This window comes from Oncorhynchus kisutch, linkage group LG22 (genome assembly GCF_002021735.2).
Source record: "Oncorhynchus kisutch isolate 150728-3 linkage group LG22, Okis_V2, whole genome shotgun sequence".
Taxonomy (NCBI): Eukaryota; Metazoa; Chordata; class Actinopteri; order Salmoniformes; family Salmonidae; genus Oncorhynchus; species Oncorhynchus kisutch.
In genome coordinates, this window is record NC_034195.2 from 1,169,699 (window position 1) to 1,235,680 (window position 65,982).

Consider the following 65,982-nt stretch of genomic DNA (forward strand, 5'->3'; position numbering starts at 1 on the left):
TTATTAATGAAGCCGGAGACTGAGGTGGTATACTCCTCAATGCCATTGGATAAATCCCGGAACATATTCCAGTCTGTGCTAGCAAAATAGTCCTGTAGCGTGGAGTCTGCGTCATCTGACCACCTCCGTATTGAGCGAGTCACTTGTACTTCCTGCTTTAGTTTTTGCTTGTAAGTAGGAATCAAGAGGATAGAATTATGGTTACATTTACCAAATGGAGGAAGAGGGAAAGCCTTGTAAGCGTCTTTTTGTGGAGTAAAGGTGGTCTAGAGTTGTTTTTCCTCTGGTTGCACGTGACATGCTTGTAGAAATGAGGTAAAACAGATTTAAGTTTGCCTGCACTAAAGTCCTCGGCCACTAGGAGCGCCGCTTCTGGATGAGCATTTTCTTGTTCGCTTATGGCCTTATACGGCTCGTTGAGTGCAGTCTTAGTGCCAGGGTTGGTTTGTAGTGGTAAATAGACAAAAAATATAGATTCTCTTGATAGATAGTGTGGTCTACAATGTATTATGAGGTACTTTACCTCAGGCGAGCAATAACTCGAGACTACCTTAATATTAGACATTGCGCACGAGCTGTTATTGACAAATGGACACAACCCCACCCCTCTTCTTACCAGACGTAGCTGTCCTGCCGATGCATGGAAAACCCAGTCAACTGTATGTTGTCTGTGTCGTTGTTTAGTCACGACTCTGTGAAACATAAGATATTACAGTTTTTAATGTCCCGTTGGTAGGATATTCAAATATATAAAAATATAATAATAATATATAATATATAAATATATTTGATAGAATAGTCTTGAACGGAGCTCAGTTTATTCTCCGGTGAATGCAAGTTGGCCAATAGAACGGATGGTAAAGGCGGGTTACCCACTCGCCGACTAATTCTCACAAGGCACCCTGATTTGCGCCCCAGTATTTCTTATTTTCTTCATGCGAATGACAGGGATTTGGGCCTTGTCTGGGAGCAGCATTATATCCTTTGCATCAGACTCATTAAAGAAAAAAATCTTTGTCCAGTTATTGCTGTTCTGATATACAGAAGCTCTTTTTGGTCATAAGAGACAATAGCATCACATTATGTACAAAATAAGTTACAAACAATGCAAAAAACCACACAAAATAGCACAATTGGTTTGGAACCCGTAAAACCGCAGCCATACCCTCCGGCGCCATTCTTAAAATGTCTTAATGAATGTGGAATTTATAGTTGATTATCGCCCCATGATAACTGCTGCCTGGCTCCTTTTTAAGCATTGGGTGTTGTGTGTGATTTTGTCCTCTTCAGAGAGCAGAATAAGAGTTTCCTTATACTGAACCTCAGACCTTGAAGCCCCTATTCTCCTCGTTTCCTAGGATTCCTTTTCCCTGAGTGTGCATTTGTTTGCATCACGACTGATATTGATGGGGGAATCCTAGATGAAATTAACCTTATGTAAATACTGGGTTGTATTCACTAGACACCAAACAGAAGAAAATGGACCGAAATGGGTAGGGACTACCTTAACCGATAAGAAACTCTCCTTTTTGTTGCATAAACATTTTGCTATGGAATGCACGAATGAAAACATTCCTGGGAACACTATCAAGCAAAAACTCATTCAGGTTTTTGTTTAAGCCTATACAGAATAATCAAGTCAAACAAAACACTTATCTCCCTCACTAGCTTTAAGCACCAACTGTCAGAGCAGCTCACAGATTACTGCACCTGTACATAGCCCACCTATAATTTAGCCCAAACAACTACCTCTTTCCCAACTGTATTTAATTTTAATTTATTTATTTATTTTGCTCCTTTGCACCCCATTATTTTTATTTCTACTTTGCACATTCTTCCATTGCAAAACTACCATTCCAGTGTTTTACTTGCTATATTGTATTTACTTTGCCACCATGGCCTTTTTTGCCTTTACCTCCCTTCTCACCTCATTTGCTCACATTGTATATAGACTTGTTTATACTGTATTATTGACTGTATGTTTGTTTTACTCCATGTGTAACTCTGTGTCGTTGTATCTGTCGAACTGCTTTGCATTATCTTGGCCAGGTCGCAATTGTAAATGAGAACTTGTTCTCAACTTGCCTACCTGGTTAAATAAAGGTAAAATAAAAAATAAAAAATATTATATCTGGTAGCTTAAAACTTAAAATGTTAAGGGTCCAAAACAGTTACAGCAACACAGAAATAACCAATTTACACAACTGTATTATTTCATATTTCATTACATCATGTATTCCAATTAAAACATTGATAGCATCAATTAATAGACAGCATTGTATAGCATAAAAAAACTTTTATTGATGCCCAACAACTGCATACAAAGTGTGCAAGTGTCACCGTACAGTACTCTGATAGCTATCATTCCACCCATACGGGCCACAAAGGAACAAAAATGTATTACCACCACTGCCGACGAAAATAAGTCATTCTAATACTACATCTCTGTCAGAGAAAATAGCAGTTGATGATCATTATAATATTTCAAAAGCATTAGATCAGAGGCATTTCACAAATAACGTAAATTACTGTAGCAAGACGCCCGTTTGAGTTTTTTAAACAGTAATGTAACCATTTTTTGAAATCATATGAGCCCAATATAAATATAAAACACAATTTCCTCTGATAGAGTGCTGCTTCCCAATGTGAGGTTACTTTGGGTTGATTTCGCAATTCAGACAGCGCTAAACTGGGCAACATTCAACCCTTGGGTTTTGCTTCAGGCTGTGGTGACTGAAGCAAGGTGATGAAACTCTAATCATAGACACAGTCACTACTGGCATATTCCCAGATAAATGATGGAAATATTAAGATTAAACTGCCCCTTCAAGGAAGAAATATTGGGACCAAATCAACTGAATCGAACACTAGAGCACAAGTCCTCAAAACAATGACATTTCTATACCACAGAATCCGATTTCTTCGGACCTTTAGCCCCCAAGGAAGAAAGATCCAGAAAAGTATAATCCGCAGCCTCTCTGAAGCCTCATGTGGATTCTCTTCTCCACTCGTAGAAAACAAGCTACTCTGGCGATTGGTGCTCGTTTAATAAAGTTAGATCAAAGCTGAGTCAATGTCTGCAAGATTACATAACGATAGTATTGTCCCAGTACATAACAGAACCAACTAATAGCATAGTATAACATTCATTACTGTAAAACATTTCTCATGAGATTTTAGATCTAAATGCTTATTCCCATGTCACTGATTGAGATAAAATGGTTGACATGCAGATGGTCAGGTAGTGCAATAGAATATCTCGCAGTACAACACTGAATCCCCATTCAGTCAGATTCATAATATACTAACATTCCAGAGAGATAGATACTGACCGTCAAGTTTCACTGCATACACAAAAGCTGAAATCACAAAGTCACAGTTTCCAAGAAGTACCACAGCAAGTTATTGCAATTGTGAGTAAAAGGGACAAGTTATGTCATTTACGATTAAGACAGTTAGTTTTCCTCATGGGAGGATGATCCATGATAATTCATCATCTTCCGCCTGGTCTTCTGAACCACAATGGAAAATGTCTGCGGAGGGCAGGAAGATCACAGACCAATGGATGTGTGAGGGAGGGATTTACAACAACTACAATCGGTATCCATGTGCAAAGTCCTATGTACACTACCGTTCAAAAGTTTGAGGTCACTTAGAAATGTCCTTGTTGTTGAAAAATAAGAATAATTGTCCATTAAAATAACAGCAAATTGATCAGAAATACAGTGTAGACATGATAATGATTTAAATGACTATTGCAGCTGGAAACAGCAGATTTTTTAGAATATAATAGAATATCTACATGGGTGTACAGAGGTCCATTATCAGCAACCATCACTCCTGTGTTCCAATGGCACGTTGTGTCAGCTAATCCAAGTTTATCGTTTTAAAAGGCTAATTGATCATTAGAAAACACCTTTGCAATTATGTTAGCACAGCTGGAAACTGTTGTTCTGATTAAATAAGCTAAAAAACTGGCCTTCTTTAGACTAGTTGATAACCTGGAGCATCAACATTGTGGGTTCGAACACAGGCTCAAAATGGCCAGAAACAAAGACTTTCTTCTGAAACTCGTCAGTCTATTCTTGTTCTGAGAAATGAAGGCTATTCTGTGTGAGAAAATGGCAAGCAACTGAAGATCTCGTACAACGCTGTGTACTACTCCCTTCGCAGAACAACTCAAACTGGCTCTAACCAGAATAGAAAGAGGAGTGGGGGGCTCTGGTGCACAACTGAGCAATAGGACAAGTACATTAGAGTGTATAGTTTGAGAAACAGGCGCCTCACAAGTCCTCAACTAGCAGCTTCATTAAATAGTACCCGCAAAACACCAGTCTCAACGTCATCAGTGAAAAAGCGACTCCGGGACACTGGCTTCCTAACTGGCACGGGCGCAATAAAACCGACCTGACACAGAGCTTCTTCAGATTGAAGACACGGTCTAGAATTTTTTTTGGTCCATATTTAACACCTGTATACAGTAAAACATTTAATCTCTTTCCTCTTCTGAGAAACATCACCAAGTCATACATTCAAAGGGTTATAAGTGGGCAAATAAAGTCAGCAAAATAAGAAACGTCCTCTCACTGTCAACTGCGTTTATTTTCAGCAAACTTAGCATGTGTAAATGTTTGTTTGAACAAAACAAGATCAAACAACTGAGACATATACTGAACAAGTTCCACAGACATGTGACTAACAGAAATGTAATAATGTTTCCCTGAACAAAGAGGGGGTCAAAATCAAAAGTAACAGTTAGTCTCTGGGGTGGCAGTGCATCTCCTCCTCATGGACTGCACCAGATTTGCCAGTTCTTGCTGTGAGATGTTACCCCACTCTTCCACCAAAGCACCTGCAAGTACCCGGAGAATTCTGGGGGGAATGGCCCTAGCCCTCACCCTCCGATCCAACAGGTCCCAGACGTGCTCAACGGGATAGAGATCCGGGCTCTTCGCTGGCCATGGCAGAACACTGATATTCCTGTCTTGCAGGAAATCATGCACAGAACAAGCAGTATGGCTAGTGGCATTGTCATGCTGGAGGGTCATGTCAGGATGAGCCTGCAGTAAGGGTACCACATGAGGGAGGAGGATGTCTTCCCTGTAACGCACAGTGTTGAGATTGCTTGCAATGACAACAAGCTCAGTCCGATGATGCTGTGACACACCACCCCAGACCATGACGGACCCTCCACCTCCAAATCGATCCTGCTCCAGAGTACAGGCTTCACTCATTCCTTTGACGATAAACGCGAATCCAACCAGACAAAACCGCGACTCGTCAGTGAATAGCACAAACCCAGCGATGGTGGGTTTGTGCCCATAGACGACGTTGTTGCCGGTGATGTCTTGTAAGAACCTGCCTTACAACCGGCCTACAAGCCCTCAGTCCAGCCTCTCGCAGCCTATTGCGGACAGTCTGAGCACCGATGGAGGGATTGTGTGTTCCTGGTGTAACTCGGGTAGTTGTTGTTGCCATCCTATACCTGTCCCGCAGGTGTGATGTTCAGATGTACCGTTCCTGTGCCGGTGTTGCTACACGTGGTCTGCCACTGCGAGGACAATCAGCTGTCCGTCCTGTCTCCCTGTAGCACTGTCTTAGGCGTCTCACAGTACGGACATTGCAATTTATTGCCCTGGCCACATCTGCAGTCCTCATGCCTCCTTGCAGCATGTCTAAGGCACGTTCACACAGATGAGCAGGGACCCTGGGCATCTTTCTTTTGGTGTATTCAGAGTCAGTCAGGCCTCTTTAGTGACCTAAGTTTTCAGAACTTTGACCTTAATTGCCTACCGTCTGTAAGCTGTTAGCATCTTAATGACTGTTCCACAGGTGCATGTTCATTAATTGTTTATGGTTCATTGAACAAGCTTGGAAAAGAGTGTTTAAACCCTTTACAATGAAGATCTGTGAAGTTATTTGGATTTTTACAAATTATCTTTGAATGACAGGGTCCTGAAAAAGAGATGTTTACATCAACTTGCATGTTCCGCAAGTAGGTGCAACATCAATATATCCAGTTGACAATGACAGAAAGAAATGCTGCCTTTCAAAAAAATGTCCATAACAAATGATCCATTGAATGCCACGATTAGATTTGAAAAATAAAGATGGCCGAACTGCAGGGAGAGGAGGGAGTGAAGAGGAGGGGGAGGGAGTCCAGTCAAGTCCAAGCCACTTTCCTTGAGATGGCCTGCTTGAAGCACTCTGGATCCACGTCTCCTCCAGGCCGCAGAGCTCTCTCCAGGCTCACCAGCATATTCTGGTGACACTCCCTGATGTTGACAGGATACTTGGCCCTCAGCAGCTCATAGGCAGCGATCAGATGCATATTCTGTTTCACCATGAGGTACTGGATGATACAGGTCGGTGCCAGGGAGTGCCCGTCACGACAGTGGACCAGCACACGTTTCCTTTTTTCCTTGGATGCCTCGATGCATTCGTTGATGTCCTCGAAGCAGCGCTGCTTTAGGGTGGGGCTGCCCTCGCCCAGCTTGTCCGGCACGTGGCAAATGTCCACCTTGAGGCGGGACCAGCTGTGGCGGGCGCCCTGGGAGCAGGTGCAGGGGATAAGGCAGAGGCTGGGGCCAGGGTCCCCCGGCAGGCTGCTCATGTCGATGATACTGTCGATGTTGTTGCGGCACAGCACCCGCCCATTGTACGCAGTGTTCAGGTTGCCCACGAAGATGTAGTCCGTCACTTTCGATATGACGGGCACAGAGTACTGGAATTGTTCCTGGCCATTCTTTTTGTGCATGTCTGGGGTGTCTGGAGGACCCACCCTGCCCACTGACCCCATGTCTACCCCGGCCAGACCTGTGGCCGCCCTAATGCTGTAGTTACGCAGCTTCTTAGAGCCGGAGCAGGAGGGGGGGTTGGAGTCGGACTCTGAGCTGCTGTTCCAGGGAGGGAAGAATAGGGAGAAGCGGCTGGTGATCTTGGTGAGGTTCTCCACGGGGCTGGACAGGCCAGAGCTGGAGGCCGTGGTAGAACCAGAGGCACAAAAAAACGAGTCCCTCTCCAGAGAGCCTGTGCTGCCGTCTGCTCCTGCACTGTGGGCCTGCTCCATTTGTAGGAAGACGCAAACGATATCAAACACACACACACACAACACACTGATATAGAGTCCTGCATGGGTTTTTTGGAGCTGCACCCACCCGCGCTGTCCATATCAATTCCGAGCCCCACCCAAGTCCCATCACTTCCGAGTCCCATCAGGACATATTTTTCTCAGCAACCCGACCCACCCACATAGAGTTGTTCCGAGAGCCGATTCATCACCCGCCAAATAATTCGCAACACAACAAGCTCCTGTGTTTCTAAATCAATTATTATCTTGATTTAAAATGTTGTTCGACCCACAATATAATTGTTCTTAACTGCGAGCCGACCCACTGGTCGAGAGAATGTTTTTTCCACCCACTAGTGGATTTTTTTGCAGGTCACTGGAGGAAAACCGTGGGAATCCGACCCAATGCAGGACTCTACATTTAAGTGCGATACGATACCATATGACATGACAATCGTCAGTTTTCAAGGATATTCATTTTGGGGGGTCAGCAATACATTAAAATACTAGATTAACAAAAACAATAGAATGCAGTTAGCATGCGTACAGTTACAGCCCTGCTACTCCATAGCCAATCGGGCGTCCGGCATCGCCATCAGCCATTGAGGATATGCTTCCTTTGAAATCAATGAAAGCTGCTATACTGCCCGTGTTGTGCTCGGTTTTGTCACATCCAATGGTGGCGTCCAAGCTCAAGAATTGCAGAGGTTACATTTTGGATGACTGATACACACATTCATTATATCTTGTGAATTTAAATAATGAGAAATAAAGTTGATTTCTGGTTGCATATGGACTCGCATATATTGTAGTAGGATATATGAAGTCAATAAGCTAGTAGCTAGCATAAACTCTTGCTCGCATATATTGTAGTAAGATATATGAAGTCAATAAGCTAGTAGCTAGCATAAACTCTTGCTAGCTAAATTGACTATGTTCACAATGTAAACAAAAGCAACTTCTGTAATTAGATGATCATTTAGTACAAGCGCTAGCAACAATTACATGCTAAAGTACATGTTAAAAACTGGACCAAAGCAATAATCAATGAAGACGGTACATTACAGTAGGGAAAAATAGAATAAAGACGCTCTTCGCCTCTGCTCCTCTCAGCTCTCAAAACAGTGCGCTCTGTGTAGCACGTCACATTGACACAACTCTGATGGCAAAGCAACACCACGCGCATAGTGGACCTAAAGTGTTACAATGTAAGTACTACAGCCACCCACATAGCTAACGGCAGTCACTGAGGAGAAAATCCAACCGGTATGTGTAGGCCTAACAGACAGACCTGGGCTTTGAGGTTGTTCTTCCACTCCTGGGTCTCCAGAGCTTTGAAGCGGCCATTGCTGTCTGAGGAGATGGAGAGGCAGAGGGGGCGGTGGGCCCTTGGGGGCAACTTGGGCGCAAGGGCCAAAGGTACAGGCCAAGGCTCACGGTACTCATTCCTACTCATCATCAAATTTGGACAGGAGCCTGAATTACACACACAGGGAAGACATCCAGGTTTTCTGTAACTTTGCACAGTTTCTTAAAAACTACGAGAAAGGCCTCAACAGCATAGTGGATCTCACATGCAAAAAGACTACTCTGATGATTTTATCTATAGCTTAACCACTGCGTGAACATTGCTGTTTGGTCTGTTACATCAGACCAAATGTTGCTTGCTAAGGGACTAAACATTAACACAGACATCCCTGATTTACAAAGGACAAAGGATGTGTCAAATGTTATTAGTTATGAACCCCATGAACCCTAGGGATGTGCTGTTGCCTAATAAATCAGACTGATACTGTACTAATAATTTTTATACAGTCTGAAACAACCCTTCCAAAAAATGAGAGCAGTTTTGAAACTGCAGCAAAAGTGCAGTAACTGAAGTCGACTGGTATTTTGGACACAGTAATTGCAGAATAACTACACATAAGGACTTACATCTGGTGTATTAGAAGCAATTATTGGTTCCATGGTGGTCTTTGAATGATTTATTACACACAGATTGACCATGAAGATTTCCACCTTTCCAGGCACTATAATGGGGGACCCTGTTTTCTGCTAACAAGGCCTGCAGTACCGCGGTCGGCTTTGAATTCCTGTGGCTACAATGAGAGGGGGCAGGCGTTCTCCCCTGATACGCATGCATGTACTTCCGTCTTGTGTACGGGCCTTAGGTCATAAGCAAACATCTTGATTAGAGACCCACGTTTTGAAGTCAGTTTAATAAAACTTTTGGTGGATATTTTGTCTCAAATTTCGACGAGCTGAAGGACCCAACCCACTAACAATCGGCAGAGTCATTTCTATGTAAATGTGCGTGGCTATGCTGTTCACAATGGAAAGCGTCACCACATTAGGGACTATATATGCTGTAGCTAATGAATAGTTCTAAAACAGATTGTTATCAAACTAAAGGCTAAAACCCAACATTTATGATGCAGTGCTCAAACATGATTCAACATTGAAATATTACTAGGATAAGAAAGGGTAAAAAGGTCAAATGTTTTCTTACCAGTTGCATATTCTGAGCAAGTGCTGGACTGTGTATGCAAACTATGTTAAAGTCTGAATGTGTTGTGAAGATGCTTAGCAACCATTCCTGTGAATGAAGGAACATTGATCTCTGCAGTTCCATCTGTGTTATTTACAATTGATTCGTACACAATGACTAGCTAAACGACATTATGTGTGTACATTACTACAAGTGCAACCCTCGATCATGATGACTCTCAGTTCTATTACATTGCACATAAGAGTCATTGGACAAAGACGTCTTCTGTACGGGGGAGTATTGTTAAGAGCCCCGACGCTAGGTCTGAACATTAACACGCATTGCTTGCGGTACGGTTTTGGAAGCATAAGGACCGTTTCTTTCATATCAGTGAGAAATCACTTTCAAAAAGCAAAAGGTTACATTGACACACACCTTTATAAGGTTAGTGTTCCCACACGGCCACATCTCCACGCTACAGCGCTTGTTTACGGAAGTCAAGACAGACGAAAGAGATAGGCCGTTACCTGTGCTAATCAGCTTTCTAGCATGTTCTGAACACCTAACTGGGAAGGAAGTGCTGTTCATCAAATGGGTCAAAACTACTACAGTAACTGTATCTTAGTTTACAAGTAGCCAATTGTGAGCGAACGTAATGGCTGAAAATCCTACAAATGGAGGAGGGTTTTTGAGACCTAGTGCAATCCATGAAGAATACCTACCTGTCTTTCCATTCCGTTTGGGAAATACTTTTCTATCAAACAACTTAGGTGACATTACGCATTTGTTCAATTTTTCCACGTTTTTCATTTTCTGCCTCCTGGTGAGAGAGACAGACAGATTAACTAAAGAGGATGCTGAGGATCAACATTGGTCTCAACATTTTCCAAAGCTTTCCAATATCAGTGTTGATAATGGCAGCTGAAACCCTGTGTCTATCAATCAACATTGTCTTGGTAGCTAGCTAAATATATTCATTGTCATTGAAGAGAATTTACCTCCCCGCATAAAGATAAAATGAAAGATGAGCAGCAGCAGCATCAGTTGCCTGGATACCCGATGATGAATTCTACATCTGGCAGAAATTTGCATTTGAATCAGGAAAGTTTCCTCTCACCTCTACAAGCCAAAGTGTTGAATAAAATTATATTTTAATGTTCTTTACTGGTTGTCCACGCAGTTGGTCCTTTTTGCCGGTAGAAATGTGAGACATTATATCCACAGGAATTAGTGCGTTCAGATTTCAATCACCTGAAGCTTGCATAAAACATGTAAACACGTTCACGAGCTCGGCAAGTATGCATGAGTTTTTATTTTTATCTTGTGAATGCTGAAAATCTGAACACGTAGCACTACCAGTGCTTTGAAAAGTTGATGTAATTCTACATTCCTGTGGATATAATGTCTCACATTCCTACCGCCAAAAGGACCAACCACATGGACAACCAGTCAAGTACATTAAAAGATCATTTTATTCAACATTCTGGTTTGAAGAGCTCGTGAGAGGAATTAGACGTATCCAAATGTAATAAATGATTATTTGATAAAATAATCAAACATAAAACATTCAACAGCCTAAAGTAATCCTGCTTAACCAATTGGTTTGGTATAAATCTGCTGTGCTGGGGAAATTAGGCAAACTCATTTTCATAGACGGGGCTATGGATGCAAGGGACTGGCAGCCCATGAGAATGACATGATATTTGTTTTAAACATATTTTGAAGCTATGTGTGTGTTTTTAAAGACCTCCGATAACAAAAACATGGTATAAAACAACCTTATATTTTGTGTTAGGATAGAGTAGGCTCATAGCATGTTTATATTATCCAAGAATCAGATGAGCATATCATTACATTAAATGGCCATTGAACAGCATATTATCACAGATCTGTTCCTTTAATCGGTTGCATGCCTAATTCGCATTCAAAAAAGTTTAAACACTCACCGTGTGTAGTGGTAGCCTATGAATTAGCTGGATTCGCTCTCGTCGATCTCTGAAATGACAACAGATCCTTCCTATCATGCACTGGTTGAAATCTGGAAGAAGCAATCACTCACTAAGAGCAATCACTCACTTAGGAGGCAATGATTTCAAGGCACGCTTTAATTGGACAGCTTAGTCGCACTCCAGGTATCCTGGAAACGCTAGTCCTACGATGTCACCCTGCTGTATACCGAGGAGCTGAGCACATAGCCCGTAGAGACATAATAGATATAATAGCCTATGGAGGACAGAGGGAACTCAAGTGATAGGGTGTGGGATAGGGAGAGAGTACAGGCCAGATGTTGTAATTACGTCCTTGAAACCAGTGGAGGCTGCTAAGGGGAGGACGGCTCATAATAATGTCTGGAACGGAGTGAATGGAATGGAAACCATGTGTTCGATGTATTTGATACCAATAGGTCAACTCAAAAGGTATTTATTGTATTGATGACAGAAGAGTCCGTCAGCATTGTGTCATACTGCACATTTACTGACAAATAGCATGACTGAGGTGCTGTTGTGAAATGTCCAGGGCATTTGCGGTGTCGATGTGAACGAAGTGTTGGTGTTGGACACTTATGATTGCATGAAGACAGACACACAACGTCCATAGGATGGGTGGGCATAACTTACATTTCAAAGAGCCCCCTTAATCTCCTCGGCTCTTAATTTTCAGGTGCATGATTGTGCGTCGATAAGAACATCGCCAGACGAACAGGGAAGGCCCCACCTGCCTGTTGTTATGAAAACATTGACGACAAACAGACTTCCAAGACTTTGAGTGTGCAGCGTGGCTTGGGCAGCTAACACCAACATTATGAATTAGATGGAGCCCCATTGACAGATAATCAAAGACTTTGAGTGTGCAGCGTGGCTTGGGCAGCTAACACCAACATTATGAATTAGATGGAGCCCCATTGACAGATAATCAAAGACTTTGAGTGTGCAGCGTGGCTTGGGCAGCTAACACCAACATTATGAATTAGATGGAGCCCCATTGACAGATAATCTGCTTGTTTTCTGTCCATTGGCCTCATGTCAAATGGCTCTTGGTGTCATGTGATGTATCTGATACTTTACCAGGGAGTATGCCATCCATGGTTTATTGATTAGGCCCGTAGTCACGATCAGAAAACAGAGGTTTCATGGTTCTTTGATGTAACTGTGCCCAGCCTTGGGAGGCTTACCACAGCGGGAGGCCATGTGTCAAAGGCCCATGAACATGGATGGGCCAGAGCGGATCAGGAAAAGGATCAGAGCTGACTGAATAGACAGCAAAACCTTCGGTTTTGGCTCTGATGCTGGATCACTTAGATACTCAGGTTCTGGGAACACATCTGCAGTTCTGCACTCACACACACTTGTCATCCATTCATCTCTTTCCAGAAAGTAGCAACAATTCACCAGAATCATTCAGAGGATTTAGAAGAAAAAAATCTATTTGATTTCCATGAAACATTTGAAATGGAAACGGGAGAAACTCCATTTGATTTCCAATTTTAAAAAAACATTTGGAAATTGAGGACATTTTCTTTAAATCCTTATTGAGTTCTATCTCCTCGACTGTCCAACCGACTCTGTGAAACCATGACTACAATCAGGCTCCAATAAAGTACCGTCATTCAAAGTCAAAAACCTTTCTGAGTTACACCCAAGCTTTCATATTCGTTGCAATATTGCAAAATGTGTTGCAATATTATTTGTAGTGAGGATTTGTCTGACAACATGCCCTCCAAATGATAAAATAAATGTATTTACTTCTGTCATACCATTTAATGTGTTTACACCAGACCACCGGTGAGAGCTGTAAGCAATATCCCAGTGATGACACTGAGACAAAGCCGGTAGAAACATTATAAACCATCTCTGGCTGAGACTCCAAGCCCTTGATCTGTTGTTTTCATCCCTGTTAATGAGGTATCATAAGGTCCTATAGGCTGACACTGCTGTGGCTCCCTGATTTCCCACTGCCCCAACCCTGTGTCACTTGGGAGAGAGGAGGCTGCTGAACTCAGGCTAATTGAGCCACGGTAAGGACATGATATTATCACCTGAAATTCAATCAGACACAGTCAATTAGATGGTTGTGGAAATGAGAAGCCATACATGGATTTATTGCATATTTCCATCAATTAAGAGTATAAATACAACATGTAAAGGGTTGGTCCCATGTTTCATGAGCTGAAATAAAAGATCCCAGAAATGTTCCATATGCAAAAAAATCTTATTTCTCTCAAATGTTGTGCACGTGTGTTTGATCCCTGTTGGTGATAATTTCTCCTTTGCCAAGATAATCCATCTACCTGATAAGTGTGGCATATCGAGAAGCTGATTAACCAGCTGCACCTTGTGCTGGGGAGAATAAAAGGCCATTCTAGAATGTGCAGTTTTGTCACACAACACAATGACACAAAATTTGAGGGAGCGTGCAATTGGCATGCTGACTGCAGGAATGTCCACCAGAGTTGTTGCCAGAGAATTTAATGTAAATTTCTCTACCATAAGTCGCCTCCAACATGGGTTTAAAAAAAATTTGGCGGTACATTCAACTGGCCTCACAACCGCAGACCACGTGTAACGTACCAGCCCAGGACCTCCATACATTCGGCTTCTTTACCTGCGGGATCATCGGAGACCAGCCACCAGGACAGCTGATGAATAATAAAGCCCTTTTGTTGGGAAAAACGAATCTGATTGGCTGGGCCTGACTTCCCAGTGTGTGTGCCTCGCTCCCAAGTGGGTGGGCCTACAGTATGCTCTCCCAGACCATGGAGTCTTTTTGTATGCTAGTCATACTGTCTGTGCAGCATTTAGGTTTGACTGTAAATGCTATATTCAACTTGAGTATAAAACCAATAAACAATGGGCTACATAGAAAATAGATTATTTTCCTATTCTTAACTGGACCTGTCACGTATGTATTTCATAACTTGTCTATACAAATTTAGAATATTTAATATAATTTGGAATATTATATCAGCGTTTAAAAGTGCCTCCAAGCTGCTATTAGCTAAGTGAAGTAGAGGACAGAAGTTGGTTATTTCTAGCCTCTTCCCAACAGTCGCTGGAGTGTCATGAGTCTGGCAAGCAAGTCTAAGTTTTCTCAAAAGTTCTTATTAATGAAGGGGATCCTGACTGAGTGTTTGAGTTCGAGAATGGAGTCCACCTGTTCACTGGAAAACAGGTTGTGCCACTGGGCCACAGGCTTACGGGGGTTGGACAGCATGTCTGCCCAGTGCCTCTGCTGGTTCCCTGTAGCATCACAACCCAGGAAGATCTTCCCAATAGCATCGTTCCTGGTAAACTTGTCATGGTCCCACACGGAAATCACCAGCTGAAGCCTCTGGAGGGAGCAATAGCAGACAACAGTCACTGCAAACTGTACTACAGAGGAGGTCCCATCACCTTTGTGTTTAATGGGGCAATCTGCAGTACAAACAATATTGGTTTTGGTTAACAGCTGAGGAATGGGGTTGAAAATATATAACCACTCTCAAATTTATAGACAGAGCTATGGATGCAAGGACTGACCATCCATTATACCAAAATGATAGTTTAACCATGCTTTGATGCTATACAGTGTTTGTTTACAATTAAATTGTTTACAAATTGTGGAGTAAAACAAGCTTATACACTGTGTACAAAACATTACCAACACCTGGTCTTTTCGTGACATATACTGACAAGGTGAATCCAGGTTTAAGTGTGTAAAGAAGTGCAACGCTGCTAGTTTTTTAAAACAGTTTCACGTGTGTATCACGAATGGTCCACTACCAAAGGACATCAAGCCAACTTGACACAAGTGTGGGAAGCATTGGATTAAACATGGGCCAGCATCCCTATGGAACGCTTTCAACACCTTATAGAGTCCATGCCCCGATGAATTAAGGCTGTTCTGAGGGAAAAGGGGGGTGAAACTCAATACTCATATTTTGTTTACTCAGTGTATTTTGGGTTCTGATGGGGTACAACAGTTGAACTCAGCTCGAGGCATTTTTAAGTTATATTCTTTAAAAATGTATTTGTTTACATCGCACTGTAAAGGGGTTGCTGCTAATTTGACAGTAATTTAAAATTCTATATTTCATATTACAGTACACCTACTCTACTATCAATAAATAATCAAACCAAGTACTGTGATAGACATACGGTACAATACTGTAAAGTTGACTGTACTTTACTGTAGAAAAAAGCACATGTTACCGTAATCTGAAGGAATGAATGGATGAATGAAATTCATTGAAGGGATGGAGCATTTCACAGTATTTAACTGTAATTGTAAGGGATTGGTACAAGCAGGTTGGCTGCTAGGTAAAGTGTTAAACATTACAGCATATTAATGCATTTTTGTGTTTTATATCACTTGTACTTCTAGAGGCCTTAAAGGTCCAGTCAAACACTGTTTCTGTGTTTTGTATATATTTCCTAAATAGGTTGGAATAATACTGTGAAATCGTGAAAATTATGATGATGCCCTTTTAGTGTAAAAGCTGTTTGAAAAGACCACCTGAAAATTTCTGCTTGTTTTGGTGGGAGGGAGTTTTGTCTTGCATAGTGACATCACCAGGTGGTAAATTAGTTAATAGACCAATAAGAAACAAAGTTCCAAACCCCTCCCCACTCAAACCCCAATAACAGCTGGTTTTCAGTTTTCCACTCCCCATTCAGGCCACTCCCAGACAGTTCTCACAAAATTCTTGCTTGAGAAATGGCTATTTGCGAAGAAGCTATTGTTGTGTCTTTTTTACCATTTTAATTGTTAGCAATCACAGTAAGGTACACAATTGTTACCCAGAAATGATTTGATATTGACAGAAAAACAGATGGATTGGACCTTTATAGGCTTCCAAAATGGCAGTTACTGCAAAACGGACCAAAAGGAAATGGCAAAATGCTCAAACACTTAAAGAACAACTGAAGGCGTACGTTTATTGTTTTTTGTATTCATTGTGTTTATTCGTCTATTAAACATGTATCGAATTAACCACGCTGCATTTTGGTCCGACTCTCTTTCACCCGAAGACAGCCGTTACAGAATCACCGACCACACCAGGACCAAGCAGCGTGGTGACAGGCAGCGACAGCAGAAGCAGCGAAAGGAGGAATGGACATGGGAAGACGTTTTGGATGGCAAGGGTTGTTACACTTGGGAGGAGATACTGGCTGGAAGAGATCGCCTCCCATGGGAACAGGTGGAGGCACTTAGGAGAGCAGAGGCAGCCGGAGAGAGGAGCCGACGATACGAGGGAACACGGTTGGCAAGGAAGCCCGAAAGTCAGCCCCAAAAATTTCTTGGGGGGGGGGGCTCAGGGAGAGTGTGGCAGAGTCAGGGTTCAGACCTGAGCCAACTCCCCCTGTTTATCGTGAGGAGCAGCGATCACAGAACTTCTGGACTTGGGAGGAAATATTGGATGGAAAAGGACCCTGGGCACAGCCTGGTGAATATCGACGCCCCAAAGAAGAACTGGAGGCGACGAAAGCGGTGAGGCGCTGGTATGAAGAGGCAGCATGGCGACGCGGATGGAAGCCCGAGAGTCAGCCCCAAAAATTTGTTGGGGGGGGGCTCACAGGGAGTATGGCTATGCCAGGTAGGAGACCTGCGCAAACTTCCTGTGCTTTACCGGGGGGCTAAAGAGACCGGGCAGGCACCGTGTTATGCTATGGAGCGCACAGTGTCTCCAGTGCGGGTGCATAGCCCGGTGCGGTACATACCAGCTCTTCGTATTGGCCGGGCTAGAGTGGGCATCGAGCTAGGTAAGGTTGGGCAGGCTCGGTGCTCAAGAGCTCCAGTGCGCCTGCATGGTCCGGTCTATCCAGTGCCACCTCCACACACCAGTCCTCCGGTGGCAGCTCCCCGCACCAGGCTTCCTGTGCATGTTCTCAGCCCAGTACCACCAGTGCCAGCACCACGCACCACGCACCAGGCATACAGTGCGTCTCGCCTCTCCAGCGCCTCCAGTCTGTTCAGCGCAGCCAGAGCCTTCCTCCTCTACAGCGCTGCTGGATTCTCCCGCCTGTTCAGCGCTGCCAGAGCCTTCCTCCTCTACAGTGCTGCTGGAGTCTCCTGCCTGTACAGCGCAGCCAGAGCTGCCAGCCTGCATGGAGCAGCCTGAGCTGTCAGTCTGTATGGAGCAGCCAGAGCTGTCAGTCTGCATAGAGCAGCCAGAGTAGTCAGTCTGCATGGAGCAGCCTGAGCTGTCAGCCTGCATGGAGCAGCCTGAGCTGTCAGTCTGCATGGAGCAGCCAGAGCTGTCAGTCTGCATGGAGCAGCCAGAGCTGTCAGTCTGCATGGAGCAGCCAGAGCTGCCAGTCTGCATGGAACAGCCAGAGCTGTCAGTCTGCAAGGAGCTGTCAGTCTGCATGGAGCAGCCAGAGATGCCAGTCTGCAAGGAGCTGTCAGTCTGCATGGAGCAGCCTGAGCTGTCAGCCTGCATGGAGCAGCCTGAGCTGTCAGTCTGCATGGAGCAGCCAGAGCTGTCAGTCTGCATGGAGCAGCCAGAGCTGTCAGTCTGCATGGAGCAGCCAGAGAAGCCAGTCTGCATGGAACAGCCAGAGCTGTCAGTCTGCAAGGAGCTGTCAGTCTGCATGGAGCAGCCAGAGATGCCAGTCTGCAAGGAGCTGTCAGTCTGCATGGAGCAGCCAGAGATGCCAGTCTGCATGGAGCAGCCAGAGCTGCCAGTCTCCAAGGAGCTGCCAGTCTGCAAGGAGCTGCCAGTCTGCAAAAAGCCGCCAGAGCTGTCAGTCTACATGGAGCAGCCAGAGCCGCCAGTCAGCCAGACTCTTCCAGATCCGCCAGTCAACCAGACTCTTCCAGATCCGCCAGTCAACCAGACTCTTCCAGATCCGCCAGCCAGCCAGGATCTGCCAGAGCCTACTACCTGCCTGAGCTTCCTCTCAGTACTGGGCTTCCTCTCAGTACTGGGCTTCCTCTCAGTACTGGGCTTCCCCTCAGTCCCGAGCTTCCCCTCAGTCCCGAGCTTCCACCTCAGTCCCGAGCTGCCCCTCAGTCCAGTGGGGACCTTGGTGAGGGTTATTAGGCCTAGGTCGGCGGCGAGGGTCGCCAATCAAAGGACGCGTTACAGGGGGACTAAGACTTGGTTGGAGTGGGGTCCACGTCCCGAGCCGGAGCCGCCACCGTGGACAGACGCCCACCCAGACCCTCCCCTATGGGTTTAGGTGTGCGGCCGGGAGTCCGCACCTTGGGGGGGGGTTCTGTCACGCCTTGGTCTTAGTATTTTGTGTTTTCTTTATTTATTTGGTCAGGCCAGGGTGTGACATGGGTTTATTTTGTGGTGTGTTTTTGTATTGTTTTTTTTAGTAGGTATTGGGATTGTGGCTGAGTAGGGTTGTCTAGGAAAGTCTATGGCTGCCTGAGGCGGTTCTCAATCAGAGTCAGGTGATTATCGTTGTCTCTGATTGGGAACCATATTTAGGTAGCCCGGGTTTCACTGTGTGTTTGTCGGTGATTGTTCCTGTCTCTGTGTTATTGCACCAGTTTAGGCTGTTTCGGTTTTCACGTACGTTTATTGTTTTTTGTATTCATCGTGTTTATTCGTCTATTAAACATGTATCGAATTAACCACGCTGCATTTTGGTCCGACTCTCTTTCACCCGAAGAAAGCCGTTACAGGCCTATGTGGCATCGATATTAGTCCGAAACATTTATTCTACTGTCACAATAGACCACAAAGTATAAATAGGATAATTTTGGTCATAAAGTCAGTATCGTCTAAAATACAGATTTGTGAGATAATTACAAAAAAAAGTGTATGTCACGGAATGAGGGGTACCTGTCAAACCACGATGTGTTATGACAGGAAAAACTAAATGTCACCTTACGTTATTCAGTGGTGTTTTCCTTGTGGTTATTCAGTGGTGTTTAATTTATTTCAATCGTGCCCACATGCCCACAGCTGTCAGCACCTAAGTAATCATCAATTCGGAGCGCAGCTGCACCAGTCCCGATCATGAATGCCCATGGTCAATTTGGTTTGACATTCAATATCCCTATGGGTAAGTTAGGGACCACAGGAGGCTGTTGATGGGAGGACTGGAATGTAGTGAAGGGAATGGTATCAAACACATGGAAACCATGGAAACCATGTGTTTGATGAATTCGATACCATTCCATTGACTCCATTCCAGCCATTACTATGAGCCCGTCCTCCCCATTTTAAGGTACCACCAACCTCCTGTGTTAGGGACGATCAGTCAACTATCCCCACAGATAGGCAATCCAAAGTCAAACCAATTTTTCCACAGGTCGCACACCAGCCGGCTAAAGAAGTTGGCTAGTTTGCTAGCTAGTCTAGGCTATTTCTAAACACAAGACCTGGTTAAACTGTTTCAAGTTATCTGGAAATGTGAGTGACTGTAACTGTGCACTGTTTTGCAGAGTGAAAGAACAGACGCTTCTCACACATCAGAGATACACATATCAAAGCACTCCTCCAAGACACACATCTCGTTCTCAGTCGAATTGAAACCGAGGCTCAAACAGGAAGTTCAGCCCCCTTTTAAGGTTTAAGACTTGCTGTAACTCCAATCTGACCCCTATACATTTTAAATTGATGGGGCACCATAACCACATATGAGTTGAATTAGTACAGCATTCTCACTCATGGGTGCAAGACGTTAGCCTCTTACAAGGCACAACTCAAAATAGAATAATGAGCCAGAAACAGCAATACCATGCACCCACTAGTGGTCAAAAGGTTTTTGACCCTCCAAAGGTCCAGTACAGTACTGTATTCTATGGGGTGGAATGGAATTCCATTCTAAATACAGCAATTATGTCCCAGCCTATAACATGTTCTCACAATGCACCATCATTTACAGTATGCTTCGGTAAAACGTTTCTGAGTATTTAACTGTTGATAATACCGTAAATTACAGTATAAATGAGAGCCAAAAATGCCTCATCTTAGCCATATTCTGAGATACGATCATACTTACTTGAATTTGTTCAAATGACACCACAAATGTAAAAGATTCGTTGAAGTAGGGATTTTGTGTGCACTTTTTAACAGATGTCTTCTTTCTCTTCCACTTCTTCTTGTCCAGAGCTAGCTGTACTTTTACATAGGGATCTACAGTGTACATGAATGACAGTAGAATGTAGTTTGAGCATCCAGTATTATTTGTAATATTCATAATTTAGCCTGGAATCCAGACCTGTTTTGTAACAGTCCACTCCTTGTTACTCCATGTTATATGTTTGGCATGTGACGATTAGTACAAGGAGTGGAATTTCAGCACAAAACCGGTCTGGATTCCAGGCTAATCATAACTCTTCACAAAAACAACCATTCAGTCTTCCTCTCAGAGAGCCAGGGCTTGGACCTACCTGATGAGCCCCCTAAATCCATACTCTTTAGGTTCTTGGCTTCCAGGATGACAACAGTCAGTTTGCTGGTGGTCGGGACGTAACGCAATGAGAAGCAGATCTCCCCCAGAATGATATCCTGTAATCACAGAAGGTAACCAGAAACGACATGAACAACCAGGTGGAAATACGGTATGTAAGCCAATATTATCTCAAGGAAAATTAGGTAGAGGTAGACTAAAGAGGTAGACTACAATTACACATCTTGCTTCCTGTTCTTGTATCAGCATTATGACCGGTCCAAAAATCAAGTCACATCCTAACCTCAGACTTGGAGGGTTCACTAAGGTTTTTCCACTCCTCGATCACATGATTCCAGTCGATGGTTCCGAGCTGCAGCCTCAGTTCCCCGATGATGTCATGTTTGGAGAACCTATCGAAGTCGAACACCTTCATGACTAGGGTGGACTCATTGAGCTCAGCTTTGTCAATCTGGACACAAGACAGTCAGATGAGATTGAAGAGTGGGGCAGAGACACAGACTCACTAACATTGTGTATGAAACAATAGCCTGGCTAAAAAGCTCTTAAACATATAAAACATACAATAGGAATATCAATCTAATACCTCAAATGTGAAGTGTTCATTGAAAATGGGGTTAAGGGTTTTCCTGTAGACCTTAGTCTCGAATGTCTTTGACTTGTTGGGGGTGATGTAGACTTTAACATAGGGGTCAGAGGTGCCTCCCAGGTCCATAGCTGGCAGTGCTGTAGCCTTTTTAATCCCCACTGTCAGCTGCAGGGGATGAGTGATGGCAGGAGAGTCAAAGACAGTAGGGGAAGATAAAGGGCCACACACACATGCAAGATCACTGTAATTCCAATATACTGTATATAAAAAAGTATGTGGACACCCCTTCAAATTAGTGGACTCGGCTATTTCAGCCACACTCGTTGCTGACAGGTGTATAAAATCTAACACACCGCCATGCAATCTCCATAGACAAACACTGGCAGTAAAATGGCCTTATTGTAGAGCTCAGTGACTTTCAATGTGGCACTGTCATAGGATGCTACCTTTCCAACAAGCCAGTTCATCAAATGTCTGCCCTGTTAAGGCTGCCCCGGTCAATTGTAAATACTGTTATTGTAAAGTGGAAACCTCTAGGAGCAACAACGGGACAGCCGTTGAAGTGGTAGGCCGCACAAGCTCATAGAACGAGAATGCTGAGTGCTGAAGCGCGTAAAAATCGTCTGTCCTCGGTTGCAACACTCGCTACCGACTTCCAAACTGCTTCTGGAAGCAATGTCAGCACATTAACTGTTAATCGGGAGCTTCATGAAATGGGTTTCCATGGCAAAGAAGCCGCGTACACAAGCCTAAGATCACGATGAGCAATGCCAAGCGTTGATTCTCTGCGAGAATGCGTTCTCTGCAAGCCAGGCCTAATCTCCCAACATCAATGACTGACCTCACTAATGCGCTTGTGGCTGAATGGAAGCAAGTTCCCGCAGCAATGTTCCAACATCTAGTGGAAAGCCTTCCAGAAGAGTGGAGGCTGTTATAGCAGCAAAGTAGGGACTAAGTCCAAATTATTGGGGCGGCAGGGTAGCCTAGTGGTTAGAGCGTTGGACTAGTAACTGGAAGGTTGCAAGTTCAAACCCCCGAGCTGACAAGGTACAAGTCTGTCCTTCTGCCCCTGAACAGGCAGTTAACCCACTGTTCCTAGGCCGTCATTGAAAATAAGAATTTGTTCTTAACTGACTTGCCTGGTTAAATAAAGGTAAAACATTTGCCCGTGATGTTGGCTTGTGGTGGCTAGGGTGTTTTGATAAAGTTACAAGTTCAAAAGACTAACTAACCTCTTGTGCCTTGTATTCCAGAGAGTAGAGTAGTCTTCCACGGTTTTTAGCTGAGCCGTAGTTTGCATCATCCGAGTCAGGTTGGACCTGCCCATCAAGAACACTGTCATAGCTCGAACCAGCCAATCACATTCATCTGCTACACAATCCCTCAAGCAGTGGCCCATCTTAACATACAGTGCCAGTCAAAAGTTTGGAGACACCTACGGTTTCAAGTTTTTTTAAAAATTGGTCCTGTTTCCTACATTGTAGAATAAAAGTGAAGACATATGAAACTATGAAATAACACATAGGGAACAATGTAGTAAGCAAAATCATGTAGTACTTGAACAAATCAAAATACATTTTATATTTGACCTTCAAAGTAGCCACCCTTTGCCTTGATGACAGCTTAGCACACTATTGGCATTCTCTCAACCAGCTTCATGAGGAAGTTACCTGGAATGCATTTCAATTAACAGGTGTGCCTTTTTAAAGCGAATTTGTGGAATTTCTTTCCTTCTTAATGCATTTGAGGCAATCAGTTGTGTTGTGACAAGGTAGGGGTGGTATACAGAAGATTGCCCTATTTGGTAAAAGACCAAGTCCATATTATGGCAAGAGCAGCTCAACTAAGCAAAGAGAAACTACAGTCTATCATTACTTTAAGACATGAAAGTCAGTCGCAAAGACCGTCAAGCACTATGATGAAACTGGCTCTCATGAGGACCGCCACAGGAAAGAAAGACTCAGAGTTACCTCTGCTGCAGAGGATAAGTTCATTAGAGTTAACTCCACCTCAGATTGCAGCCCTTCTTCACAGAGTTCAAGTAACATTCACATCTCAACATCAACTGTTCAAAGGAGACTGAGTGAATCAGGCCTTCATGATCGAATTGCTGCAAAGGAACCACTACTAAAGGACACCAATAAGAAGAAGAGACTTGCTTAGGCCAATAAGCACGAACAATGGACATTAAACAGGTGGAAATCTGTCCTTTGGTCTGATAAATCTAAATTTGAGATTTTTGGATAATATCTGCAAGTGTGGTTCCCACCGTGAAGCATGGAGGAGGAGGTGTGATGGTGTACGGGGTGTTTTGTTGGTGACACTGTCTGTGATTTATTTAGAATTCAAGGCACACTTAACCAGCATGGCTACCACAGCATTCTGCAGCGATACACCATCCTATCTGGTTTGCGCTTAGTGGGACTATCGTTTGTTTTCAACAGGACAATGACCTAAAACACACATCCAGGCTGTGAAAGGGCTATTTGACCAAGGAGGAGAGTGATGGTGTAGCATCAGATGACCTGGTCTCCACAGTCACCCAACCTCAACCCAATTGCTTTAGGATGAGTTGGACCGCAGAGTGAAGGAAAAGCAGCCAAGAAGTGCTCAGCATATGTGGGAACTCCTTCAAGACTGTTGAAAAAGCATTCCTCATGAAGCTGTTTGAGAAAATGCCAAGAGTCTGCAAAGCTGTCATCAAGGCAAAGGGTGGATACTTTGAAGAATCTCAAATATACAGTATTTTGATTTGTTTAATACTTTTTTGGATACTACATGATTCCATATGTGTTATTTCATAGTTTTGATGTCTTCACTATTAATCTACAATGTAGAATAAAGAGAAAGTCTTGAATGAGTAGAACTTTTGACTGGTACTATACATAAGGAGCTAAGGCTACACCTCTACTTCACTCCTCCACAACGGCGACCAATCCAAGCAAGAGGAAATGGATAGAATGGAGCAGACGCTCTGAGTTATCCCACGAAGACCAAGCTAGTACTACTACTACTACCTTTACTTACTAGCGATGTAGTCGTGGAACCAGTCACCCCTTGTAGATTGATCTGATGGTCCGGATTGTTCTTTCTCTTTTTCTTGCTCTTGCAGCAGTATTTCACAAAGACCCAAATAATACACACCAAAAACAGCAAGACGATGATGGCAAAGATGGTGTAAATGGCCCATCTTGGCACTGCGTGAGAAAAAGACAGCAGTTTGTCTCATTATGACACACTTATGAAGCATGAGACAAGAGCACAGCCAGCAAGATTAAGGAGAGATCAACTTGTAACAAGTTGAAATGGAGAGCTTTTTGAAAACATTTGCCTAGCATTTATTTGGCAGCAGCAGCCCCTAGCTGCCAAGTCCTGGGAGTCAGTGTTGTCAAGTAGTCTCACACATCTGAATCATGCAGCAAAGAGCACAGCCAGCAGGAGATATGAACGTACAGTGCCTTGCGAAAGTATTCGGCCCCCTTGAACTTTGCGACCTTTTGCCACATTTCAGGCTTCAAACATAAAGATATAAAACTGTATTTTTTTGTGAAGAATCAACAACAAGTGGGACACAATCATGAAGTGGAACGACATTTATTGGATATTATTTTTAACAAATCAAAAACTGAAAAATTGGGCGTGCAAAATTATTCAGCCCCTTTACTTTCAGTGCAGCAAACTCTCTCCAGAAGTTCAGTGAGGATCTCTGAATGATACAATGTTGACCTAAATGACTAATGATGATAAATACAATCCACCTGTGTGTAATCAAGTCTCCGTATAAATGCACCTGCACTGTGATAGTCTCAGAGGTCCGTTAAAAGCGCAGAGAGCATCATGAAGAACAAGGAACACACCAGGCAGGTCCGAGATACTGTTGTGAAGAAGTTTAAAGCCGGATTTGGATACAAAAAGATTTCCCAAGCTTTAAACATCCCAAGGAGCACTGTGCAAGCGATAATATTGAAATGGAAGGAGTATCAGACCACTGCAAATCTACCAAGACCTGGCCGTCCCTCTAAACTTTCAGCTCATACAAGGAGAAGACTGATCAGAGATGCAGCCAAGAGGCCCATGATCACTCTGGATGAACTGCAGAGATCTACAGCTGAGGTGGGAGACTCTGTCCATAGGACAACAATCAGTCGTGTATTGCACAAATCTGGCCTTTATGGAAGAGTGGCAAGAAGAAAGCCATTTCTTAAAGATATCCATAAAAAGTGTTGTTTAAAGTTTGCCACAAGCCACCTGGGAGACACACCAAACATGTGGAAGAAGGTGCTCTGGTCAGATGAAACCAAAATTGAACTTTTTGGCAACAATGCAAAACGTTATGTTTGGCGTAAAAGCAACACAGCTCATCACCCTGAACAGCCATCCCCACTGTCAAGCATGGTGGTGGCAGCATCATGGTTTGGGCCTGCTTTTCTTCAGCAGGGACAGGGAAAATGGTTAAAATTGATGGGAAGATGGATGGAGCCAAATACAGGACCATTCTGGAAGAAAACCTGATGGAGTCTGCAAAAGACCTGAGACTGGGACGGAGATTTGTCTTCCAACAAGACAATGATCCAAAACATAAAGCAAAATCTACAATGGAATGGTTCAAAAATAAACATATCCAGGTGTTAGAATGGCCAAGTCAAAGTCCAGACCTGAATCCAATTGAGAATCTGTGGAAAGAACTGAAAACTGCTGTTCACAAATGCTCTCCATCCAACCTCACTGAGCTCGAGCTGTTTTGCAAGGAGGAATGGGAAAAAATGTCAGTCTCTCGATGTGCAAAACTGATAGAGACATACCCCAAGCGACTTACAGCTGTAATCGCAGCAAAAGGTGGCCCTACAAAGTATTAACTTAAGGGGGCTGAATAATTTTGCACGCCCAATTTTTCAGTTTTTGATTTGTTAAAAAAGTTTGAAATATCCAATAAATGTCGTTCCACGTCATGATTGTGTCCCACTTGTTGTTGATTCTTCACAAAAAAATACAGTTTTATATCTTTATGTTTGAAGCCTGAAATGTGGCAAAAGGTCGCAAAGTTCAAGGGGGCCGAATACTTTCGCAAGGCACCGTATATAACAAGTGAAAATTGAGAGCTAAAAAATGTGCGCTTGAAGGGGAATTTGGAATGAGATATGTCACATAGAAACAGGTGCCCAGGCAGGCAGGCTGCTCTACTCGGCTATGTCTGTTGAAAGTGGGACAGATGGGGGGCAGCGTAGGGGTGCCCACTCATGACAGAGCGTGTGTGGAGGGGGAGTGTCAGAAGAAGAGAGGGGGTGGAAAGATAGATGGAGGGAGAGATGTGGTGGGGGTGGGGCAGTGGTGGAAGAGGTGTGGGCAGTTAGGTGGTTACTTACAGTGAATCTTGTGCAGCAGCGGCGTTAGTGGGGCTGGCAGTAGCTTTGTTATTAAGTCACGGTAGGGGTTATTTTGCCGTTTGCTAATGGGGTTTAAGGAAACATGGTATATGTATAGGGTGAATAGCTGAGACCTAGAATCAAGAGGAAACAGCAAAAACAGGCTATGATGAAAAGCAATTTGGGTAATTCATAGCTCAGGTTTGTCACTGTTTCTACTGACAGAAACTGCTACTTTACCACAGCTACTGTACTGTTGCTCCACAGCAGCCTCTTCTGGTTACATAAAGCACTAATCATTTTCATAGCTTTGATGTTGAAACTATTTTCAAACTCAAGTTAAGCCCCCACCCATTCTTTCTTAACATCCATTCTTTAAAAACATTGTGCCTCTGCTTGCAAAAACCTGGTAGCCGTGACAGAGAGCGGATACTTAGCCATAACCATTGTTGAACAACTGCAGAGTTGAGTGCTGACAGCTCCACACAGGCAGTAGCCCATCAAAAGAGGGTGTGCTGCACACCCTGATAACATTATGTGAGACAAAATGGCCATAGCACAGGGAATTACTTTTCTTTACATGTACACGGCAAATTGGCCAGTATTACCTAGTGTTGATTTCTCAGTGTAACATTTCTAGATTTGATTCAGGAGTTAAATTAACTATGTAAGTTTTAAATGAACACTCGTTGGTGTTAACCCCCGTGTTGGTGTTAACCCCCGTGTTGGTGTTAACAACCAATGTTGAACCAAAACCACACCCATCAGTATCATATATCCCAGAATGCTCTTTTGTGGGTTGATTTTTCGAATTGTTTGTTTCAATATCTATGTTTTTGCAGGGACATAGATTGATTGATAAACCAATGTGCTACTTAATTTATTGCACCATTACTCAAATGGTTGTTCCAGTTTAGATGCTTTAGGTAGTCTCATATCTTAGTCTTCCTGACCCTGGCAATCATTCTGAATGCAGGTTGCGGGTGAATAAAAATTCTAAATGTTGGATACCCCACACTGGCCAGCATAATGTGACTTGCAGACCCAATGTGGCCTGTAAACCATGAGTTTGAGGTTAAAACTAGGTTAAAATTAGGCCTTATGAAATACATATTATATTGTTTTAAGGAATTACATTTTAATGATAACATATTTACTTAGGATCTCACTTGGTGAAGTCCACACAACTGGAACTGAATGAATGCAGCAAACATGTCTCCTTCAGTAAGCAATACAGTCACGGGTGGTAACTCTACAATTCATTGAAAAGCACTTTGGGAAATATGCAAATAAGGCTTTTAACTAAGCAGTGTGTTAATTTAACACTGAAAAGTGTGGACCCGTATAGACACTGGAACAGTGTTAAATGTAATACTCTCAGTGTTTATTTAACCCTGGAGAATTTGCCGTGCAGTAAATACAGTTCACATTATTTGAGCGTTAGAACAAAAGTGGAAAGACAAAGTACCACAAGAGCTTGTCTCACAAGAGCTTGAGTCTTTGTTCCCATGAACACAACCAACAACCATACAATATCCCCAAAAAACACATTATCAATAGATACCTATATTCTGACAGAATCAAGTTTTACAATATAGGAAAGGGAATATATGGAAGCACAGAGTTAACACTCACTTTCAGGACCAGTGCAGTTTGTATCCTTATTACCGCAGCCTACTTGAAGACTGTATTACTCTATCCTTCATCCATGCAGTTCTCCAGCAAAAGGGAGTTACAGGATAACAACAAATGAGGGGAAGGAAGTCACTTTGCCCTGAAAGTCTGAAAGTGGCTGGACCAGCCCATAAACGTTCTGTATGAAGTGTTGATCAGTGAGAAGAAGACGTGATCACATGGGGAAGATAAATATTATACCATTATGCATTTTGCATAGTTCATTGCTAAGTAGATAAAGGCCAACTTAGTTAGGCTGTAGCCTTTAATATTGTTCCAACTACAGTATCACAGTTTCATTTAGAATATACATTTTGAGTAACCTATGTTTCAGGTGTGCATATTACTGGTATTAAACAACACAATAAGCTGTGTATTCTGGTTTAAACACATCTTTCTGTAGTGTACTCAGTCTTCAGCCATACAGTGTTTGCACATTACAAACACACATTTAGGTAATCTATTGACAGAGTTGATGCATGTGTCAGTATACCTAATGAGTAACACACAAAGACGTTTCCAGAATGAACCACCCATGGTTTTGACTATATTACTCGTTTCCAGAACTTGTTATTCCAATGATGTGTGCTGATCCCAATCATCCCTTCCCTCTATTTTGTTCCAACTTGTAGATAGGTACTGTAGGAAACCAGTGGAGGCTGATGGGATGAGGAGGACGGGCTCATTGTAATGACTGGAATGGAATCGACGGAACGGTATCAAACACGTCAAACAAAACCTGTGTTCGATTCCGTTCGATTTATTCTATTCCAGCCATTACAATGAGCCGGTCCTCCTGTAGCTCCTCCCACCAGCCTCCATTGTAGGACACTTTGAATGTATACCCTAACACATGTAACAGAGGCAGTGACTACAACAACTCATGTACACACAGTGACACCACACAGTCTGCAGTGTGTGTGTGTGTGTGTGTGTGTGTGTGTGTGTGTGTGTGTGTGTGTGTGTGTGTGTGTGTGTGTGTGTGTGTGTGTGTGTGTGAGTGCGTGCGTGCGTGCGTGCGTGCGTGCGTGCGTGCGTGCGTGTGTGTGTGCGTGTGTGTGTGTGCGTGCGTGCGTGTGTGTGTGTGTGTGTGTGCGTGTGTGTGTGTGCGTGTGTGTGTGTGTGTGTGTGTGTGTGTGCGTGTGTGTGTGTGTGCGTGCGTGTGTGTGTGTGTGTGTGTGTGTGTGTGTGTGTGTGTGTGTGTGTGTGTGTGTGTGTGTGTGTGTGTGTGTGTGTGTGTGTGTGTGTGTGAGTGCGTGCGTGCGTGCGTGCGTGCGTGTGTGCGTGCGTGCGTGCGTGCGTGTGTGTGTGTGTGTGTGTGTGTGTGTCACACAACATTGGAATGCTTTGCTCCATCTCAGGATTAGAAGAGGAGAAACATTCGATTGACTAAGATATAGTGCAATAGTCTGGACATGTTTTATACACATGGGGTAATAGCATAGTATCAAATAACATCTTGGAGGGAAAGCAAGAGTAAACAGAAGCATTTTCATTTACATATGAATTAGCATAAACAACGGGTTCTGCTACACCACTGTGCAAAGTGACCGTCCGTCCCTCCATCACCTCTCCTATCATCTCACTATTTATATTTATCCCATAATGTTCCTGTATTCAAATTACACACATCTGACTACTTTGTATTCATGCTGCAAGTTTTTGAGTCCTCTTGGTTTTATAAATATGCCATTAATAATTATGGTTGCCATGACAAATAAACAACATAATCTCAATTTGTGGAGTTCTGCTAGTCCTACTACTCCTGTACAGCGGGTGGCAGTATTGGATAAATATCTGAGATGGTTTTTTTTTACGGAAAAACATTTTAGAAAGGGAGGGCAATTTTACGGTACTCGCTTCGGCACTCGCAGGCACTTTTAGGCTACTGGTTTCAAATGGTTCTTTATTCTGCATAATCTGTTCAACATATGTGGAAGTTTGTCATTATAGCCTATTCAAATAGACCATTTTGCAAGACCAAATGCATTCTAAAGTATTCCTGAAAGTCAATTGGCTTTGTACTTTCGTTTTCATGGTGAAGAAACTTTAGAGTTTGGAGATTGTTTGCGTTATTATTTTTCAAACTATTATCTTTCAAACTGCTTTATCAAGCAAGATGGATTCAATGGTGCGCAACCCGGATGTCAAGCAGGTGAGACATGTCAGATATCCTGCGGCAAAACTGTATTTTCATAATCGTCAACAGAAAAACGACTTGTATACGTCTATGTTTGTGCACTGCTGTTGAATGTTTATGTCTGTCTCTAGAGAGACGCAGCTCAGGCTGTGGTTGTTGCAGTGTCATCAGACGCAATCTTTGACCCAGAAGTTGAGCAAGTCCATGGAGCAACAGAACCTTTGAGAAAGGGAGATGCTTTTTCTTTCATGAAGGTGAATATTCATTGTTTTAAGCACCCATAATGTATGCACAGGTAGCAGTATTACGAAGTGTCATTTAAAAGTGTTATGCACATAGAACTGGAATTACAGTCTTTACAGAAATATAGTTGGCCTTACTATATTTTGATGGTTTTGTATGCTGTCATCTTCATCAGGCCATCCAGGTAGTGAATGAAAGACTGCTGACCTTGAACTCTGATGAGACATTGCTGTTCGATGTGATTCTGCTGTCCAATGACAGCGAAGAAAAACACTCACGGATCATTGCCAGTGCAAAACATTATGGTACGGAATACACTCCGAATTAGGCCTACAATAGGGGTATGTACTGTATGTAAGATTAATCACTATTTTGTATTTCTTGAACTCCCCAAAAGGTCTTGATATTGGCAGATTTTGCTTCTGCAACAAGGAGGATTCCATTGAGAGCCTGCAATCAAACGAAGTGAAACTGTTCCTGTCAATGGATACTAATGATGTGTGCAAGGCCTTACAAAAAGGTATGGTGTTTCGAAGTCTTACATTAACTCAGAAACTAACCTTAATTTGGTGAGCATTTGTTATCGTAAAGGTTTTAATTAAATACTGCCCTCACTCACTCACTCTCACACACAATCTTTCCCTCAAACCAACTGTTAAATTCCCCTGTTTCTTTGGACATTGCGTCAGGTGTTCCAGCAGCCCTACTGTACCATCAGACAGACCCAAATCATCAGACAGAGGATCAGCTCAAAGTGGTGTTCTCGGGAGACGTGATTGGATCCTCAGAGGAGATGCTGCATGGCTTAAGAGAACAGGGCTTCACCGAGACCCAGCTGCAGGGCTTCAAAACTGCAAAGGTACAGTAGTTGTCCTATAACAACATACCTGTCCTATCCTTCTAGAAGACATGACTATGTAGAACCAAAACGGGTTCAATGGCTTACTTCATATGGCCTTCAAAAAGGATCTATTTAGAACTGCACTTTTATTTTTAGCAGTGTATATAATACTGTATGGGTTTCTATTGATAATGCACTTACTATATGTGAGTTGGATTAATTACTCGCTTTCACTAAATTAAAGTATTGCTGTTTGTACTCAAGGGTTCCGTGAAAGAGTTTGCCATATTGATGGGAGAGATGAGGAGGAGGTTTGGGTTGGAAGGCAGCCCCCTCTGCACCGGCCTGATGACAGTATGGAGCTCCAGGGATGTGTGTGCCAGCGCCCTGAAGACTCTACGAGGCTGGGGACTGCTTGTGGATGAGGCCTTTTGCCTGGCCGGAGCCCCTCGTAGCCCCATCCTTAACTTGGTACGGCCGCACATCCTCTGCCTCGATGGCCTGTATCACATGGAGGGGTTCACTGCAATGTCATGATGGATGGCAGACCGATGGGAAGAAGATATATGTTTGGGTATTTTTCTTTTACATTTTTGGATGGAAGCTTTCTTGTCTCCGGTTTTATTTTACCTCACCAGCATTTTTATCATTCATACAACAGCTGCCACCTTCAGTATCAATGAACCAACTGCTTGAACAGATTGTTGTGTAAATAAATATTTAAATATTCCTTTAATCTTGATTATTTAATTTTTACAAACTACAAAAATTGAATAAACTCCAAGAGCAGCACATAATGCATTCTGATTGACACAATTTTCCTCAGGTGGTGCTGTGCATATAGCCTTCGTAAATAAGAATGACCATAACGCCAATATTTGAACCTGTGAATTAGCCTCAGGTAAGTCATGTGATGCGTGACAGGAATGACAGGTAAATAGCAACAAGTAACCAATGATGTGCATGAACACCTCTCAGGAGAGACTGTGTCGTGTATGGATCCTTTACAGTCGAACACCACAGAAGTGGTAGAGAAGCCATCTGAACTTGCATAAACAACAAACTGCTACCATCTCTTATGACCAAAACGAGCTTCTGGTCCACATCACCAACAAACTAACATGGTCCAAGCACACGACAAAACATATTGCCCCTCAGGAGACTGATCCTCATAAGGTTTTACAGCTGCACGATCGAGAGCATCCTGACGGATTGCATCACTGCCTGGTATGGCAACAGCTCGGCCTCCGACCACAATGCATTACAGAGGGTAGTGCGTACGGCCCAGTACATCACCATGGCCTAGCTTCCAGCTATCCAGGACCTCTATACCAGGCAGTGTCAGAGGATGGCCCTAAAAATTGTCAAAGACTCCAGCCACCCTAGTCATAGATTGTTCTCTCTGCTACCGTAGGGGAAGCGGTACCGGAGCACCAAGTCTAGGTCCAAGAGGCTTCTAAACAACTTCTAGCCCCAAGCCATAAGACTCCTATACAGCTAATCAAATGGCTACCCAGACTATTTGCGCCCCCCCACCCTCGATGGTGCTGCTACTCTCTGTTGTTATCTATGCATAGCCACTTTAATAACTCTACTTGCATGTACATAATTACCTCGACACCGGTGCCATCCGCACATTGACACATTGACTCTGTACCGGTACCCCTTGTATATAGCCCTGCTACTGTTATTTACTGCTACTCTTTAATTATTTGTTATTCTTATCTCTTATTTTTTTATAGGAATTTTCTTAAGGGCTTGTAAGTAAACATTTCACTGTAGGTCTAGACCTGCGCATTTGACAAATTACATTTAATATTTTTTTTTTGGGGGGGGGATCATGCTGTTGACAAAGGAGAAATGGTCACTAACAGGTATTTAAACAAATGTGTGCACAAAATTTGAGAGAAGTATGATTTTTGAACATATGGACAGTTAAGGTCACAGTAACTGCCTTATGCACAGTAACTCAAGTCATACTTTACCCATTATGCATTGGTTTTGATATCTCTTGTTCATCCTGAATATGATTGTTTTTCCAGGCTCAGTTTTATGGAGAGTCTGGAAAACCCACCTCAAATGTTCAGGGTGACCTTTGATACTGGATCAAACCGTCCATCGTTGATGTCATGTGTTGTCTCTCATCATATACTGTACACGTGTAGCATTTTCTCAGACTATAGAAATCTTACATAGCCATGATATTTGGAGTAAATTGATATAAGGTTCAGAGAAAGAGAGAGTTAAAAGAGTTGAAACTCAAGGCCGATTTCTTGTCTGAGTGACATAATTCATGCCAATACTTCACTATTAGAAGAAAATATATTCCAAAAGGGTTCTTTGCAGAGGGATAGGGTTCTACCAAGAACAGTTTTTATCTGAAGAACCCTTTTTTGGGAGATGAGGGATCTTTTTAAGGCAAAGGGTTCTGCCTAGAACTTGTATCATCCTAAGAACCATTTTTTGAAGAAAGGATTATTTGATGATTCTTTGGAATGCAAGAAAGATCATTTGGAAGGTAAGAAGGGTTCTACATAGAACCCTTCTGAATCTGAATAAGCTTTTTTATTTTTTCCCTTTATTTGAACTAGTGACCGAGCATTAGTGTTTCCCTCAGGGTTTGAAATAGTGACCGAGCATTAGTGTTTCCCTCAGGGTTTGAACTAGTGACCGAGCATTAGTGTTTCCCTCAGGGTTTGAACTAGTGACCGAGCATTAGTGTTTCCCTCAGGGTTTGAACTAGTGACCGAGCATTAGTGTTTCCCTCAGGGTTTGAAATAGTGACCGAGCATTAGTGTTTCCCTCAGGGTTTGAAATAGTGACCGAGCATTAGTGTTTCCCTCAGGGTTTGACATAGTGACCGAGCATTAGTGTTTCCCTCAGGGTTTGAAATAGTGACCGAGCATTAGTGTTTCCCTCAGGGTTTGAACTAGTGACCGAGCATTAGTGTTTCCCTCAGGGTTTGAAATAGTGACCGAGCATTAGTGTTTCCCTCAGGGTTTGAACTTTAACAGGACTGAGTAATCTGATGGTGTACAAAATAGAGGTTTGAGAATGATTTAAACTCTACCTGGGAATATGTGTGCATGTATCTGGTATTCCCTTGATCATTTTACATAAACAGTAGACATAGTGGATATTTTTGACAGGATTTCTGTCTTTCAAATGATTATTTTCTGTGATTTTATTCAGCTGAGAGTAGGAGAATAAAATGGAATAAGTGAACCAGCTGTGTATTGTATGGTACACAGTGAATTGGCCAGTTTTACCAAGTGTTGATTTTTCACTGTAACATGTATAGTGTTGATTCAGGAGTTAAATTAACTTGACACTCACAGGTGTAAAAGAACCACAGTATTCGTTTTCATGACCAGAGTGCTTTTGTCATATTTACTCTGTGTAAAGTAAAACACAGAACCACACCCATCATTATTATATTTCCCAGCATACTCTAGTGCTGGTTGATTTTCAGAATTGTTTGTTTCAATATCTTTCTTATTGCATGTACATTCATTTGTTGATTAATATTAATCTACACACAAAGATAAATAACATGCATTTTTCTAAAATAATCCAATCTCATAGTCGTTGGATTTATCACACCCGTTACTGAGATGTTTAGATGATTTAGGTAGTGTCCTTACTCAATCTTCCTTTCACTGGTAGTCATTCTGAAAGGCAGGTTGAGGGTGATTAATTCCAATTGTTGGATGTCCTCACTCTGGCTGGATTCCAATAGGATTTACACATCACTTTGCAAGCCAGCATAATGTGACATGCAGGTCTGATGTAGCCTTTCCTAACATCACTGTGTTAGGGTCTAACTAGGACCTCAAATATGTGTATTATGATATTTGTAATGTATTGTCATAAAAAGTCGAATTATAAAGGCTAATAAGGCTGGTGGAACCGTTCATAGAGGGTTCTACGAAGAACCCTTCAAAGATAAAAATGTTCTCAGGGGAACCATTTATAGGGGGTTCTAGGCAGAACCATTCATAGAGGGTTCTATATGGAATAATTTTCAGGGGGTTCTATGAAGAAACCAAAATAGAGGATTCTCGGTAGAACCCTCTGCAAAGGGTTCTACATACCACCAAAATGGGTTCCCCTATGACACCCCTGCCTTAATGGGGACAAACCAAAGAATCCTATATAGTTCTACTTAGCACCTTTTTTTCTAAGATGTGAATAAACATGAGAATTGTAGCTTCATGTCTTAGCTAGTTTGTTCAGAAAACACCATATCAAACTGATGAGACCTTTAATGCTGTATTGCAGGGATTCATCGGAAATACAATGAAGTCCAGCACATATGTCAAGGAAGGAAGAGACTATTCAATGTATTATGGACTGGAAGTGTAACGAGGTATCTCAGCCAGGATACATACACAGTAAGTTTGAAATGGAGGAGAAATTAATTTTTGCCACTGACAGATGATATAATTTTAAAACATCTTCCTTCCTGATCCCTTTTGCTCTACTATCTATCACAATATGATCTCTCTTCTGTTCCATTGACGTCAGAATACCTCTTTCCCAATGGAGACCTCAGTATCTGTGGCCCACAAAGTGCAATTTGTCTCTCTAGTTTCCTTTATATAAAGACTAAAGGCTTCTGTTTTTACCCCCATCCCACACCCACTTGAGAGATCAACTTTATGTGCGTGATCAAACTTCTTAAAAACAACTGCTCTACTATATTCTGTTTCCCTAACTAAATAGTTGAGCGTCATTGGCAGAATTAGTGTTAGGGACGTACACTGTGTAAAGGTGGCTGTGAGGTCGTGGTGGGCACTGGCACCTCCCTGATCCTCAGCCGCTATGTTGAGATCAACGCTCTGCAGAAGGCTGTTGGATCTGTGCCCTGGAACCATCGAAAAAGTAGGACAGAACAGATGACATGTTACATTTCTAGAATCACCCAATAATCCTTTATTTTTTACATTCTGATGTCCACATCCTTGTATCTCCCAAATTCAAGAAGGTAAAAATGATTTTGCGTTCAGGTAGGTCCTTAGAGAGGTCCTTGAATACCCATTTCACAACCCTCTAGAGATTCTAATGCCATTCAAGCATGTAAACTGTGAGAGGGAGTTAGCTGGTTACTGTTGTTAAACGCTAGCTGTCATTTCCCTGTTGTTTCACAGTACATGGTTGACTGTGAGAAACTGCCTCCCCACTGTCTCTTTCAAGATCAGTTGAAGGTCTAACCTCTGACTGGAGAACAACAGTAGATTACAAGTCCCTTCATGAACAGGCAGTTTGTAGAATAAACTCAATGTACTACTCACTTTGACCAGTTGAGGGCAGCCTTCCATCACTATACAACCTTGTTAGTAGATCAAAAGAGGAAGGGGAAGAGAGAGTCCCAACTCAGAAGAAAATCTGTCTCCCTCCAGCAGGTGGCGTATTTTCATTGTTTTGCCCACCAATCAATGAGTTTTTGTATGGAGGTCAATGAGAGAGTGTCGAATTTGTTCAACGAAAAAATGTATGGTTTATTTGCTAAATGAGGTTTATTTGATTGAATGGAAGTTTTGTAATGCTTAATTTGTTACAAGTGTACTGATATAAGTAGGGCATGTGACATCCCAGCAGCTTTGAGAACAAACACTTTCTATTGAAGTTGTCTCGAGAAGGCTATGCATATTCATGGTATGAGGCTAGTAGCGTAGCAGCTCTCTCCATTTGACTATAGGCGGTTGACGTTAGCAACCTCATCGAATATTCAAAAAATAATGAGATGTATCCACCAATCCAAAGAAAGGATAGGCAGCCCGCAGTGCCGCTTTGTGGACAATGACTTTCATTTTTTGTCTTATCTGTAGATGTCACTGATGCTCTTTCTTACCTTCTTAACTGTGAGTGTGTGTGCGTGCCTGTACAAATCTCATTATACTGTCAATTATCTGCTGAGATGAATTGCACTGTGCTTTCATAGGTTTAGAAGTATTCTTATATAATAACAAACTATGTCAAATTATATTTTGCCTGAAAATGAGGCAAGGAGACAATGAACTTCTCTCACGCTGGTATAATTTATTATAAATGATTTTATCACAGTATTCAAAGTTTAGTTTTTTAAATTGTGTGTCAGTTGAATCTATGACTAGTTTGGTGCATTTTTTTGTGTTCATTGCCCTGTTGAATCTCCCTATTTAAACATTAACTATTTTTTACGTTTTTGTATGTGAAGATATGAATGAATCAAATAAAGACATAACACCCAGTTATTGGGCCTTTCATGTGTACATTGTGTTCTTTCAGAGTAGTTGCAGCTGATTGGGTGTAGCTGCAATGTTGCACCAACAGGAATGTTTATCAGGATGTGTTATGGTTGGCTGTTGCCATGAGGAAATGAATGTGATTTTCTTTGACCCTTCCACTTTAGTCCCATCTACAGTATATGGACTGTCATTAGCCCAAATGCTCTCTACATGCTTTTCTTCCTGGGTACATGCATACTGTACATGTGCATTATTCAATGTTATGAGGATAATAGGCTACTTTATGTTCCGATTTGAACAAGGAATTTGACATTAGGTAACAGTGATATTACCAGTGTTATGTTCAAGACTACCTAAAGCGAGACGGATTTAAGACCAGGACCGGAGCAAATTGAGACCAAGTCAAGACCGAGACCAGAAAAATGCGAGGTCAATTCAAGACCATGATTGCAATTTTGTCAAATCACCACCATAATAAGAGTTCAAAATGTCCCGTATTTCTGTGTTCATATTTCAAAACAACATATGGATTCTTTAGACCAGGTCTGCCCAACCCTCTTCCTGGCGATCTACTGTCCTGTAGGTTTTCAGTCCAACCCTAATTTAGCATATCTCATTCAGCTAGTGAAGGTCTTGTTGAGCAGCTAATTAGTAGAATCAGGTGTGTTAAACTAGGGTTGGACTGAACCCACAGAACAGAAGATCTCCAGGAAGAGGGTTGGGCAGCCTTGCTTTAGACATTCAGAATAGTGAAAAAAGCATACTGAGGGAAAATAGAGCCACTCTACAAATGATTAATAACCAAAAAACAGTGGGGAACAATGAGCCTTCTACACCTTTAGAAAAGGCCTAAGGATTTATAACAATAATTATATTATTATTTTCAACCAATCACATTTTGACTTAATGGGTGGGACCATTTTTACAAAAACTGCCTTCTTAAAGGCAACAGGTCACAATAGCAATAGAGAGCAATAGTTTTCCCACGGTCTAGCTAGCTAGCTTTTGTTGTTGGCTAGTTTGCAGCGGCTTCAGCAGGTGTTATCAAAGAGGATGTTGTTGCTAATTTGTTAGCGTCTCCCTTTTCAAGAATAACTTTCAACAAGAAGGTGATCATCATCTGGTGAGTGGAACTGTGTTTTTTATTGCAGCTTGCTTGCTGTTGTTAGCCATCTCTTTGAAATATCTTATGTTTGTGAAACATTGCTGCATTTAAAGTGGAACTGAAAGCATTTTAGCAACATGAAATCTTATTAAAAATCTGTTTATATACAGCCCCAGGAAGAATTACACTTTAAAATGAGGTATTAGGTATACTAAGGCATTTGTGAAACCTCTATAGTAATATAGAGTGGGAAAGAGTTTGTGCGTTTGGGCAATTAATAGACACGGCAATAAATAAAACGGAATAAAAACATCTGTCTTGTCCAGGACCGGAGTCTACACAGACATGTGCACTATAGCCAATCAGAGCTACAGTAGGCCTTTATACAAACAAGCCATATGCCACAAGGGCCTGCCATTATTCACTTTGAACTGGACTGCGTGTTTACAGGCAGTTGCAACAGCGCACCTTTAGATGATTAGAATGCGTTCACCAAAAGCCACAAAATGCACCTGAAATAATTTCTGCAAATATGTAAACACCATAGGTGTCCTCTCACATTTGGGAACTTTACAGTCCTATTGAAAAGGTAGGCTCTCTCTCCTTCAGTTATGCACATCAACAACAAGATCAAAAACTAATGCTAGCCAGAGCGAAATGAGCTTAAATCTAACGAAGGAACATTAGATAAACCCTCCAACTTTTTCAGCTAGTTGGCCGTCAAAATTGCACTGATCAACAATGGGGAATTATAGCCTCATTGTCCTTCTGCAGCTTGCCTGCCAATGCATGCTTGTCCCAACCAAGCACCTGAGCTAACTGGCTAAAGTTGGCTAGCTTGCTAGCTAGGTACTTTCAGACACAAATGAGAGAACACCTCACTTGGACCATTTTACTCACCATAGCAAAGCTGGTTAGGCTGTTTACATGTTGTCTAGAGTGTTCTTCACTAACTATTCATTTTTTTTTGCCTGTTTACTGACACCAGTCATATTCATAAGGTGTTGTGCGTTTAATAAATTCATCAGTTGTTCTGTCCTCTGGCACACTCAGACAATGAGTGCTTTGAAATCGGAGTAGATAGCCAGAGTGAATTTGCGACCGCAAGAGATATGCTAACTGCATAACAGTCATTCAAGTTCTTGCTAGCTAACCAAATAACACCTGCATCTCTAGCTGTGTAGCCACCGAAAAACAATATGAGGGGGAAAAGTCAGTCACTCATCCACTCCTCATATGGCATGACATGACATTCATCTATCTAGCTAACATTAGGCTCCATTTTTTTAGCATGCTCTATAATTAGATATTCTAGCCTATTAGCCAAGTTTTGACTTTGTGATCATTGCCCTAGCTAGTTTGATTGTATTGACAATCCCAGCCTTAGTTACATTTGTCTGTTTGTGCCCAGAATATTGAGTCATTGAAACTAAAACAGTGCATCCCGAATGGAGGCAGCAAACAATGTACCAGACCAACTGTGATTTACAACCTGATAGCAATATTTTTTGGGACGACCAAGAAATGTTTTGGTGAATTATATTAATCATGCATTGAACTGCATCCATCTAATCTGCCAACAATACCTTAGTGTACGTCATGGAACTTTGAGTTGAAACCTAGTTTGCATACCCATTGTTGTCTTAGTTAGCATTTACTGGTAGATATCTTCCGTTGAAACCTCTTGCCTACCCTACCGGCTACCCATGTCATTTTTTCTGTGAGCTGCTCCATGCCAAAACCAGTTGACAGCTGCACACTCTTGCTACCTGCAGATGATATTCCGTTGTGTGAATATATATTTCACGTGCTTTGAAATCGTGCAAACTTCTTTGTGCATGATTTCTCTATTGTACTGCATAATACCTCCACTACACAACATTGATACCCATCAGTAGGGATTAAGAAGTGAGTATACGCAATGCCCACTGAAAAAAAAAAAGTGGGTATGGGGCTTATACCTGCATAGGCATACCCTCCACTACACCACTAGCCCTTTGGTCTTACAGAAAGTGCACTCTCCTACATGAGTGTGCTGGTATTACGGTTGCTGTCCTTTCAGTATCACAAACCTGTCACACACTCCAGTCCTATAGGTTTGCCATTGCGCAAACATGCCTATAATAGATATAAAGCCTTTTAAGATCTCAATGTTTAAAGAAAATCCTTTATATATTTGTCCTGGCAAAGTGGTTTTATTGCCCTGACTGAATGGAAGCTGAAAATGTAGTCCTCACTGTCCAAGACCGAGTACACAAATGTACAAAAAATATGTTTTACTGTCACATAAACCAGATGTGTGATGTTTTACAGGCCCCTGGGGCAAATTAGGGTTAAGTGCCTTGCTAAGATTTTTCACCTTGTCAGCTCGGGTATTCGAACCAGCAACCTTAATCGCTAGGCTATCTGCAATTACAATTCGATGACAATTAGACACAAATACTGCAGTGATAAATAACAGCAACAAATGTAATTAAGTCTGTGCTATTGATTGGCTCGAGAAGTAGACTTTTTGACCCCATGGTATGTCATGGGCAGTGGTGGAATAAGCACTGAAATTGTCATACTTGAGTGAAAGTAAAAATAACTGACTAGAAAATGACTCAAGTAAAAGTCACCCAGTAAAATACTACTTGATTAAAAGTCTAAAAGTATTTGGTTTTAAATATACTTATTTATATAAGGATATAGGGATATTCTCTGTTTAGTGAGTCAGCCAGATCAGAGGCAGTGGGGAGGACCAGGGATATTCTCTGTTTAGTGAGTCAGCCAGATCAGAGGCAGTGGGGAGGACCAGGGATATTCTCTGTTTAGTGAGTCAGCCAGATCAGAGGCAGTGGGGAGGACCAGGGATATTCTCTGTTTAGTGAGTCAGCCAGATCAGAGGCAGTGGGGAGGACCAGGGATATTCTCTGTTTAGTGAGTCAGCCAGATCAGAGGCAGTGGGGAGGACCAGGGATATTCTCTGTTTAGTGAGTCAGCCAGATCAGAGGCAGTGGGGAGGACCAGGGATATTCTCTGTTTAGTGAGTCAGCCAGATCAGAGGCAGTGGGGAGGACCAGGGATATTCTCTGTTTAGTGAGTCAGCCAGATCAGAGGCAGTGGGGAGGACCAGGGATATTCTCTGTTTAGTGAGTCAGCCAGATCAGAGGCAGTGGGGAGGACCAGGGATATTCTCTGTTTAGTGAGTCAGCCAGATCAGAGGCAGTGGGGATGACCAGGGATATTCTCTGTTTAGTGAGTCAGCCAGATCAGAGGCAGTGGGGAGGACCAGGGATGTTCTCTGTTTAGTGAGTCAGCCAGATCAGAGGCAGTGGGGAGGACCAGGGATGTTCTCTGTTTAGTGAGTCAGCCAGATCAGAGGCAGTGGGGAGGACCAGGGATGTTCTCTGTTTAGTGAGTCAGCCAGATCAGAGGCAGTGGGGAGGACCAGGGATGTTCTCTGTTTAGTGAGTCAGCCAGATCCGAGGCAGTGGGGAGGACCAGGGATGTTCTCTGTTTAGTGAGTCAGCCAGATCCGAGGCAGTGGGGAGGACCAGGGATGTTCTCTGTTTAGTGAGTCAGCCAGATCCGAGGCAGTGGGGAGGACCAGGGATGTTCTCTGTTTAGTGAGTCAGCCAGATCCGAGGCAGTGGGGAGGACCAGGGATGTTCTCTGTTTAGTGAGTCAGCCAGATCCGAGGCAGTGGGGATGACCAGGGATGTTCTCTGTTTAGTGAGTCAGCCAGATCCGAGGCAGTGGGGATGACCAGGGATGTTCTCTGTTTAGTGAGTCAGCCAGATCCGAGGCAGTGGGGATGACCAGGGATGTTCTCTGTTTAGTGAGTCAGCCAGATCAGAGGCAGTGGGGATGACCAGGGATATTCTCTTGATAAGTGTGCTAATTGGACTGTTTCTTTGTGCTGTTAAGCGTTCAAAATGTAATGAATACTTTTGGGTGTCAGGGAAACAGTAAAGTACAGGTACTCAAAAAAGTTAAAATATTTTTACTTAAGTACTTACTTTTTTACTTACTTTTCAGTTTAACATAAACATGACATGGTTGGTTTTCAGCTCTCCGCTGTGCTCCCAATGGTGTGCATCATACTGCCATACAGTGGACGTAAGTGGTACTACATGACCTATTTTTGTAACAGTCCCTGCTAAATGTTCATTGGCTCAGAGAGACTCATGTGAGGGTGTAGATATGCTTGTGAAAAGAAGACAGCTGAAAGAAGTCCTAGTGGAACCATGGGCCTCCAATCTTGGCGGAAGTGAATGCCACGTTTGAAACGAGAAGCGTGTCGAGTGGAGTTGGAGAAGATGAACAGACAACAGTAGTGTCGAAGAATGGAATGAAATAGAATTGTCTATAATTGAAGGGGATGTCAAGTGTATTTCGAACAAGGATTTGTTTCTTGATGGGGTGCGATTTATTATAATTGTTTTATTTATTGTAATTATTTTTTAGATGAGGATGTTTACCTGGGAGATCCGTTTGGGGTCTCAAAGATGGTGAATCGTATGTTGGGAAAGTCCAGCAGTGGGCTTATCCTGATAAATGGTGTGTCTGAGGAACAAAGGAAGATGGCAGTGGGCCTCACAAGGGTGTCGGTGGAAGTTAAGGAAGAAAACCTCCTGACGAAAATCCCAGGTGTGGTTTGTAAAGGGAAATTGTAAAGTATTTGGCCATGTTTCAAGGGTGTGCTGACAGGTGGGGTATACACAAGATTGGAATGAAGAACGGCCATGTTGCAATTGTGGTGGAGATCATGACTCAGAGTTGGTCGAGTGCCCTGTAAGAGTGAAGGAGGTTGAGGTGGCAAAAGTTATGGTGGTCCATCGGATCTCCAATCGGGAAGCAATCAAAGAAATTGAGGGAGCAAGTGAAGTTGAAGAAATAGTAGTGGATGGGGCACAGCCCATAGTGATAGGCCTATTTGTCAACCAAGATAACCAGACATACTGTACATGAAGAAAGTGGATTATGTGGCGTTCATTGCAACTGTGATAAACTCCATGGCTCACGTAGCATGGAAATCAAAGAAATTGGACATCATTGTGGCTGCAGGTCGCGTCAGGGGAGAGTAGGGTTGACAGAGGTTTGGTTTGCAGTGTTGTACGGAGAGAACTTGAATTCAAGGTGTTGGTGACGGGTGGAGTCACGGCAGTGAGTCCGATCGAATTGAGTAGTGATTTGAAGAGTACATTTTTCGTAATGGAAGTTTGGTGGCATCGTGTGCCGATGCCAAACGGCGTGAGAAGGCGCTCCAACTCAAGCAGGTATGTAAAGGTGTGGTTGATAGAGTGCCGGATAAAACCGCATGGCAGTGGGTTACTACAGGGAAAATAAATAAAGGAACACTTGAAGGGAGGCTCTCTCATTGAGGATAAGAGCCTCCAGATGATACGATATAGGAAGAAAGTGGATAACCTTTCAGTACTACTAAACTTTGAGGATCTGGTACTGCCAGAAAAAGTTAGGATTGGGTATATGATTTACTATGTGCGAGCTTATGTTCCGAAAACCATTGCGTTGCTATAACCGTCAAATGTTTGGGCATGTGGCGGCAGTGTGTAAAGGCAAAAGGAGATTGTGTGTGTGTGTGTGTGTGTGTGTGTGTGTGTGTGTGTGTGTGAGGGGGGGGGGGGGGGGGGGGGAGAACAGTCATACGGGGAATGTGGAGAAGTGGTCTGCATACCTTTATAAAGCAGAGGATCCCATATAGGCTTGTGGGAAAGGGAGTTGTGCAGGAGTTTGTAGTGGTAGAAGTGTGGTTGGGAGGGGGGAATCTGGTAATAGTGGTCTGCATACCTTTATAAAGCAGAGGATCCCATATAGGCTTGTGGGAAAGGGAGTCTGTAGTGGTAGAAGTGTGGTTGGGAGGGGGGAATCTGGTAATAGTGGTCTGCATACCTTTATAAAGCAGAGGATCCCATATAGGCTTGTGGGAAAGGGAGTTGTGCAGGAGTCTGTAGTGGTAGAAGTGTGGTTGGGAGGGGGGAATCTGGTAATAGTGGTCTGCATACCTTTATAAAGCAGAGGATCCCATATAGGCTTGTGGGAAAGGGAGTTGTGCAGGAGTCTGTAGTGGTAGAAGTGTGGTTGGGAGGGGGGAATCTGGTAATAGTGGTCTGCATACCTTTTATAAAGCAGAGGATCCCATATAGGCTTGTGGGAAAGGGAGTTGTGCAGGAGTCTGTAGTGGTAGAAGTGTGGTTGGGAGGGGGGAATCTGGTAATAGTGGTCTGCATACCTTTTATAAAGCAGAGGATCCCATATAGGCTTGTGGGAAAGGGAGTTGTGCAGGAGTCTGTAGTGGTAGAAGTGTGGTTGGGAGGGGGGAATCTGGTAATAGTGGTCTGCATACCTTTATAAAGCAGAGGATCCCATATAGGCTTGTGGGAAAGGGAGTTGTGCAGGAGTCTGTAGTGGTAGAAGTGTGGTTGGGAGGGGGGAATCTGGTAATAGTGGTCTGCATACCTTTATAAAGCAGAGGATCCCATATAGGCTTGTGGGAAAGGGAGTTGTGCAGGAGTCTGTAGTGGTAGAAGTGTGGTTGGGAGGGGGGAATCTGGTAATAGTGGTCTGCATACCTTTATAAAGCAGAGGATCCCATATAGGCTTGTGGGAAAGGGAGTCTGTAGTGGTAGAAGTGTGGTTGGGAGGGGGGAATCTGGTAATAGTGAACTTCTACATCCTGTTTTAAGACTATAGTTGGTAGCCCTTGGGAATGTAGAAGGTCAAGATAGGAGACGGGTAAATTGGTGCAGGGATTTTAATGCCCACAATATGCTCTGGGGAGGGTCACAGACTGATGTAAATGGACAAATGTTGGGGGAACTCCTGGATGAGAAAGGGCTTGTGAGTCTTAATGACGGCCCCGGGGAAACAGGGTTGACCAAGTAACCGGAAATGAATCTTTTTTTTTAACCTTTATTTAACTAGGCAAGTCAGTTAAGAACAAATTCTTATTTTCAATGACGGCCTAGGAACAGTGGGTTAACTGTTCAGGGGCAGAACGACAGTATATATACACGATCCAATCTGCTCTGGATCTTACTCTGATCTCAAGTTCAACGGCAGGAACATGTAGTTGGCAAGTATGGGAGGAACCTACAGTGGATAGCGAACACATGACTGGATTGTGAATGGTAGGAATAAGGGTGGAAGATGCCACGGGAGATGGATATCTGGGAAAGCGGAATGGGGTTAGTTTCAGGAGTTGAGTGAACAGGGGATGTTGCAGGTGGATCTCAGTGACGAGTAAATGACAAGTAATTGACCAATCCTGGCACTAGGATTTGAAAACCGAAGAGAGCTGGCTTTAACATTTCGAAATTGCAAATGAGCGCGAGTTTGACAATTGCGCTGGCATAATGCCAGCAGAAAATAGAGCCTAAAAAACAGATCCTAAGTGTTTCTGAAATTAGTATAAAGTGATATAAAGTAACACATTATAGAGAGAAAATACATGTGGGCTATAGCCTTTCTTTAATTGGTAATGAAAGGATTGGATGAAAATACATGTGGGCTATAGCCTTTCTTTAATTGGTAATGAAAGGATTGGATGAAAATACATGTGGGCTATAGCCTTTCTTTAATTGGTAATGAAAGGATTGGAGGAAAATGCATGTGGGCTATAGCCTTTCTTTAATTGGTAATGAAAGGATTGGATGAAAAATGCTGTATTTTTCCATGAATATGGGGGTTCTATGGGTAAAATTACAGTTTTGTGTGTGTGTGTATATATATATATCACACAACAAAGAAACATAACATATTAATATATCCCCATGTCATCCACGAGTAACAAAAGTAATTGGACAACCAACCTGAAACATATTTCAAAAGCTGTAGACCCTGAAGCTGTGTCAATGTCCAATAATAATCTGTTTCGTAATACTTACCCTGTTGAGCTTGAGTTGATCTGTGATGCAAAAATACAAGGAGAAAACTCAACACGGTCCTCAAAGATACACTATATACACAAAAGTATGTGGACACCCGGTCAAATCAGTGGATTCTGCTATTTCAGCCACACGTGTTGCTGACAGGTGTATAAAATTGAGCACACCGCCATGAAATCTCCATAGACAAACATTGTCAGTAGAATGGCCTTACTGAAGAGCTCAGTGACTTTCAATGTGGCACCGTCATAGGATGCCACCTTTACAACAAATCAGTTTTCTGTCCTGCTACAGCTGCCCCGGTCAACTGTAAGGGCTGTTATTGTGAAGTGAAAATGTCTAGTGGGCCCGCTGAAGCACGTAAAAATGGTCTGTCTTTGGTTGCAAAACTCACTACAGAGTTCCAAACTGAATCTGGAAGCAACGTCAGCACAAGAGCTGCTCGTTGGGAGCTTCATTAAATGGGTTTCCATGGCCGAGCAGTTTCACACAAGCCTAAGATCACCATGCGCAATGTCAAGCGTCGGCTGGAGTGGTTAAAGATGCCATCATTGGACTCTGGAGCAGTGGCAACGTGTTCTCCTGAGTGATGAATCACGCTTCGCCATCTGGCGGTCTGATGGACGAATCTGGGTTTGGCGGATGCCAGGAGAACGCTACCTGCCCGATTGCATAGTGGCCACTGTAAAGTTTGGTGGATGAGGAATAATCGTCTGGGGCTGTTTTTCATGGTTCGGGCTAGGCCCCTTAGTTCCAGTGAAGGGAAATCTTAATGCTACAGCGTACAATGACAATCTAGACGATTCTGTGCATCCAACTTTGTGTCAACAGTTTGGGAAAGGCCCTTTCCCAGCATGACAATGCATCCATGCACAAAGCAAGGTCCATACAGAAATAGCTTGTCGAGATCGGTGTGGAGGAACTTGACTGGCCTGCACAGAGCCCTGATCTCCACCCCATCAAACACCTTTGGGATGAATTGGAACGCAGACTGGAGCCAGACCTAGTCGGCCAACATCAGTGCCCGACCTCACTAATGCTCTTGTGGCAGTAATGTCCCCACAGGAATGTTCCAACATCTAGTGGAAAGCCTTCTCAGAAGAGTGAGAGTCTGTTACAGCAGCAAAGGGGGGACCAACTCTATATTAATGCCCATGGTTTTGGAGTGAGATGTTTGATGAGCAGGTGTACACATACTGTACTTTTGGTCAAATATCCACACTTCTCTTTGAGGACCATGTTGAGCTTTCTGCTTGTGTTTTTGCTTCACAGATCAACTCAAAGCTCAACAGAGTAAGTATTACTAAACTGAGTAATACTACATCCAAGATTAAAACGTGCCCTGCTCCGTTGCCCTGTTCAATTGTACTATCAATCCTAATGAAAATGGGTAGGACTAGTGTGGCCTTCGTACTTGTCTGCAGTGTCAGTCTGGCCTGAGGAGAGAGAACTGACTTCAGTCCCAACCTTTGTAACTATAGGGCTTATCTGTTCTTTTACGATCAGAGGAGAGGAGCATGTCTATGGTGGACTTTTCCACTCATAAAACACACACATTTGTTCTGGAGACGTCAGACAATAATGCGAGCCGCATGACTCCCGTTTCATTTGCAAAGGAGTTAATGAAAGCAGATCTGTTTTTGAGATTGAGATGAGATCTATTTGTCTGATCATTATATGAGAAATGTGCACGTTTTGAGGGCAGTATGGGAGCATACTGTATCCAGTCCTATAGGCTATAGCATACAGAGAATTGAACCAAAATGTGTTCAAGTAGAGTGAATAACTTGTATGAAGAAATGATGTAAGGCATAACCTTCCTAAAATACGAGGAATAAGACCATATATGGTTCTATTATGGAACGACTAGGACACAAGTTCTGAAGGATAATGGAAAACAGGAATGTGTGGAGGCACGTTTAGTCAGTGGCTATAGACGTCATGCCTGTGTGCTGTAAATCTACAACAACCATCCCCATGAGCCAGACAACAAATAACAGAAGTTACACGTTTAGTCAGTGGCTATAGACGTCATGCCTGTGTGCTGTAAATCTACAACAACCATCCCCATGAGCCAGACAACAAATAACAGAAGTTACACGTTTAGTCAGTGGCTATAGACGTCATGCCTGTGTGCTGTAAATCTACAACAACCATCCCCATGAGCCAGACAACAAATAACAGAAGTTACAAGTTGATGCTTTAACTTTGTGAAAAGGGACAGCATGACGAATGATTGCACAATATGATTTTACTGTGGCACCGCACACAAACCAAGCACACAGAGAACAGGAAACCGTTGGCCAGTGGGAGTCTGCCTCGTATACGGAGGGAACAGAAGCAGGAGACAGACAGGCCTATATTACTGACTATGTAAACTACACCGTAACACATTTCCTGTTGTTTTTATGGTAACTTACTGTACATGCAGTGAGTTGTCTGTAAGTTACAGTAAATGTTACCATACTGAATCTTACTGTAGCCAATACTGTTACTGTGTTGTGTTTTACCGTTGCTTTTACACTATCTGGCTGCTTGTCACTTACCATAAAACAGTACAGTGCCTTACTGTAATCTTTTTACAATAATTGTAATTAATGAAATTAATTGAGGGGAAATGGGGTTTTGTATTTTACCATAATTGCATGGGATTGGTGCAAGCAGGTTGGCTGCTAAGTAATGTGTTGAAATTACAAAATTATTATTATTATTATTTAATTTTCTTTCAGATCAGTAGCTCTTCTAGAGGCCTTAACAAAGGTGTCAACTGGCTGCTACTCCAATCTGTCTCCAATACACATTTTTGGAGTATTACAGTGGATTGCGAAAGTATTCACCCCCCCTTGGCATTTGTCCTCTTTTGTTGCCTTACAACCTGGAATTAAAATATACTTTTGAGGGGTTTGTATCATTTGATTTACACAACATGCCTACCACTTTGAAGATTTATTTCAATTTTTTTTATTGTAAAACAAACAAGAAATAAGACTAAACAAAATTAACTAGAGCATGCAAAACTATTCACCACCCCAAAGTCAATACTTTGTAGAGCCAAAATGAAAATTTTCTGGGCACTCTTAGGTAAAGCCCAGCTCTGTGGAGTGTTCGGCTTAAAGTGGTCCTATGGACAGATACTCCAATCTCCACGGTGGAGCTTCGCAGCTCCTTCAGGGTTATCTGTGGTCTCTTTGTTGCCTGGTCTGTGAGTTTTGGTGGGCAGCCCTCTCTTGGCAGGTTTGTTGTGGTGCCACATTCTTTCATTTTTTTTGTAATGGATGCAATGGTGCTCTGTGTGATGTTCAGAGTTTCGGATATTTTTTATAACCCAACCCTGACCTGTACTTCTCCACAACTTTGTCCCTGACCTGTTTGGAGAGCTCCTTGGTCTTAATGTTGCTGCTTGCTTGATGGTGCCGACTCTGGGGCCTTTCAGAACAGGTGTATATATGCTGAGATCATGTGACAGATCATATGACACTTAGATTGCACACCTTTGGACTTTCTTTAACTAATTATGTGACTTGTGAAGGTAATTGGTTGCACCAGATCTTACTTATGGGCTTCATAGCAAAGGGGGTGAATACATATTCAAGCACCACTTTTCCATTGTATTTTTTATTTTTCATTTCATCTTCACCAATTTGGACTATATTGTGTATGTCCATTACATGAAAACCAAATAAAAATCAATTTTAAATGACAGGTTGTAATGCAACAAAACAGGAAAAATGTCAAGGGGGATGAATACTTTTGCAAGACATTGTACTACCACATATCTGTTAAATTGGTACAGCACTCACATTAACGGATACCACAAATTTAGCCTCTTTCAAGGCATGCCTCAAGAAACAACAATACCATTTACCCACTAGTGGTCAGAAGGTTTTGGGGGCTCCAAAAATACGGTACGGAACTGTATTCTGTGGAGTGGAATTACAGTACCATTTTAAACGCAGCAATTCTCTCCTCAACAATATCCCACAATGCACCATAATTTGCAGTATACTGCTGTATAATGCTTCACAGTATGTTACTGGTGATGAATGTAAACATGGATCATATAAATCTGTGTTCCATTACAGTGTAATATTCGGTATGATAATGTAAACATGGATCATATAAATCAGTGTTCCATTACAGTGTAATATTCGGTATGATAATGTAAACATGGATCATATAAATCTGTGTTCCATTACAGTGTAATATTCGGTATGATAATGTAAACATGGATCATATAAATCAGTGTTCCATTACAGTGTAATATTCGGTATGATAATGTAAACATGGATCATATAAATCAGTGTTCCATTACAGTGTAATATTCGGTATGATAATGTAAACATGGATCATATAAATCAGTGTTCCATTACAGTGTAATATTCGGTATGATAATGTAAACATGGATCATATAAATCAGTGTTCCATTACAGTGTAATATTCGGTATGATAATGTAAACATGGATCATATAAATCGGTGTTCCATTACAGTGTAATATTCGATTTAAAAAAATGAAACGTATGTTGTATGCACTTTTTGTTTGGTTGGTTCACTTCAGACCTTGATGTCTCTCAATCCAGTCAGAGTTGTTACCAATCCAACAATACTGTGCGGTTACGGTAATGTACTGTTAAACCAACAGTTCTTTGGAATTAACAATATTATTATTATACGTTTTTATTTCTAAGAGAGACCTGGTCCAATATTTACCCTTTATGCCTAAAACCACCCAGAATGCATAGCCATTTACTAACCCTACATCTTGCTGCAAATAATGCATACAGTACTTTAGTGTTAGTTTTTACAGCATTATACAACTTTTTAAATATTTTTTTTATACAGTGTATAGCAGACACTACAAATGATTTGGGATAAATTACATCCATAAATGGATTTAAATGCAAGTAAAACTAGTGCATGCTCTTTAACTGATTGCTGCCTGCACCCTCCCGCACAACTAGCATCACTTCTCTGGACAGTTCTGATTTAGAATATGTGGACAACTACAAATACCTAGGTGTCTGGTTAGACCGTAAACTCTCCTTCCAGACTTGCATTAAGCATCTTCCATCCAAAATTAAAAGTAGAATTGGCTTCCTATTTCGCAACAAAGCCTCCTTCACTCATGCTGCCAAACATACCCTTGTAAAACTGAATATCCTACCGATCGTTGACTTCGGCGATGTCATTTACAAAATAGCCTCCAACACTCTACTCAGCAAATTGGATGTAGTCTATCACAGTGCCATCCATTTTGTCACCAAAGCCCCATATACTACCCATCACTGCGACCTGTATGCTCTCGTTGGCTTGCCCTCAATACATATTCGTCGCCAAACTCACTGGCTCCAGGTAATCTATAAGTCTATGCTAGGTAAAGCCCTGCCTTATCTCAGCTCACTGGTCACCATAGCAACACCCACCCATAGCACTCGCTCCAGCAGGTGTATTTTACTGGTCAACCCCAAAGCCAACACTTCCTTTGGCTGCCTTTCCTTCCAGTTCTCTGGTTCCAATGACTGGAAATAATTGCAAAAATCACTGAAGCTGGAGTCCTATATCTTAATCAATCAAATGTATTTATAAAGCAAAGTGCTGTACAGAAACCAAGCCTAAAACCCCAAATAGCAGGCAATGCAGGTGTATCTCCCTCTCTAATTTTAAGCATCAGCTGTCAGAGCACCTTACCGATCACTGTACCTGTACACAGCCAATCTGTAAATAGCACACCCAACTATCTCATCCCCATATTGTTACTTAACCTTTTGCTCTTTTGCACCCCAGTATCTCTACTTGCACATCATCATCTGCACATCTATCACTCCAGTGTTAATGCTAAATTGTTGTTTTTTTGCCTCCATGGCCTATTTATTGCCTTTACCTCCCTACTCTTCTATATATGCACACACTGTACATAGATTTTTATATTGTGTTATTGACTGTACATTTGTTTGTAACTTACAACTCTGTGCTGTTGTTTTTGTCGCACTGCTTTGCTTCATCTTGGCCAGGTCGCAGTTGTAAATGAGAACTTGTCTCAACTGGCCTTAAATAAAGGTGAAATAAAAATTAAATGGTGCAAATTAGTTGACAAGGGTCTCTTGGCTTGAGGAAAACTAGTTTGTGCTTTCAGTGTTGTCACCGAACACATGGACATAAACAACATACAACTAGTCAAGTACTCTTTATTCACAACAATGACAATAAAGGAAGGAACATCATGTGACATGTCAGAATTGTTATCAGGTACATTTACAAAGAAAAGGGTCTTTATATATACTCTTAGGAAAAAAAAGGTGCCATCTAAAACCGAAAAGGTCCCCATAGGAGAACCCTTTGAAGAACCCTTTTTGGTTCCAGGTAGAACCATTTCCACAGAGGTTTTCTCCATGGAACCCAAAAGAGTTCTGCCTGTAACCAAAAAGGGTTCTCATATGTGGGATAGCCAAAGAACCCTTTTGGAACCCTTTTTTCTAAGAGTGTAGTATCAGGTATCATTTTACCTACCCAGTCTATAGATTCTTGGGTAAAGTTTTTTTTTTTTTTTTGAACTTTCATAAATTAGCCATTACTTTTAAAAGTGTCATAAATAATCATAAATAATCATAAATAATCATGCTTCTAAATGTTTTCATATGTTTCAGATAATAAAGAACATATTTCTGAATAGTTTGTTAATGTTTAATCATGAACGTCATTACTGACACTGGTGGTACAGGTAGGAGATAGCCATATCTGTCTTTCTGAGACATTTACAAAGAGTGCACATGTAAGAGGGGTAAATAAATAGTTTTGGATCTTACACATCCACTGAACAGCCAATATAAGATACTGCCATCAGGGCACAGACTCCGGTTCTTAGCTCTTTAAACCAAGAGAGCCACTACAGTTTTGTACCGATATCAGTATCTTTTAAGTGAACATTTTATTTGTGTGACTTGTGTTTGTCTTGTAGAGCACAGCTCTTTAATTAAATAGAGTTGTGTAACTTACATTTACCTTGCACATACCTTGTAAGCGTTTATATCTGTCATGTGTGAATGTTGCTGTTTATATGTTCACTATACATCGTTAGATTTATCTTATCCAACTTGCCACAACTGAAGTTCCTTCTGGAAGAAAAAAGTCATTCAAATAACTACAGATTAGTCGAATTAATAAACCATATTTATTACCCTCTGAGACCTCCAAATGTCATAACCTTCCATGACTGATTAAACATACAAACAACAAATTCTATTAGATTATCTTAAAATGTTCAAACAGCCCACTGGTTACTACTGTAACATTAGGCAGTCAGACTTCCATAGTAGTCCAGGTTGGAGACTTCAGTCGTTTCCCACATTTCCAGCCCTGTTGTCCTCCAGTTATAACTCAGCCGCCCAGTGGTAGACATTGGGACACATGTACTGTTTCAACAGCAGGTTGACCTTCTCTGTATCTCCTCCTAACCCACTGTGGACAAGCATACAGAGTGATATATTATGATATATTAAATCAGGAATGGGGAACTTTTGATGGGGGTGGGGGCCACAAAACAAAAATCAACTCATCATGAGGAGCCACAGAGGCTCACGGCCCGGTCTGCTTACCCACATCTGCACCCACACATACAGTCAGAGCCAGACCTAGCCATTTGGGGGCCCTAAGTGAAATTTTGATATCTGAGTGAGAGTGACCAACTCAATATGAACCCCCGGTCAGTAATTCGACTATGATTTCTTCAAGTTTAGATAGCTGACTAGACTTACCCTACCAATTCAAAAGATTGGTTAAGAACCATGATGCGTTGGTGTTTCCTGCTGTACGTATCAAAACTCATAACAGTTTAACACAGAGATGGGCAACTTGTAGGCCCATGGGGGGGAGGAAATCAGCAGGCCTACAAAAAGGACATGTTGCCCATCCCTGTGTTAAACTATTACGAGTTGTGATACGTACAGCAGGAAACACCAACGCATCATGGTCATGAAGATGTCTGTTACTTACTTCATGTTCTGTTACAGAGAGAGAGAGAGACACTATGATGACCCTGGCGACGTCATCAGAACTAGAACCTATACAACTGACATCCACACTCAAGTCAACGTTCTGTGATAGTAGTTCTATTTCTATGGGTGACACTGACGTTACCTTTTCTTAGCACTCTGCATGCGTCGGAGGAACGCGCAGATTGAGCTGTGCTTAGCTTTGGACCTCAAGTACTCAGCGTATCGGTTGGAAAACTCAATGTCCCCCAACTGTCTCGTCTGTGGGCCCGATCTGGATTGAGTGGAATAACAGGGGGATAATTGAAATGGTGAAAACGTGAGTACTCGTGCTTATATTGCCAATATGTTCTTATTAGGATACTTAACTAATGCAGTTACATGTCACACATGAAGCCCCCATAGTAAGAGAGACTGGTTGATATGAGGAGCATGGACTCTGTAACTTACCTCAGTCTGGCTTCAACCAGGGCATTCACATAGTTCCTGGCGAACAGGGACTGGGTGTTTAAATGACTGATCTCACTCCCGATGATCCCCTCCAGATCCCCTTGGTTACTGTGGTGATGAGATGATATGATATTATGTTGTCGGATAACATACACCAGCTACGTACACCCACTACACATGGTCCTCTATAGGTTAGTTGCTAGAACATGGCACTTGCATCGCCAGGATAGTGGGTTTGATTCCCGGAACCACCAAGTTAAAAGTGTCTGCTAAATCAAATCAATTATTATATTACCTATGTATGATCCCAGCGGGCAAAACTGGTTGAAATGATGTAGTTGCAGAGGACCAAATGGAGTGAAGGTGATCTCTAAATGAGTGGAAAAGAGAATCTTACCTCTCCCACAGAGGGAGGGATCCTGTGTGGTGGAAGATAACTGTTGTGAGCAGTAGCATCTGTCCCAAGGTGATGAGAAAGGCCATGGTTTTACCTTGGAAAAATACAATCCTTCAATAGTTTGGGACTAACAAGAGAATCACCTGTGTCCTACAGTATATCTAGTCTTCAAGTCCCATAATCTGACCAAAGATGGTGTCTAATGAATCATACTGTAGGCCTACATGAGACCTTTTTCACCAGATTTGAGCACAAATACAGCAGTGAAACACTAACAATCCCAGATGCGATTCACCCGGTTCCTAGCGGCCAGAGTCGCCAGACTAGCACTAAGAGTCTCAACGCCTTAGAAGTACCTTGAGCTGCTCCATTCAGCTGAAGTGGTGGTGGCGGCTCTCCAGATCTAACAGAGAGGAATGAGGGCAGTAAGCTACTCACCCTGGGCTGGAGCGAAGTGGAGCAGAAAAGTGACCTTCACCTCAGAGAATGCAGGGTCCCTTTGAGCGGGCGCCTTATGTAGCCCTGGACAATATTGACCCCCTTCACGGAACCGATGAGCTATGATGTCAGCGGCAACCTTCACAATCAAACGGACCCTCTTTGCCTCTCTGTCATATACTTTTATTGTCATTCCTATTTGCTAATGTCATTAAATCTCTGTGTAGTTGGTGTTCTAATCAGGGCACGATGTTCGTGTTTACTTTATTTAATAGAGATCAATCACATTACCGGTCTTCACTTCCTTAATTGGTTTGAACTGCTGCAGATTGCTACTGTTTGGCATATGGGTCATATGGGTGTTTTCACATGATGAAATCTGAGAAAGAATAAATGTCAGAGAACTGATTGCTTGACATACATTAAAATGTAGGAGTTCATCCTAGATGATCAAGTACTTGGGAACAGATGTCAGTTCAATGTCTAGTTGTGATTTACATTTGTTTGACTTGTCATTTTAAAGTGAATTCAACATGAAATCAACAAAAACAATTTCACTGGATTTAGGTTATAAGACAAAATGCCCTGACGTTGATGACTTTTAGCAAATCCAATCAGTTTTCCATGTTGATTTAAAGTCATCACATAGGTTTTTTGGGTTGAAATTATGTGGAACAACATTGATTCAACCAGTTTTAACCCAGTGGGTAGTTTGCCTCATTGGCACTGAAAACAGACACGTTAATGTGGCAGATGTATCAATTACAAGTACTGTAAGATTCTCTGACCAGTTTTGACCGTGTAAGGTTCAACAACAAATGTCTCTATGAGTGTGATATTGTGTGATTGGTTAAATGTTTCTGGAAATGTCCTTCAGTACACAATCTGTTCATGCTGGATCTGCTACAGTATTTGACAATAATAAATATAGTTGGGGACAAAAACAACTGTAGATGGCAGCACGGAGCCAGCATCATCAATGCGGGCTGAACGTATGGCCGATCTAGATGTTATTGCCTCCATAACCATTCAGGACAGAGAGAGTAATTATAAGGCATATAGAGCTTCTTCTAGTAGCATTTTTCTTCCTCTCTCCGTGTGTGTGTGTGTGTGTGTGTGTGTGTGTGTGTGTGTGTGTGTGTTCTAAACAGTTAGCAAATGTCAGCCTCCATCATTTTCAATGGGAATTCAAATGTTATTCTAATTAGGCCATATTCAAAGTCTAATCCTCAAGGACATAATTGATAAGAAAAACAATCTTCTCAGGAAAATAAAGCCATAAATAAACTTCTGTGAACTTGAATGAACTTCACTGCAACGGAAACCTGTCATTGATATAGTAATTTGGGGTATTATCGACAGTAACATTTTGAATGCTACTGTCATTCCATCCTTCAGAATACAGTGCCATGCCATATTTTTGGAAGTGCCAAAAACTTTGGATCACTACCGTGGGCATGGTATTGTTTTTCCTGCATCATTATCAGGTGCGCCTTGTTGGAGGTTATATTTGGTGCCCCCGTTGGTGAGAGTGCTATACCAATTTAGCTGTTATGTGGTAGTAGTGCCCCATCCACTTTAAATGTGTAGGGAACAGATTGGAATGGAAGCAAGTCTTAATAACCCATTGATGGTTGATCATCTTGCTAAGTAGGACACTGTCAGTTTGGAAGCCTTTGTTAAGGCCTCTAGAAGTGCAAGTGATATTAAACTCCAAATATTCATTGAGATGCTGTAATGTGTAAACACAATACCTCGCAGTCAACATGCTTTCACCAATCCCATGTAATTCAAGTAAAATACTGTGAAATACAAACACCATTTCCCCTCAACGAATTCCATTTAATGAATTAATCCATTCGTTACAAGTACAGTAGCATTTACAGTACTTTTTTGTACAGTATAATAAATTACATTTTATGATACTGTACTGTGTCATTACACAGTACTTGCTTTGATACTGTATTTAGATTACAGTAGCTGTACTGCATTATGAAATATAATACCTCACTAGCTGCCTGTAAGTGAAATCGTCAAATTGACGGCAACCCCTTCACAGTGTTGAATAACTTTGTACAAATATTTAAACAACTTCAATTAAGTTATTAAGTAGGACGGGACCATATTTTCTATCCTCAAGTACATCTATATTCCATTGCCCCCTTCATTGCATGCACACAACAAACCCAGGTGCAAGGCAACGAAAGACCCCAAGGTAAATACTCAATTTATTTCAGCATTGAGACAACAGGAACAGACGAGATAACGTCAAGCATTTAGAATGAGACTCGTCTGCCACAGTTCAGTGGTTTTCTGCTTCTAAGAATACACATTGATCTCAAGTGGAGTTGCTTATTCTTCAGCTAATCTTTTTTTTAAATTGTTTTTAAATACATGGGTGCTGAACTTAAAGTTTTATGGATGAGACTTTGTGTTTGCAGTATATTGATAAATTCTCAAACACAGAAGCTTACTGTGAGCTGCTTGACGGCATCCCAAGTTCCCCCCCCAAAAAAATAATGGTTTCAGGAAACTCACACTCTCCCCTCAAGTCAGGTTCTTGCGAAGTGCAGTATACCATTGAATACTTTTCATAATATTCTGGTTGTGTAACTCACTCATCCCACAAAGTCAAATTCCTTACTATGATTTGACCGGTGGAGATCTCAGAGACAATAACAGGGAGATGTATTCAGGATTTTTTTTCAATTTACAAATAACATTCATAGCTGAGATTTTACTCTATCCCTCTCTTTTCGCTCTCAAAGAAATGAAATGAAATGTAGATCATCACTGCAGTTTTAATTTTCCCTCTCTGCCTTTTAAGCACTTAGCCTGGCTGGCGTGACCCAAGTTTAATATCACCAGACTAATATGCACCGGATTACAAATCGTTAATAAAGTATCATCATCTTCATGATACTGTGGCTGTGAATAAGGAGAATAGGAGATTGTCGCTTTCTAATTTGATGGTTCAATCAGTTGCATCTTCATATGTGTTGGAGTTTATTAAAAGCATTTACATACTGCTGCACACAGTTATGAGCTAGGAGACAACGTGGCCTTGACTGCCTTGTATGGCAACTCCTCAGCCTCTGACCACAAGACACTACAGAGGGTAGTGGATACAGTGCAGTACATCACTGGGGCCAAGCTTCCTGCCATCCAGAACCTTTTATACCAGGCGGTGTCAGAGGAAGGCCCTAAAAATAGTCAGACTCCAGCCACCCTAGTGATAGTGTTCTCTCTGCTACCGCATGGCAAGTGGTACTGGAGCGCCAAGTCTAGGTCCAAAAGGCTTATTAACAGCTTCTAGCTCCAAGCCATAAGACTCCTAAATAGCTAATCAAATGGCTACCCAGACTATTTGCAATGACCCCCCCCCCCCCCACCCCCCTTTTACACTGCTGCTACTCTATTATCTATGCATAGTCACTTTAACTCTACCTACATGTACATATTACCTCAACTAACCTTTGACCCCGCACATTGATTGACTCTGTACCGGTATCCCCTGTATATAACCTCACTACTGTTATTTTACTGCTGCTCTTTAATTATGTGTTACTTTTATTTGTAATTTTCTAAATTTAAATTTACAGTTGGTGAGCTCCATTTCAGACCGGCTGATCAGATTCAATAGCAGCCTCAGAGGCTGATAAATCAGGATGCTGCCTTGTAGGCTGTTCCATATGTAAGGTTCCTTGCAGACAGCCTACAAGGCAGCATCCTGACTTGTTAGCCTCTGAGGCTGAAATGGAATCTGATCAGCTTGTCAGGAATGGAGCTCATGGCACTCTGTAGATTTGTCCCTTACAATTATACACATATCAGTTGTGCAGGCTAACAATCAACATAGATAACTAGCTAGCTATCTAACTAACAAGACCAGCAAAGTTATCTGTGTTGCTGCTTGCGTGCGATTGGCTCTGGTCTTGGGGGTGGAACACAGCCTTGGAGACAAGGCTGCCTGTCAGGCTTGTTCAGAACTTAAATGTCCCATGAGGGCTTAGCTCCCCCATGAGGTCTTAGCCCAAGGTAACGCTTGGGCTAAGATGACGCTTTCTAATATTCTAATTTATAAACTGATAATGAGCTCCAAACAAATAAAAGCATGGTATTAGCATGAAATGTACCATCCCTAAGTGTAGAATTCAATAACATATGTGCTAAGTCCTCCCGGGTGGCTAAGGGGCGCTGTACTGCAGCGCCAGCTGTGCCACCAGAGACTCTGGGTTCGCGCCCAGGCTCTGTTGTAATCGGCCGCGACCAGGAGGTCTGTGGGGCGACACACAATTGGCCGAGCCTTGTCCGGGTTAGGGAGGGTTTGGCCGGTAGGGATATCCTTGTCTCATCGCGCACCAGCGACTCCTGTGGCGGGTCGGGCACAGTGCGCGCTAACCAAGGTTGCCAGGTACACAGTGTTTCCTCTGACACATTGGTGCAGCTGGCTTCCGGGTTGGATACACGCTGTGTTAAGAAGCAGTGCGGCTTGGTTGGGTTGTGTATCGGAGGATGCATAACTTTCAACCTTCGTCTCTCCCGAGCCTGTACGGGAGTTGTAGCAATGAGACAAGATAGTAGCTACTAACAATTGGATACCATGAAATTGGGGAGAAAAATGGGGTAAAAATGTATATTAAAAAAAACAACGTATGTGCTAATCTCTGCCGTTTCAGCCATACTGTCAATGGGCAGTTTTTGCTGGCTACGACCGAAAACGTTCCGTGCCATCATGATCTACTATTATGTATTAGATATAAATTTGAACTCTAATGGATTTTTTTTATTTTACATTTATTTAACCAGGTAGGCAGGTTGAGAACAAGTTTTCATTTACAACTGTGACCTGGCCAAGATAAATCAAAGCAGTTTGAGACATGTAACATCAGTTACACATGGAGTAAAACAAGCATACAGTCAATAATACAGTAGAAAAATAAGTCTATATAAAAATGTGAGCAAATGAGGTGAGATAAGGGAGGTAAAGGCAATAAATAGGCCATGGTGGCGAAGTAAATACAATATAGCAATTAAAACACTGGAATGGTAGATTTGACAGTAGATGAGCGTGCCAAGTAGAAATACTGGGGTGCAAAGGAGCAAAATAAATAAATACAGTAGGGGAAGAGGTGGTTGTTTGGGATATTTATAGATGGGCTATGTATAGGTGCAGTGATCTGTGAGCTGCTCTGACAGCAGGTGCTTAAAGCTAGTGAGGGAGATAAGTGTTTCCAGTTTCAGAGATTTTTATAGTTCGTTCCAGTCATTGGCAGCAGAGAAATGGAAGGAAAGGCAACCAAAGGAGGAATTTGCTTTGGGGGTGACAAGTGAGATATACCTGCTGGAACGCGTGCTACGGGTGGGTGCAGATATGGTGACCAGGGAGTAGAGATAAGGCGGGACTTTACCTCGCAGGGTCTTGTAGATGACCTGGAGCCAGTGGGTTTGGCGACGAGTATGAAGGGAGGGCCAGCCAACGTGAGCGTACAGGCCGCAGTGGTGGTTAGTATATGGGGCTTTGGTGACCAAATGTATGGCACTGTGATAGACTGCATCCAATTTGTTGAGTAGGGTATTATTTTGTAAATGACATCGCTGAAGTCAACGATCGGTAGGATATTCAGTTTTACATGGGTATGTTTGGCAGCATGAGTGAAGGAGGCTTTGTTGAGAAATAGGAAGCCAATTCTAGATTTCATTTTGGATTGGAGATGTTTAACGTGAGTCTGGAAGGAGAGTTTACAGTCTAACCAGACACCTAGGTATTTGTAGTTGTCAGAGTCGTCCAGAGTAGTGATGTTGGACAGGCGGGTAGGTGCAGGTAGCGATCGGTTGAAGAGCATGCATTTAGTTTTACTTGTATTTAAGAGCAGTTGGAGGCCACGGAAGGAGAGTTGTATGGCAATGAAGCTCGTCTGGAGGGTTGTTAACAGTGTCCAAAGAAGTGCCAGAAGTATACAGAATGGTGCCGTCTGCGTAGAGGTGGATCAGAGACTCACCAGCAGTGAGAGCGACATCATTGATATATACAGAGAAGAGAGTCAGCCCAAGAATTTAACCATGTGGCACCCCCATAGAGACTGCCAGAGGCCCGGACAACAGGCCCTCAGAAATGACACACTGAACTCTATCAGAAAAGTCGTTGGTGAACCAGGCGAAGCAATCATTTGAGAAACCAAGGCGGTTGAGTCTGCCGATGAGGATGTGGTGATTGACAGAGTCAAAAGCCTTGGCCAGGTCAATGAATACGGCTGCACAGTATTTTTTCTTATCGATGGCGGTTAAGATATCGTATAGAACCTTGAGCGTGGCTGAGGTGCACCCATGACCAGCTCTGAAACCAGATTGCATAGCGGAGAAGGTACGGTGGGATTCGAAATGATCTGGTCGGTGATCTGTTTTTTTAGCTTGGCTTTCCAAGACGTTAGAAAGGCAGGGATCTACTATAGGTCTGTAAGCAGTTTGGGTCAAGAGTGTCCCCCCCCCTTTGAAGAGGGGGATGACCGCAGCTGCTTTCCAATCTTTGGGAATCTCAGATGACACAAAAGAGAGGTTGAACAGGCTAGTAATAGGGGTTGCAACAATTTCAGCAGATAATTATAGAAAGAAAGGGTCCAGATTGTCTAGCATGGCTGATTTGTAGGGGTCCAGATTTTGCAGCTCTTTCAAAACATCAGCTGACTGGATTTGGGAGAAGGAGAAATGGGGAAGGCTTGGGTGAGTTGCTGTGGGGGGGTGCAGTGCTGTTGACCGGGGTAAGCGTGGCCAGGTGGAAAGCATGGCGAGACGTAGAAAAATGCTTATTGAAATTCTCAATTATAGTGGATTTATCAGTGGTGACAGAGTTTCCTATCCTCAGTGTAGTGGGCAGCTGGGAGGAGGTGCTCTTATTCTCCATGGACTTTACAATGTCCCAGAACTTTTTTGAGTTTGTGTTGCAGGAAGCAAATTTCTGCTTGAAAAAACTAGCCTTGGCTTTTCTAACTGCCTGTGTATACATACTGGTTTCTAACTTCCCTAAAAAGTTGCATTTCACGGGGGCTGTTCGATGCTAATGCAGAACGCCACAGGATGTTTTTGTCTTGGTTAAGGGCAGTCAGGTCTGGAGAGAACCAAGGGGTTTATCTGTTCCTGGTTCTAAATTTCTTGAATGGGGCATGCTTATTTAAGATGGTGAGGAAGGCATTTTCTTTTAAATAACCAGGCATCCTCTATTGACGGGATGAGGTCGATATCCTTCCAGGATTCCCCGGCCAGGTCGATTAGAAAGGCCTGCTCGCTGAAGTGTTTCAGGGAGCGTTTGATAGTGATGAGTGGAGGTCGTTTGACCGCTGACCCATTACGGATGCAGGCAATGAGGCAGTGATCGCTGAGATCTTGGTTGAAAATAGCAGAGGTGTATTTAGAGGGCAAGTTGGTTAGGATGATATCTATGAAGGTGCCTGTGTTTATGGCATTGGGATTGTACCTGGTAGGTTCATTGATAATTTTTGTGAGATTGAGGGCATCAATCTTAGATTGTAGGATGGCCGGGGTGTAAAGCATGTCACAGTTTAGGTCACCTAGCAGCACGAGCTCTGAAGATAGATAGGGGGCAATCAGTTCACATATGGTATCCAGAGCACAGCTGGGGGCAGAGGGTAGTCTATAGCAGGCGGCAACAGAGACTTGTTTTTAGAGAGGTGAATTTTTAAAAGTAGAATTCAAATTCAAATTGTTTGGGTGCAGACCTGGATAGTAGGACAGAACTCTGCAGGCTATCTCTGGAGTAGATTGCAACACCTCCCCCTTTGGCCATTCTATCTTGTCTAAAAATGGTGTAGTTAGGGATGGAGATTTCAGAGTTATTGGTGGTCTTCCTAAGCCAGGATCCAGACCCGGCTAAGACATCCGGGTTGGCAGAGTGTGCTAAAGCAGTGAATAAAACAAAGTTAGGGAGGAGGCTTCTAATGTTAACATGCATGAAACCAAGGCTTTTACGGTTACAGAAGTCATCAAAAGAGAGCGCCTATGGAATAGGAGTGGAGCTAGGCACTGCAGGGTCTGGATTCACCTCTACATTACCAGAGGAACAGAGGAGGAGTAGTATAAGGATAGGTAGGATGTATGAGTAGGATGGCTTTAAAAGGTAGCGAAGTGCAATACTTAATTCAAAACATATACTATTTAAACCTAACTGTGGAAACCCCTTCAAATTAATGGATTCGGCTATTTCAGTCACAACCATTTCTGACAGGTGTATAAAATCGAGCACACTGCCATGCAATCTCCATAGACAAATGTTGGCAGTAGAATGGCCTTACTAAAGAGCTCAGTGACTTTCAATCTGGTACTGTCATAGGATGCCACCTTTCCAACAAGTCAGTTCTCCACATTTCTGCCCTACTAGAATTGCCCCTGTCAAGTGTAAATGCTATTATTCTGAAGTGGAAACATCTAGGAGCAACAACGGCTCAGCCTCAAAATGGTAGGCCACACAAGCTCATAGAATGGGATCACTGAGTGCTGAAGCGCATAGCGTGTAAAACTTGTCTGTTCTTAGTTGCAGCACTCACTACCTTGTTCCAAACTGAGCTTCATGAAACGGGTTTCCATGGCCGAGCACTCAAGCCTAAGATCACCATGGACAATGCCAAGCGTCAGCTGGAGCGGTGTAAAGCTCGCCACCACTGGACTCTGGAAAAGTGGAAACGCATTCTCTGGAGTGATGAATCACGCTTCATATTCTGGCAGTCCGACGGACCAATCTGGGTTTGGAGGAGAATGCAACCTGCTGAATGCAAAGTGGCAACTGTAAAGTTTGGTGGAGGAGGAAAAATGATCTGTGGCTGTTTTTCATGATTTGGGCTAGGCCCCTTACTTCCAACAGCAGAGCTTTCAGCACCATGGAGTGAATCCTTATCACCGCTACACCTGGCTATGAGCGGAGCCTTGTTTGGCAGCGAAACAGTTAATTCAGCCTCATTTACTGTTTAAAAAAAAAACGCGGATATGTATGACTTGCTTAAACAAATTTGGTTTCTTCTGAGATGTACAAACAATGGCATAAGGGAATGATGAGCGGATAAGAGGGAATCCGAGCTAGGACGGACGTAGTCAATATAACAATGTGTTCAGCACTTTTGAAATGTACAGCGACAGAATTCAGAACACTGCCGTACTTACAGTGTTCTCTCTGTACACCAAGTCATAGCCAATAGAAAAAAAACAATTGTTAAGAATTGAACTTTAAATGAGTTCACTCTTCACATGGGCTGATTTCACTGAACAACAAAATAATGGGAATATTGATCCCCACATCCCCATATTGATCCATCGCATCTCAAAAAACGTTTTAAACATACAGCTGAAGTCGAAAGTTTACCAGCCTACCACACCCTACCCCGGCCAATTAAGTTCTACCCCGGCCAAACCCACTGGGCCAATTGTGCGCCGCCCTATGGCACTCCCAATCACGGTCGGGTGTGATACAGCCAGAATTCGAATATACACAGTTGAAGTCAGAAGTTTACATACACCTTAGCCAAAACATTTAAACTCAGTTTTTCACAATTCCTGACATTTAATCCAGTAAAAATTCCCGGTCTTAGGTCAGTTACGATCACACTTTATTTTAAGAATGTGAAATGTCAGAATAATAGTAGAGAGAATTACTTATTTCAGCTTTTATTTCTTTCATCACATTCCCAGTGGGTCAGAAGTTTACATACACTCAATTAGTATTTG

The 65,982-nt window shown here is 42.5% G+C and overlaps 2 protein-coding genes across 2 annotated transcripts; one reads left to right on the plus strand and one right to left on the minus strand.

Moving 5' to 3' along the window:
- Positions 1 to 13,622: 13,622 nt before the first annotated feature.
- On the minus strand, positions 13,623 to 28,591 carry LOC109867550 (synaptotagmin-1-like). The gene is made up of 8 exons (XM_020456760.2): positions 28,496 to 28,591; positions 24,525 to 24,694; positions 22,730 to 22,816; positions 21,495 to 21,662; positions 21,192 to 21,359; positions 20,889 to 21,006; positions 20,498 to 20,631; positions 13,623 to 14,885 (listed from the first exon to the last, which is right to left on the minus strand). Coding segments are annotated over exons 1-8 (1,086 nt in total). The 5' UTR covers positions 28,497 to 28,591; the 3' UTR covers positions 13,623 to 14,645.
- Positions 28,592 to 30,297: 1,706 nt separating this feature from the next.
- LOC109867263 (cytosolic 5'-nucleotidase 1A) lies at positions 30,298 to 32,494 on the plus strand. The gene is made up of 6 exons (XM_020456319.1): positions 30,298 to 30,689; positions 30,806 to 30,928; positions 31,093 to 31,222; positions 31,315 to 31,437; positions 31,607 to 31,776; positions 32,023 to 32,494. Exons 1-6 carry the CDS (start codon positions 30,654 to 30,656, stop codon positions 32,293 to 32,295), a joined length of 855 nt encoding a protein of 284 aa, XP_020311908.1. The 5' UTR covers positions 30,298 to 30,653; the 3' UTR covers positions 32,296 to 32,494.
- The last annotated feature ends 33,488 nt before the right edge of the window (positions 32,495 to 65,982 follow it).

Excerpts from the sequence above, each read along its gene's own strand:
- LOC109867550 (XM_020456760.2), bottom strand. Across the intron at positions 20,632-20,888 it reads GGATTTAGGGGGCTCATCAG|ATCCCTATGTAAAAGTACAG; the intron begins GTAGGTCCAAGC and ends TGTACACTGTAG. Across the intron at positions 14,886-20,497 it reads TGTCATTTGAACAAATTCAA|AGGCTTCAGCTGGTGATTTC; the intron begins GTAAGTATGATC and ends TGCTCCCTCCAG.
- LOC109867263 (XM_020456319.1), top strand. The coding sequence starts at position 30,654 with ATGGATTCAATGGTGCGCAACCCGGATGTCAAGCAG. Across the intron at positions 30,929-31,092 it reads ATGCTTTTTCTTTCATGAAG|GCCATCCAGGTAGTGAATGA; the intron begins GTGAATATTCAT and ends CATCTTCATCAG. Across the intron at positions 31,223-31,314 it reads TGCCAGTGCAAAACATTATG|GTCTTGATATTGGCAGATTT; the intron begins GTACGGAATACA and ends ACTCCCCAAAAG.